The sequence below is a fragment of the Cibotium barometz genome, chromosome 45, assembly GCF_041138505.1.
Source record: "Cibotium barometz isolate CiBa-2024 chromosome 45, ASM4113850v1, whole genome shotgun sequence".
NCBI classification, from domain to species: domain Eukaryota; kingdom Viridiplantae; phylum Streptophyta; class Polypodiopsida; order Cyatheales; family Cibotiaceae; genus Cibotium; species Cibotium barometz.
This window is the reverse complement of record NC_141090.1, coordinates 36,903,228-36,975,316: the sequence shown is the minus strand read 5'-3', so window position 1 is coordinate 36,975,316 and position 72,089 is coordinate 36,903,228. Positions and strand designations below refer to the sequence as shown.

At 43.2% G+C, this 72,089-nt stretch overlaps 1 protein-coding gene across 2 annotated transcripts; it reads left to right on the top strand.

The window, feature by feature from the left end:
• Nucleotides 1–34,248: 34,248 nt before the first annotated feature.
• Nucleotides 34,249–54,467, top strand: LOC147612708 (riboflavin biosynthesis protein PYRR, chloroplastic-like). Of its 2 annotated transcripts, XM_086783282.1 has the most exons (9): nt 34,250–34,659; nt 41,553–41,690; nt 49,241–49,340; nt 49,443–49,568; nt 50,484–50,797; nt 51,007–51,126; nt 51,208–51,456; nt 53,749–53,874; nt 53,952–54,467. In XM_086783282.1, exons 1-9 carry the CDS (start codon nt 34,354–34,356, stop codon nt 54,228–54,230), a joined length of 1,758 nt encoding a protein of 585 aa, XP_086639408.1. In that variant the 5' UTR covers nt 34,250–34,353; the 3' UTR covers nt 54,231–54,467. The 2 variants fall into 2 exon arrangements, with proteins under 2 accessions (XP_086639409.1, XP_086639408.1); XM_086783283.1 differs by lacking the exon at nt 41,553–41,690 and having other exon boundaries at nt 34,249–34,659.
• The last annotated feature ends 17,622 nt before the right edge of the window (nt 54,468–72,089 follow it).

The window sequence follows — 72,089 nt, the reverse complement described above, 5'->3', positions numbered from 1 at the left end:
CAAAAGGTGTGTCACTCACTGCTTAACCGCCGCCTTGAAGGATTCCCGCGTCGCAGCCGTGAAGGAGGAGCCGCCGACGCCGCTCTACCGCCTCGCCACCGCCGTCGTGCCGCTACACAGTGCGCTCGATCGCTCTCTCACTCTCTCTCTCTCTCACACACACACGCAGGAGAAGGAAATCAAGGAGATAAGGCAAGAGCACTCTTGTATTCACAACACATGAGAATGAGGATTTCAGGGTTACATTTGACTCATATAGGTGACTTGGCCGTTCACACTTGGGCGCCCATACATGGCCGGTCGACCCTAACCCTTATCCTACTGATATCCAAGGTGCGCCTCTCATCGGCGATCACCCAATCCCTTCATCCTTAACATATGGTGCCGACAAGCCCGGCCCATGACTCAGAATATTTAAATTAATGACGTAAAATATAGTACGTCGCCATGTCCGCCATGGGTTAACATGCCCCCCTTCCTGATGTAGATTCCGTCCTCGGAAGCTATGGTATGGTAAGCTCGAGAGGGTGTTGTGGTAGACCGTCTGCAAAACAGGGAAGTAGAGTGAAGGTATGCTGGAATTCAAAAGATATAAAGTGTATAAATTCAAGCATGTGAGACCACAATGGATGTTGCTATGAGAACTTAGTTTAAGGGTCACATGAGTGAGCTAGTGTAGAAAATTAATAGGAGTTTAAAATTATTGAAAGAAATTCAAGAGTTAGCAAGGTGTCAAAGGTTAATCAAGGTTTATAACTGGCCTAAGTCAAGGAAAATAACCAAGCTTAATAAATAAACAGATGACCACACTGTGTCTACTCTAAGAACAAGTTAATACCACAAGCCTTGGGACACAAGAAACATCAGAGTTACAGGAGCCTTTTGCCTTTATTTCTTCACGCACGTGACAATTTTTATACACAATGGCGACCTTCCTAAGGCAAAACTAACATCGATCCTGGTACCATGTTTAACACAAGGCATTATCTAGGAATCTATTAGCTCACTTTAGGCAAGGCTACCCCCTACCAACCAAGGCATCGGTCTGGAGTAGAATACTCCTCGCCTACCAAGTATCAATAAGGCGATAGGCCAACATTAAAGCACATCATAGACTTGTATTGCCATTTATTGTAGGCTTGTTTTTTTTTTTTAAATAAAGTTTCTTTTGATCTTCGCTCCTGAACTAAAATGTGTTCTTACATCCTTTCGACAAGGGGTAAAAGCTATGTCCTAGAGGTCAACACACACACAGCCAGGTGTTCAAACATTAAGATGGTTTGACCTTAGACCTAAGACAATCGTATTCCAAGGTCAACTAAAGACGTCATGCTGCCTAGGAATATTTCCAATAAAGTTAAGCTCATTAATGATTTACACTAGCATGCAAGCAACTTTAAAAACTAAGTAGTACATTGACAATTTCCATGTGGTCATGCCGTATAGTTTATGAAATTAATTGAACAGAAAAAACGAAAGAGAGTGGGTATGGAAGAATTACACCTGAAATTGGAGATCTCCTTGATTTGATGAGACAGCTTGCAATGTGATGTAGATATATTTTGATGAACGTTGCGGCAGTCTCAAGATATGGAAGCGAACCCACCTCAAACTTTTTAACCTGTACAATCAACTAACAAGCACTATACCTCGAGAGGCACATCAGTGTGAAAATTTCAAGACTCGTTTAAGGAATCTAAACTAGAAAAAACTTGGAAACGCTAACCTACCTACCAGTCACCACACTACTACTGAGGATACGGTAAGAGGATGTTGTAGAGTCCTGGCTCTAGCCCTAAGGCTAAGCCTCTATCCGCATCATCCAAATAAATAAAATCAACCTCAGTAGTGCCATGAGTTTCATCCGTCCATTCATCATTTTCAGATATTTCCTTTTCATTTTCCCATCCACATAGACTCATCAAGAATGTAACCATGCGAGGATAGTCGTCTTGTGGAAAAGGAAAGCATTGGGCTATCGGGGATATGTCCTCTACGGAGTAGGGGTCAGTCATGGTCAATAGGCGAATTAGCCATTCTAATTCCTCAACATTTTCCTCATTGGCTAGTACATCTATATGATCCCATTCAGTTTCAATTACAGGATAGCACATGTGGAATATTTGAGAAAGGTACAGATGATACCTCTCACCAAAGGTAGGAGTGGATGAAGTGTATGATGATCGTGCATCTGCCATATCTGCAAACACAGATATAGCATCAGTAGGTTTGTGAGACAGGTCAATCTAGTTCTTGATTGTATACGGATATCTCTGCTCTTAACGTGCTCTTGCTCTTTTTACTATTTTTTTATTTTGTTTTCTTTGTTTTGTTTATGTATGAAGCTATATATATACATCCCCTTGAATTTGACAATTACATGGTCAGGGGAGAAGGTTAAGGAGGAAGCATTAGAATGTCGAGCGTGAGTACATGCTCCCTCTTTCCTTGGGTAGATCATATTATTTGCAATGATGTTGCAGCCTCTTGGAACCAATTTGTCCAGCGGGTCATAGGTTGTGATGTGGGCAGATAGCTTTTTATGACCCTTGTGGCCACATCCAATTGTAGAGATGGTAGTGTACGCTCCCATTGACGAATGGAAGAAATGGTTTCCGATGATACTATTACAAGGGGAGACGTAGACTCATCGGTTTTTTGTTGGGTGTTGACAAGAGTAGGTGTAGAGCATGTAGAAACTTCTATATGATTGTGTGCCTGGCATGAGGAGCTAGAAGCTTCATGTGGCTCCCCCCTTCCTGAGCTAGGTGGTAATGATCGATATCGTTTGGGAATCCAAACTAACTCTGGAGGAAGTGGTGCGGAGCACTCTATCACCTTTCCCTTACCATGGTCTTGAATTGTCATTGGGGTGGCAATAATGGGTTTGCAAGGTTTTACAGGTAATGTAGAGGGATTCAGCTTATGTTTAGGGACCCAAATCTGGTCATTTCCCTCGTAGTACCCTTGGGCTACTAATAATTTTTTAGGGATCCATCGTGATGTTACATTGCCCTTTTTCGGGTGGGTAGCTGCTTTCCTTTTACGAGGCTTCTTGGTGGCTGAACGAGATTGAGCTGGGGAAGTAGCTGTTAACGAAGCTTTGGGGACCCATTTGTATGTACTCTTTGGCATAGTAAGCGAAGCTTTAGGGACCACCTTGCCTGTTTCCACTCTTGGCGTTGAAGCGTTAGAGGGGTGGCCTACAATCGAAGATGGTTTTGCCACCACTGGACTTTGTGATTTTTCATTATCTAATATTTGAGTGGATGACTTAGGTGCGGGATTTTGAGCGGTCAGACCTAGTGTTGGTTCTTGCGTTGTGACTTGTCTGGTTGCCCAATCGATATTGCACTTGGTGGCCATCATCCATTTGCGCCCTAAGATTACAGTCCCTTCCATGGTACCAGAGCAGGCATAACCAAAAAGCTTTGAATTATGGTTCCCTTGTCATAAGCAACCGGAGTGTGCAGAATTCCTGAGACAGGGGTTTTCTTCTTGTTGATTCCTTGAACTTGGATAGAACTCTTGGATAAAGGTGGTTTTCCCAGTTGACACCACACGCCATATGATAGCAAATTGTGTTGAGCTCCTGTATCCAATAATGCATTATACAACACCTCCCCGTAAGGACTCTGTAACTCAATTGGGTATCTTAGAGGTGGGTCAGATTCCAATGCATCCTCCTCTGCTTCCTCGAAAAATACTTGCGTAATTCCCAAGTTGGCTTCTCGTTGTCTCCTAGCACGCTGTTGACGTTCTTTGGCTTCGACTCTTGCTTGTATCTTTTTAAGCTCAGCCTGTTCTTTAGCTGCCTTCTTTTGATGGATTGCGTGTAACTCCTCCTGGCTCAGGGGGTCATAGTATCTTTTGAATTTACTCCCATTAAGGAATCCAATGGTTTCAACTCCGTCGAGAGTCTCCACTCTGATGGTACCTTGCGGTGTAATTTCACATACTCTATACGGTCCCTTACCAGCATATTTGAGCTTCTTCTTTTCGTTTCGCACTCCATACATCAAGACTTTATCCCCAACCTTGATGTCCTTGTCCTTTAGATGGCGATCAAACCATTTTTTCCTTCTATCCTTCTCCACAAGGGCATTGTATACAGCCAATTGTCTTTCTTCGTTTAGCCGCTCAAGGATATATATACGCTCTACTAAGGGATTACCATCCCAACCCTCTTGAGTAGCAACACGAAGACTAGGAATGACAAATTCCCATGGCATGACTGCTTCTTGGCCATATACCATTTTGAATGGTGTGCAATTAATAGCCACTTTGTACGCAGTACGATAGGCCCATAAAGCTGTCGTGAGCTTTAGATCCCAATCCGTGCGATGAGCTTCAACTGTCTTTGTCAAAACAGAGATTAATGTCTTGTTTGTACTCTCGGCTTGGCCATTCGCTTGCGGATAATAAGGAGTAGATTTATGATGGGATATCATGAAATTTGTTGTGAGCTCCTTAATCACTTCATTTATAAAATGCGTACCATTGTCGCTCACAAGTTCAAAAGGACAACCGAAGCGTGTGATTATATTTTCAAAGAGGAACTTGGCTGTTGTCCTCGCATCTGCCTTACGTGTCGCTTTCGCTTCAGCCCATTTGGTCATATAGTCAGTGGCCACAATAATATAGCGAGATTGTGTGTTTCGGGCCGCTGGGCTAATTGGACCTACAAAGTCTAAACCCCACTTTTCAAATGGTTGGTTTACTTTGATTGGATGTAGGGGCATCTGATCTTTCCTCTGGGGTTTCTTATATCGTTGGCATTCATCGCAACCCTTCACAAAGAGTGATGCATCTTGGAACATAGTGGGCCACCAATACCCTGATTGTAAGATCTTTCGCGCAGTTAAGTCTCCTGAGAAGTGACCACCGGCTACGCCCATATGTGCCTCTTGCAAAATGTATAGATACTCATCCTCTCGGGCACAACGCCTAAGAACGTCATCCTTTCCTCTTTAATAAAGAGTCCCGGCTATCAGGCAATAGGGTTTGCATTCTTTGATCAGCTTCCGAGCTAGATCTTTACGAAGCTCCTTGGGTGGAAAGCCATTAACCAAAAAGTTAACAATTTTCTCACTCCATTCAGGCATTGTCTCCACCATGAACAGGGAAGTGTCAGGTAAGTCATCATCAACCCCCGTAGGAGCCTCACCATTAGGTATGCGAGACAAATGATCAGCCATAACATGTTTCTTGCCAGGTCTCACAACAACCGTGAAATCAAACTCAAGGAGAATCAATAGCCATCGTGTGATTCTTCCTGTGGAGCATGGTTTGTTTACCAGATACAATAATGCTTGATGATCCACATAGAAAACAAACTTGGTGGCAAGGAGGTAATAACGAAATTTCCTTACTGCATATATCATTGCCAACCCTTCTCGCTCCGTAGTGGTGTAGTTCATCTCAGCATCGTTCAACTGGCGACTGGCAAAGCTAATGGGGTAGTCTAGCTTATGTTCTCCAGGTTGAGTTAACACACACCCAATAGCAAAGTTTGATGCATCAATATGCACATGGAAGAGTAAATCCCAGTTAGGCATTCTCAAGATTGGAGCACTCGCCAAGGCCTTCTTTAATAGCTCATAGGCACGGTCACATTATTCGGTCCAAATAAACTCAATGAGAAGCTTATACAATGGTCGAGCTATCTCGGCGAAGAATAGAATAAACCTTCGATAATAACCAACGTGGCCCATAAAGCGTTGGACTCCCTTGTAGTTGGTGGGTGGGGGTAATTCCAGAATGACCTTGATTTTACTCTCGTAAGTGGAAATCCCATTTTTGGACACTATATGCCCTAAGATAACTCCGTGTTTAACCCAGAATTGGCATTTGAAAGGATTCAAGGAGATGCGATATAATCTACACCTTTCAAATATTTTTCGTAAACACATCAAGTGCTCATCCCAAGAGGAATGAACACAAAGATCATCTAAGAAAGCTTCACAGAAGTCCCTTAGATATTCCTTAAAGGTGTGTTTATCAATCGTTGGAATGTTGCAGGTGCATTGGTCAAGCCAAAAGCCATGACGCGAAAGGCAAACACTCCAAACTTTGTGATAAATGCTGTTTTAGCTTGGTCCTCGACTGCAATTGTGATCTGATTGTAACCCGAGTACCCATCTAAAAAGCTATATGCCTCCTTGCCTGCCACTCTTTCAAGCACATGTTCAGAATATGGCAAGGGGTAATGATCCCTTCTGGTGGCTGCATTAACCTTTTTGAGATCAACGCACACTCTGAGTTTCCCATTCTTCTTTGGTACGATGACTATTGGAGAAACCCATTCTGAGTGCTCAATAGGGTATATGAATCCACATTTTACAAGCTTTTCAATTTTCTCTTGTACAATCTTTGCGTACTTAGGATTCATTGGGTAGGGACGTTGCTGGACTGGTTTAGCAGTGCTAATCATTGGAATCGTGTGTTGCACCACCGAGGGTGGAACACCCTTCATATCATGATATGTCCAAGCAAATATGTCCTTGAATTCTTTAAGAAGCTTCGTAAGTACAGCTTCTTCCGCCTTGGTGAGGTCTGGAGCAATATAAACTGGTTTAGACTCCTCACCCAGATCTGCTAAGTCTATCTCCTTAACTACCGCAGGGCCATCGTAGACACCGCTACTCCCATTGGTAGGCATTCGTTGGGCTTTTGTGTAGACTACTTTACGTTCCCCTATGGTGAATGATTTGAAATGCTCGGGTGCGGGGTGTAAGTCTACTGGTTCTTGTTGTGCCAGGCTTTTTTCTTTCAATTCCGCTTCCTTTTGTTGTTGAGCCAACTCTTGGTTTTGCCGCCTTCTTGCAGTACAACTTAGTTTCGGCTTCTCTTCGATTTCTAATTGGGCGACGTCATGAGGTTGCGGAATACACCACATGACACTTTGGAGATATTGTCCCCAATTATTAGCTATCTTTCGATGAGCATCAATGGCTCCTACATAACTAAGCCATTCTGCAGTGGATCTTTCCTTGTTTATTGCAGTGCGTACATTAGCTCGATAGCGTTGGCGCTTATGTTTCGTTTTCTTCTTACCAAGTTTTTGATTTTTGTTTCTATCCGATTCGGACTCACTTGGTCGATCTTCACTTTCGGATGAACTGCAGGAGGCCACTGTCCTAGGCCTTGAGCACCTTGCTTCCACATTTGGGTGAATATTTGATTCATTTTCCCCATCAGGCTCAGGGTCATTTTCTTCTTGAGATTCATACTCAGAGTTGCATTGGTCAGAGTCTTCGCTACTTTCAGTGTCGGTGGAGTTTGCCACTTTCTCGCCATCAGGGGTCAAGTGCATAACACCTATCATGTTTATTGGCACTAATGGTGGCATATCTTGCCCCTCAGGTGTTACCCAACTTGTGCCTCTATTTCCCCATGTGTCTATGGTTGCCGCTAGGTGTACCCAATCCACGTTATCTGACTCAGTCATACCCGGTAGGACATCCATATAAGGAGAATCTTTTCCATCATCAGTCTCTTTTTTGCATGTATAGCAATACCTTAATGGGGCAGAGTGAACAGTGGTATCCGATCGATTATCAATGATAACCTTGCTTCCTAAGGGATGCGCACGACCATTCTCAAGATCAACTCGAATGACAGAGTCCTGGAATTGTAGATAGACATGGTTTTTCGACCAGTCATGCACCATTTGTGCTTCCCTCATGAAAGGACGTCCTAAGATCATTTGATATGACATAGGATGCTTGGAGAAATCCATTACAATGAAGGTATGTCGTACCTTGTATCCCAGAACCTTGATCTTAAGGTCCCTTAACATTCCAATAGGTTTAGCTATGGTTCCGTTTGCCATCTTAACCACTATGTTTGTGACTTCGAGGTGAGGCCTTCCCATAGATTCCCAACAGTTTTTAGTCACAATGCTCACTCCAGCACCACCATCAAGGATTCCCTTCAGAGTTAATCCCTTGGTAGTAATGGGGAGGGTGGCATTGGATTCGTCACCTTCAAAGTACTGTCCCAACTTGTTCACAGGTATTTCCACGACCGAATCTTCATCAAAGTTGGGTTGTAGATCCCAATGCTCCCCTTCATCTTGAAGCGTGTCGGGTCTATCCATATTTGCAAATTGTGGTAACCCCGCCTTTAGTTCTCCATTGAGAAATGCTCGAAGAGCTAAGAATAGCTCAGGATCTCCATATAATTTGGATATGATCGTGGTTCTGATCTCGGAGGACATGAAATCCATTAGCTTGGACACATTCAATGGTACTTTTCGAGGCATCGCCCCTTGACTAGGGACTGGTGAAGATGGAATCACTTCCTCCTCGATGGGGTCAGGCATTCCCTCACTAAACATTCGTTCAAGCAAAAAGGGTGTTTGCCCACTTCCTGATGTCCTATCCTCACTTTCTTCCCGAATGATACTAGGTATCGCTAACGGTTTATGGTTCCTGTGAGGTTGAACTTGCGTAGGAAACACTGTGTCTGGAATTTTGATTTTTCTCGGGTTTGGCTCCAGTTCTCTTTGTGTTTCTTCCACCAAACCCCTTAAGTGTTGCACTTGTTCAATCTCCTCAACTGGATTTGGGTAAGTTTCAATCTTTTTCTTGAGGGTTTTTGGCCCACGTGGCTTGTCTTGGGGAGTCTCACTCAGGTTGGGTGGACGAGAGGGCATTAATTGACTTGGTTGTGGGCCGAGGAAGTTTCCTTCTGTTTCCCCTTATTTATGTACTCGCTTGATTCTCCGTCATTGAGCTCCCGAGTGGGTTCCTCCCTTAAGGTAGTGGCTTTGGTCCCCATGGTTTCTATTGAATTGGAATCATCTTCAGGATCATTCATATACACGGGGTCGTCTCCCATCCCTATGTTAGTCTTTGAACTGGGCTTGGAGCTCGTGGCATTAAGCGATCTCTTTCGCCGTGTTTTCTTTTTCTTTGCCTGAGCGATTGATGCAGTATCCCTCTCTTCAAGAATGTAGTTTTGATTTTGAAGCATTGACCGTGTAACTACATTCACGGGTACAATGGGTGTGGTTCCTCGTGCTTGGTTGGTGACCTCAACCAAATTCAATGGCGTAATCTTGGGTGCATTAGGATTATGTGGACATTGAGCGATCAAATGATCTATGCCACAACGATTACATGTAAGTACCGGCATTCCCGATGTGCTCCCTTGATTTGGTTGCATTTGAGTAGCGATCTTCTGTAGCCTATTAGGGCACTCCGCTACACGATGCGGTCCACCACACTCATAGCATTGAAGAGGTGGTCTCCTCGCCAAGGTATTAAGGTTCTGCCCTCTTGTGGCGAGAGCAGCCGCTTGATATACAGGCTTAACTTGTCCGAAATGATCCTCCATGTAGTATTGGGGAATCATTTCAAACGTATCAATCCCATATGGAGCAGTGGGGTCTATCTCCTCTTCATAATCCCCACATGCACTATGTGACTCACAACCCATCTGGTTTATTGGGGTAATCCTTGGATGTGGAGGTTGTGGTCCTAGCACTGGCGGTGGTAACGGCACAGACTGGACTACATTCGGATTCCTTGGAACTATGTGCTGTGAGACGGTTGCTCGATAGGTTGTGCAGGCATTAGCGCGGGTACTTGAGGTGTGTTTGACCAAGCTAGTGGTGCCTGGTTTGCCAACATTTGCTTAAGTGTTAGGCAATCTTTAGATTGATGGCCATACTTACCACATGCATTGCAATTCCCATTGAATTTGACTCTGAATGTGGGACATTCACTCGTGCTATGTGGTCCTAGGCACACCGAACACCATTGTTGCTCTCTCCTTGGGTACATATGGCTATTCTGAGGAGCTCAATTACCCCTGAAGTATTCTTGGAGAGCCTTAGTAAGGTCGGTCACAGACATTTCAGATATCTTGGGCTCCTTGGCAATTGGTTTTACCGTCATTGGCTCGTGCCCAGATACTTGCGAACTAACGGATTTTGTTTCTGAAGACACCTTTTTACCTGCAATCATCAAGTTGTCTTCTAACTGGATTGCATTGGCAGTGACTGCTTCCCACGTTGTAAGACCTCTAATGACTAGGCCATTGTAAATGTCCTCGTGGCGCAATCCTCGGATGAATCTATCGAGGAGTTGGTTGTTATTGAAGCGTTCATCGGGAGTGCAGCGAGAATTTAGATGCTTCAATCGACTTATAAAGTCTCTCACTGACTCCCCTTCCTCGCGTTCAGCTTTTTGGAGTTGAGATGCTACCCCCCAAAGCACACCCTCACGTATGTATTCTTTCAAGAACAATCTCTTGAGAGTGGGGTAGTGAGTGCGCTCTTCAACCCTTAAGGTTCGATACCAATCTCCGGCCTTCCCACTCAAGGTTAAGCCTAAGGCTTTACACTTGTGCAGCTCATTGTGCTCTTCCAAGGAATCACACACGTGTTCAAAGACTTCAATGTGCTTCCTAACATCCTCGTTACCACTGAAGTTTTGAGTGAGCTTAGCCACTTGTACTGCCTTGCTTCTAGGTTCTCTCTCAGGCATACCCCGCATGTTTTCTGCAATGGATCGTCCGATCGTCTGAGCAAATGCTGCGAGATCACCTAAGTGAGCAGGCATAGTTGGTGGAGGCACTTCTGGGATAGCCTGGCTGATAGGAGTTGGCGTTGGTCTGAGTAAGTTGGCAAATGACGTAGGATATGATATGTGACTAGGCCTAGCTCCCCTTGGATAATGGTTATGATAAGGTGGTCGTGGAGCATACGCCATTGGCATACTAAGAGGCGTAGGAGCTACCTGAGCATGAGTAGCGATAGGTACATAGGGTCGATAGGTACTGGCACGCACTGTTGTAGGTACTGTTCCACTAGGTAGCGGTGTCGTACTAACTACAGCGGTAACAGGTGCACTTTCAGCTATGCTCATCATTGGGGTAGGCATTGCGGATTCCCTAATGGAAAGTTGAGCCAAGGTTGGAAAACTAAAGTTACTGCTCGTGGGCTCAACCTGCATTGAGACTCCAGGCGAAACAACATATGAAGGGTCTATGGGACTCACCGAGGGAGTCTCCAATTGTGATAGGGTTGGTTGTTTGGTCTTGCCCGTATCCAAAAACCTCATAGGGCCAATGAAACTAGGTCCACTCCCCTATTTTGCCTCTCAATTTGGATAATTCTATGAATCACCTCACATATCATGTGTTGTTGCTCCTCTAGATTAGTGGCGCTAGATGTAGATCGTAGGACTTCTAACCAACCTACATGGTATGTGTAACCCGTGTATAGGTCCGTTAGAGTCTCTGTGTGTAGATCATATTCTCAATTTTCATTGAGAAATATCCCATCTAGACTTGGTGTGCCAAACGGTTCTCTTGAAGTGGACGCAATGTCACTTCTTATGGATTGGCTTCTAGGGACCTCTACTTTAGGAAGAGCATCGGAATGTGGTAGCTCAGTAGGGCCCTCATTAAACGAAGTGGGTAGAATATCCACATGGACACTCTTTGGGAGGGTAGGGTCTACGTAAGATGTGAATGGCGAATCTACTACCCCTCCCTCCTCATTTACTTCGCTTGTCGCATGTTCAGAGCGTGTAGCTCTACTAAAGGTCTCTATTAGACGACTAAACATGCTAGATCCGAGTTGTGGGGCCCACACTGGCATGTTTTGGCTTGTCTCCTCAGGGTTCTTGGTAGGGTGTCCTTCCATGGCTTCTGAGTCAGAGGACGAGTCACTATCCACTATTCGTGGATCTTGGGTTGCACTCCCTTGGGTTCCAGCCGAAGGCCAAGATGCCAACGTGGAGGGATGGTGTGAGCCTGCGTAGACTGAAACGCTTTCTAGTGGTTCAGGCTCTAGCACCCGACCAGAACATAGATGCATGTGACGTGGGTACCCTACGTGCGTTGGTAACTACCCTTGAAACTCACACAAGTGGTTTCTTAGGTGTTTCGCACCCCGTTTTTACTTGTTTTTGTGTTGTTTTTAACCCGTTTTTGACCCCCTTACTTACGGTCGAACTTGGACTAGGGCGTGTGATAGCTCGAAACGAGCGTATCGTTTAAAGGATCCTAGTGTGCTTTACAGCACCGTGTTCGCCTATCTAGAGCTCCTGTAGTCCTCAAAATAGTCCGTTTCCTTTGGGGGGAAGGGGCAAAAGCCTATTTGCTTGTGGAGGAAAGGGTGAGGGCTTTATCCCACATGCTCACTTTACTCCTTGGGGAGTGGGCTACATATAGGGCACGACTTCCCATAAGCTCTCACTTGAGAGAAAGCTATGGAGGCTCACTCTCCTATATATATATATCAAAAGACCGAGACCGAGGCCGGGGTCGTGGGTCGATTGGGGTTCTTTTTTTTCAAAAAAAATTTCTCCAATTAGAAAATCTTTCCTCTCCACACGTTCGTTCTTTCTTTGAAAATAAAATTTAATTTTTTCTTTTTTATTTTTTATTTTTTTTATTTTTTATTTTCTGTTTTTTTTGTGAGATAAGTTTTCTATGGTTTCCTTAGGGTTCAGCCTTGGCCGCGGCGCAGTTCGCACACACAGCACAGATCTGGGGATTCAGAAATCCCTCTCACACGCAGAAACCAGATAACAGAACGCACGCCCACACGCGGAGCGAAAATATAACAAAAGAAACAGAAATGCAACACAGAAACATCTTAACAACAAACACACAGTCGCTTTCCTACAGTGTAGAATTAAACTTCACGCAGCAGCCGAGCTGCAAACTGGAGCTTGGTGCAGGGCAACTCCCCGGCAGCGGCGCCAAAAATGTGCGCTTTTGCCGCACAGGTCGTTAGCTGGGGACTTGCCGGACACCGTATGCGAGCCACGAATGGCTGCAAGCATACAACCAGGGAAGGAAGCTCAAAACAGAATGCAAAAGGTGTGTCACTCACCGCTTAACCGCCGCCTTGAAGGATTCCCGCGTCGCAACCGTGAAGGAGGAGCCGCCGTCGTCGCTCTACCGCCTCGCCACCGCCGTCGTGCCGCTACACAGTGCGCTCGATCGCTCTCTCACTCTCTCTCTCTCTCACACACACACACGCAGGAGAAGGAAATCAAGGAGATAAGGCAAGAGCTCCCTTGTATTCACAACACATGAGAATGAGGATTTTAGGGTTACATTTGACTCATATAGGTGACTTGGCCGTTCACACTTGGGCGCCCATACATGGCCGGCCGACCCTAACCCTTATCCTACTGATATCCCCAAGGTGCGCCTCTCATCGGCGATCACCCAATCCCTTCATCCTTAACATATGGTGCCGACAAGCCTGGCCCATGACTCAGAATATTTAAATTAATGACGTAAAATATAGTACGTCGCCATGTCCGCCATGGGTTAACAAGCTCCCTTACCTAGTAGAACTCGTGCAGGTTCTCATCATGCAGATTATTCTCATGTGAATCATGTTCTCATTTCTACTTTATGTAATGAGGAGGAACCTGTTTCCTTTGAGGAAGCACAGGATGATGATCATTGGATGCATGCTATACAGGATGAGTATAAATCTATACTCAAGAATGACACCTAGCATTTGACAGATCTACCTCATGGCAAGAATGCCATTGGTACTAAGTGGGTTTACAAGTTAAAACGCAAAGTAGATGGTAGCATTAATCACTACAAGGCCAGACTTGTTGCAAAGGGGTATGCCCAGCAAAAGGGCATTGATTATGATGAGACCTTTGCACCCACATCTCGTATGACTACCATTAGGTGTCTCATTTCTTAGGCAGCACATCATGGGTGGAATGTATTAAAACTGCATTCTTGAATGGTGATTTACATGAGGAGGTGTATGTATCACATCCTCCTGGTTTTGCTGTGAAAGGAGAAGAGTCTTAAGTATGTATCACCGCCTGGTTTTGCTGAGAAAGGAGAAGAGTCTTAAGTATGTATCACATCCTCCTGGTTTTGCTGTGAAAGGAGAAGAGTCTTAAGACTGCATTCTTGAATGGTGATTTACATGAGGAGGTGTATGTATCACATCCTCCTGGTTTTGCTGTGAAAGGAGAAGAGTCTTAAGTATACAGGTTGAAAAAGGCTCTTTATGGCCTTAAGCAGGCTCCTAGAGCATGGTATGAGAAGATTCATGCATAATTGGTTGCAAATAAATTTTTGCAACAATCCAACAGGCTCTTTATGGCCTTAAGCAGGCTCCTAGAGCATGGTATGAGAAGATTCATGCATAATTGGTTGCAAATGATTTTTGCAAAACAATCCAACAAAGAGTACCCTCTATGTGAAGAGGAGTAAGGACATATTTTTGGTCAACATTCTATACGTTGATGACATGCTGCTCACATGACCCGATATAGATTAGATTTCAGCCTTTAAGGCTGATTTGTAATCATCGTTTGAGATGTCAGATTTGGGACCCTTGCATTACTATTTGGGGATTCTGTTTATGCAGTGCAATGATGGCATTGTTATGCTGCAGTCAATATATACAGAAGCTATTGAAGAGGTTTAATCTTGAAGACTGTAAACCTATGGCTACACCTATGGAGATAGGTACTCGACTTAGTCTTCAAGATGTAGGAGACTCTTTTGATGCTAGTTTTTATTGGATCCCTTCTTTATGTGTGCAACACGAGGCCAGATATACAGTATGCGGTCTCACAGTTGAGCAGATTTATGCATAGCCTAGGTACGAAGCATTGGCAGGATGTTAAGTGGGTTTGTCGCTATTCATAGGGCACTGAGTATTTTGGATTATTTTATCCAAAGGGGGTGAGTCACAGTTGCCTGCTTTCAGTGATTCAAATTGGGCTGGATGTTATGACACACGAGTGTCCACTAGTGGGTTTTGCTTTCACCTTGGTGATTCATGTATATCATGGCTCAGCAAGAAGCATTAGTAGTTGCGAGGAACCCAGTGTTTCATGCTCGCACTAAGCACATTGAGGTGCATTACCACTATGTCAAAGAAAGACTCTCTGCAGAGCAGTGATCAGCTTGGTCTATGTGCCTACACATGATAACATGGCAGATTTATTCATGAAGGCTCTTCCTCGTGAAAAGTTCAAAGCTTCGCAGCTTTGGGCTTACTTCCTTTTCAGGATTGATCGGCCATACCTTGTACATGTTCACATCATCACTTTAGGGGGGATTTATAACATTATATGGCAATGATGTGTGTGAACACACTTAGGACCGTCAGGGTACTTTTCCCTCACTAGGAGGTTTTTTCCCCAGTATGCGTATCTACACCCTCTTATCTACTCATTTTGGGGTGTGTACTTATCTTTTGTATTTGGCACACATTTGGTCATTCTAGTCTAGTGAGTTTGTGTGCTCTCAAGCTTCTCTAACTTGTGTGTGTGCATTGTTACAACCCTAACCCTAATTCCAACAATAATGGCCTATAAGAATCCACAAAATGGCTATGCATCTCCAATACCAAAGGGAAATGATCAAAATATGATTATATTTCACTTGCATGGACAATATCTCTGGGTAGAAACAAATCATGCTAGAAAATATACATTCGGTCTAAACGAGCTCTTGTACCCACATACTGTTGAGGGGTATATGTAAATCCTTTCTCATACGGGTGTAGCCATGACCACATATCTTGTTTCAAAACTTGATTGGCGAACACATTCCAGTCGAGCCTCTCCGGCCCATCCATAATAGAGTGAAGTGTAGAAGCATGCTCTGGGAATTCACATACATTAAAATCGCCCAACACAAAGCCAAGCTTAGCATTGCACAAACACAATAAATCTTCCCATAACTAATGACAATGTGCAACACCATTATGTGCATACAGCCCCACAAGCCATAATGTTTCATCCACACACTCCACTTCCATGACAATGAACCGCCCCCAAACATCCTGCATAACCAATGATAGCTTAAACTGAGATTTCATTGCAATCATAACCCCTAACTATGTAGTGGGGTGCCCACTATAAAACACATGAAATTCCTTGTAATCATACACTTGTCCACCCATGGAATGTTGTTTATGCTCCACAGCACAAAACATATCCCATTGATCTTGAAACACAGTACGCAACACACACCTTTTATATTCCAAAGATCAATCTTCATAATCCATCAAAGTAGAAAGTCAATCAATGAGAGGTACCATCATCGGCCTCTCTTTCCTTAAATATTTCATAGGATCCTCAATGCCTTCTCTCTCCATCTGTTCCCATACTCTTCGCAGCAAACATCCACCCGTTCCTTCTCACCTAAAGTACAGGCATCACTAGGTGATGTATCCTATCTCCACTTGTCATCCGAATACTTCTTGCCCTAGGCTGAGACCATAGCCCCTTTTTTATCAAATAGAAGAGGAAAATTTACATGATTTTCTTCGTAACTCTAGGTCTCAGATTATACGAGAGTGTGATACCCTACCTTAGTTATCTTTCTCTCGAGTCCATCTTGTGGCACCAAGACAAAATGATGAAGAGGAACCATGACCAGCACCCACATTTTGATTACCACTAGCAGTAGCTGTCTGGTGAGCGCCTCTCTTTGCCACCATAAGCCAAGGTGTATCTTTTATATTATCTGCCAAAACTTGTTTACCTTTATCACCACTTGCTCACTTTGTTTTGCTACTTGTTTTCCCTTCTCTATATTCAAACCAGATGGAAAAACATGAGCTAATGTATCCTTATGATTCACACCCTGGGACACATTCGGTTGTGGCCGAGCATTCACCTCCTCTGGACACTCTGAAATGAAGTGACCTATCTCACCACAATGGAAGCAATGGCTTGCAAACAATCCTCGCTCTAATTCAAAATACAAAGGGTTAAATCCATCCATGCATAATCTCAATTGTCAAGGTCGGGGCTTCCCAGTATCCCACAACATGCAAACCTTGTTTTTATTCTTAGATGACAGTTTGGGCTCCACCAACACCTCCCCAATAGTATGGTAACAATTCCCATGTAGTTGATAGAAAGTCTACAACCTCAACCCAAATAGGGCATGCATGGCACAACATATCTCTATACTCTGCCAAAGGGCACCAGGTACAACATGCATCAACTGTCCATCTAGAAATAACGGGACTTTCTGCATAACTAAATCTTAAACTTCTTTGGATGAGAATAGGACCTCATAGAATCCTCTGGGACCGTCAAAGATCTTCTCCACAAAATTACCATCTAATAAATCATGTAACCAATCTGTAATCCTGTCGAAGAATAGAATTTGTCCAGTAAAAAAGAAAATTACAGCCTTGTTATGAAAGGATTCCACTTGTGCCACAAACCGCCATGTTTCCACTCGGGCATCTACCACTTCCTCTATTGGAGCCTTGGTAGCCCTAACATAATTTGCCATCACATATGGCTGCAAAATCTGATTAGCTTGTGCAACTTGAAAGTCAAAAGCCACCTCATGGTTCTCTTCCTCAGGTGCATCAAGAATTTACCATCTATTGGAACATTGGTAGCCCCAACATAATTTTCCATCACATATGGCTACAAAATCTGATTAGCTTGTGCAACTCAAAAGTCAAAAGCCACCTCAGCATCAAGAAGCAAGGTATCTAAAGCATCTGACCAACCTCCTCCCTCCATATTCAACTTCGATCAATCTCTACCTTCTAGCCTAATCTTCAGGCTATGGCTCTAGCTCTCCACCCTCAAACTTCTATGCATCTTCAGTTGAGACATCTGCCTCTACAAAATCCATATCTATGGTTTCCTGACTCATTTCCACTACTCAACACCAAAAATTAATGCTTCCACCACCAGAAGAAGGAGAAGAATTACGTTTCAGCCCTACAAACAAAGAGGAGAAGATCCACTGCCCAGATGATGGAAAATCTGTCTCCACGAATGGCTCCGAAAGGGGGGTAAAACTTCAACATGGCTGGTGGAACCGCTTTAAGCTCACCCACATAGAAATTAGGGCAAACATAAACACTGTGCAGGCTGTAAATCTGTGCATGGCCGCGATCGTGAATTCTCCACTACCCAAATGGAAAATGTATCTACACGAATGGCTCCGAAAGGGGGGTAAAACCCTACCATATGGCTGGTGGAACCGCTTCAAGCTCACCCACAAAGAAATTAGGGCAAACACAAACATTGTGCAGGGGCTGGAATTGATTATGCAAGGGCTTCGAGGCAAGAAGTGGTTATGATTCAACTAGATATTGAAAAGGCTTATGATCACGTTAGTTGGTCTTTTCTTTTCACAACTTATGCAGGCTATGGGATTTGGCCCTCGCATGTCTTCTTTGATTTATACTATTAGCCAATATGCAGTGGCTACGCTTATGATTAATGGTGGGGTGACTGAACCCATTCATTTGACGAGATCGATCAGGCAGGGATCCCCACTTAACCCTCTCTTGTTTGCAATTGTTACACATCCAATCTTATCTCGACTGGATAAGCTAGTGGAGGACGGTGAAGTTGTAGGGCTTACTCTTCCAAAAGCGGAGAGCAGATGGTCGGCCAGGCATTGGCAAATGATTCTTTCATATTCTTTAAGGCTCAAAGAGATAATGTTTAGAAGGCTATGGCTGTTTGGGATACTTTTGATCTTGCTTCAGGGTTATACATTAATATGCAGAAATCTGCTCTGATAAGCTGTATCGAGAGATATTAGCTTGGTTTGGGATGGAATGGGTAGGTCATACAAAGGGGATGCATCACACGCCACTTGGGTTATTCGATTGGACTTGATGTTGATTCACAAGCTTTGTTGGCATGGATTTCTGCAAGGATAAATGATAAGTTTGTGTATTAGAAATCTTGGGGTTGGCTTATACTCAAAGTGGCACAATCCATTATGATTAGCATGATATCTTTTTTCTTGTCTTTATTGCCATGGACGGGCAAAGCTTTGCATCAGATACAACAACCAATTAGATTTATGCTATGGAAAAGAGTAAGAAATAAGCCAAGGCAGACATGGACTTCTTGGGAACATATTACTACTCTGAAGAGGAGTGGAGGGGCAGCCCTATTAGATGTCAGATTACATATGGTCGCTCTAGGATATGGCCTTTATTGCAAGATATGTGTGTATCTCAAGAGCCATGGGTGGTAATGGCTAAGACTCTCATAGAGGAGGTCGCACTCATGCTAATAGTAATACCACGATTGATAGTACATGGTGGGATGGATAGTACATGGTGGGATGTAGTGAATGGTTCCCAACAGGTTCGAGTGGTGGGTTTACCTCTCCTTTCTCATTTGATGATCTTAGGAAGGAGGTGTTGGCACACACTAAATGGAAGCCTTCAAATCAGTGTTGCAGTTGAATTCTATGGATAGGTGAGGTGTTGGCTACTTCACAACTTTTGCACTAGCTTGATAAACTTGTTGAGCAGCCAAAATTCAATAGAATGGCTTGATTGGGACTATTGAGAATTATGCATGCTTTGTTACCACACGTAGAGGCCGCTTATTGTCTTTTTGGAAAATCTGTCACTATTCAGGTTCCACGTGGATATGTACAGTTATGGTGGGAGAAGGTGAGGGTAGGACTTACATTGTTTGGTGATATTCCTCAGTTGGAGGATTAACAACCTTGGTTAGATTGGGAATTTAGAAAGCCTCAGGACATTGTCCAGCGTCCACAAATAAATCAAGTGTTGTAAGGTTCCACCCTTCCAAAATGGGGGAAATGCTTAAGATAGTCTACTAAGTCTTAACTTTGAGAAAATTTCCTACTCATTGCGACACCTTGACCTTGCAAAGATTCAAGGATACGATTTGTAGATAAGACCTAGTACTATCCTGCAAGGGGAGCGTGGTCTTCTAAAAATCAAATCACCCATAGGGTAATTGATCATAATTTGGGCAACTACTAATCTTGATTCCTAGAGACAACGTTTTTTTCCTCATCCATGTAAGGCATAGCCGCTGGCCTAGTCTTCTAGAATAGAGTTGCCCAAGAACCTATTTATCTAGCGTAGGGCTTTCACTTAATCTGTTAGAAAGCTACCCGACTAATCGGGTCCACGTGTCCATAGGATGGTGCCAGCAAGGCATTCCATCCTCCCACTTTCCACCCCACTCACACGTCAATTTGTTTTCTAATTAATCCTACCACACTGTTTGACATAAATAAACATGTTCCTTAATTAGAGACCTTTCACAAGGTTCGTTATTAAAATAGCCTCTTTCCATAGTATAATAATGCTAAAGACAAGATATATATATATATATATATAAAGTTTATACAAGAATCAATTCCATACAGGCCAAACCGGCTCTTATTATTTTCCTTTGTACTGCCGATGATCTAGAATTCGGCCTTCCTATGCCTCTATAGACTGGGCAAACCCTATGAGACCATAAACCTCGTCGTCTCAATAAGCTGGCGAGGACTCAAGCCGGCGGCCTGTTGGCCCCTCAGGCTCCATCGCTCAATCCTCCTGCCCCGCAAAGGGATGCCTACGCGCTAGGGTGGTGGGCTTATTCACCGCCGCACTAGCCTGGGCCCTCGTAACTAGGCAGCATCACAATTACTCGCCTCAATCGGGGAACCTCATTCTCCCAATGGTATGAGGGATACCATGGGTCGACGACTTTGGGCCTTGCTAACGACGCCGCCCGACTACACAAGCACGGAAACGGAGCCGCTTTAGGAGCATTTTCTCTAGGCTCATCGTCGCGTGCAGCTCTTGAGGTGATATTTTGGCATTTTAGGGATGGGATCATCTTAATCACCGCCTCATAGTGCTTGACACTGCGATCGCAATGCTTCAGTCGGATCTCAATTCCGAGATCGTTTGCTCACTCTATGAGCAAAAAATCACAGCGTGTGAACCTCCTCTAAGCTCAAAAACCTCTTATTAAAGTCTATGCAAATGGGGGGTGGGGAATTGTGAGATATCTTAAAGGGCAAAAACGTTTTGCTTCAAGGAAGTGAGGGCTATAAGTCCCTTCACACGACACCCTCTATTGACAAGGGTGGGGTGACTGAAAAAGGGCTTGTCTGAGAGATGGCTAATTAGGGGTTGCTGAGAGGAAGGCGGTGAGGGTATGGCTGCAAGTACAGCAAGTGCAGTCGGGCAACAGCTTCTACACAGCATGCTAGCTAATGCTTAGGGTCGCACAGACTGGCGGTACGGCCTCGTGATGGGTGTCGGGTGGTGCAGCCTAAGGGTGTGCTCTACGCAATGAGCTGCTGGCCATGGAGTACACGGGGGTTTATATAGGTGTAGGGTATGGTTGCGGCGGGTACATAGCAAAGTACGGATGAAGGGACGATGTACCATCAAAGTGCACAGGGCACTGGTCTGCATAAGCCTGGGGAAAGGTACGGTGGCGGTGCACATGTAAAGGTGTGGTACGCATATACCCTTTTGGCCAGAGGTAGCATGGACGTCCACATGGCGGTATGTGTGGACTATACAATGGGTGGTCGGCCTTTGGTCCTTTACGTGGCCATTGTATGGGCGCCTTGGTGAGTGTGTACGGTCTTTTTTGAGCGGGATTCCCAAATTTGGGATGTCGGCCTCAATTTGCGTGTCAGAGCGCCCGGGGGAGCGAAAAAATAATTTCCAACGAAAATGTCTAAATGTTCCCCTGGTTGTTGAGGTGTAGACCATCCGTCAATCGAACGCCCTGTCATGCATTTATTAAGGTTTAAAGGTCGTCGTTTTTTAAACTAAAAATAACTAAAATTCGTGTATAAGCTTGATCCGGTGTCCGTTTTGGATGCTATAAATCCTATATTAGGATAAAATCGTGCGCAAATTCTAAATTTGGACTTGAAATTTGAATATTCTAAGTGAAAATGGCTCATTTAATAAAATCAATGATTTTTATACCATAAAAATTCATAATTCATCTATTACAGGGACATTTTTTAAATTAATGAAGATGGGCATGTTATAAGTGTACCATATGATGGTGGAAGATAAGTGTTGGATCACTGAGAAGGCTAATAGGGTATGGACTATCAGAAGAAGTAGGGCCTGGTGGAAGGAAGTAATCTTACAAGGTTAGTGGTCTAAGATTCCATATTAAGGGAAAGTGTTCCTATGGCGCATGCTAGTTGAAGGCTACCATTAGGGGGACCAGTTGCGAAAGCGGCGGATTGCTTTTGGTAATTGTGTGTTTTGTACTACATGCTTGGAAACATGCCCGCATCTTTTCATTTCATGTCCGGTGGCAAAGAAGATATGGGATTTCCTTTCTCTCATATGGGTTTTGTTGACAGATAGGTTTGTAAAGGTTAAAGAGTGGATTTTTGGCAAGATTCCGAATGGACCGAATAACCCAAAACATTCAGTTTTCTTTCATTTTTCAGGTGGACAAGTTTGTGGCATATCTGGTTAACTAGGGATGCCTTCATATTTGATGCAAAAGTTAGTATTACAACTCACATAGGTCGTATAAAAGGGCTACTATTGTGGCAAGTCTCTTCCTGCAATCAGCTCATTTGGTGGAGAATGACACGGCTATATATTGGATGAGGGCACTCCAAGCTACACCTGTGGTTCAGAGTAATTAGTGAGGAAAATCTAGTACATCACATGGCAGCCATGTGGCCATTTGTAAAGTAATTTTTGGTAATATATCTTCTATTTTACGAGAGAGAGAGAGAGAGAGAGAGAGAGAGAGAGAGAGATGTTACTAACTTCTATAAAAGGGTGTAATGAAGTAGATTTGGGTGCACATGCACATGGGAAATGGGGCCTAGGCACTTGGGTTTAGGGACATTTATGTGTGTACTTTTAGGGGACCCTACATGAGGCATAAGGCTCATGGACATTGTACCCTTTTTGATTAATATACTTTCATGAGTACTCTTACTCTTTGGAGCTCTAAGCTTTCATGGCGGACTTCTCCCTCTTGAGAAGCTGTGTGTGTACTCCATTATGAGTGCAATAGGTGATACTCCCTATGATGAGTGGGGCATGTATGTACTCCATTCTAATGAGTGCAATCCTTAGGTTTCCTTCATTGCATTTGTAATGAAGTAGATTTGGGTGCACATGCACATGGGGAATGGGGCCTAGGCACTTCGACGTAGGGACATTTACATGTGTACTTTTAGGGGACCCTATATGAGGCATAGATCATCATCACTATCCACATTATCATCCACTGAATGCATGTCATAATGATACCCATCCTCAAGTATATAGTCATCTCTGCTCACAAATGTAGGGCACTCAGCGTGCAAACTGCAGAGAGCGTTTAAAGAGAACCTACACGCTTATTTTGTTTTTTTTAAAAATTAATTTGTTGTTTCGGCTGCGTGCTGTGAAGGTTTGATATGCGCTTGAAGCTGATTGCGTGGATTTGACTAAGGGCACTTGCTTCCAAACCACGGGCGGCCGCTTAAACGCACTTGTCTCCACCAACTGGCCTGCTTCCAAATCACGGACGGGGCCGCTGAGGTCTCTCTCTTTTTTTTGCTGGTTTTGTTTAGAACTGACGGCCACTAAGGTCGCCTTTTTTTTATTTTGCTGGTTTTGTTTAGACACCCTCAACTCGTTTCGTTTGAAATGCATCTACGCAAACCCGATGATGGCCTGTCCAATAAGTGTGTGTGATGCGCTGAACACAGTAGATCAACTATTGTTTCTCTTCAGCTAAACCTCCAAGAGAGGCTATGAAGCCTTAATGTGTTTGGATCTCTGCTCTTGCAATGAGGCTTAGAGGGAAATGAAGTGTTATAGTTGGTTGATTGCACTTTAAGACTGCCTGGCTGATGTAATCTAACCGCATACACTCAATGATGAAGTTGTGCTGAATGTTGATGATTCTAAAGCTTCCATTGTGGTTAAGAATGATCCCTAGGGTATGTGTCTAGGGTTCGATTAACCTTACTGGTATTAAGAGCTTATAAAAGAGCTCAATGATGACCCTCAAGTGATGCTCATTGTGTCTTGTGGCTATGGCATCCTCTAAGTAGCTTCGTCTTACAGTTGTAATGTTTAAAATCAGCTTCTTGTATGCCTTAAGTATCTTGGAGACTGTCTTCGTTGAAAAATCATGTGCATTAGAAACCTTCTCCATTTGCGAATCTACAAGAGCTTTGATGACATGAACTTGCTAGGTTGAGTCTTGAATGATCAGGGTTATGAGGCTACATTGAAGCTCTAGTCTGCAAAAAAAAAAAAAAAGCCCTATTGCATTCAATGGTACTCTACACTATGTCTGAGAGTTGCTGAAGTTCAATGAAGAAATTGTGTGAGCTTGTGTAAATCCTTGAAAGAAACTGTAAACTCAAGGCTTAATGATGCCAAAATCCAAACTCCAAACTGCTTGCTTTCTCAATCAAACTTTGCACTATTTCTTTATCCATCTCCATAGGAGTTCTTTATCCATCTCCATAGGAGTTCTTCACTATGCTCTGTTTCTTGATAGCCTTTCCTTTCACAGAATTAGTTCTTTACAGAATCTGTAAGAGATCTTCACACTCAAGGAACCTTGTATGCAAGTTAGGAGAACCTTGTGGTGTATGGGGCACACTGGCTCACACCAGTGAACTGGGTTTAATTCCTAGCAAGGCCATACTTGCAAACACAGTGTTAAACAATAAACTTTTTGGATTTTTGCACTCGAAATTGTAACACTTGTATACTTTTGCATCAACTAGTTATCAGCATGCTTTTTGCATAATACATATGCTTAGATCTGTAATAGAACAACATGTACATTTTCTTGATGGCAATGTGTTAAAATGTTGTATACAATGTTTTCTCAACACTGTTAAAATGTTGTATACAGTGTTTTCTCAACACTTTTCTTGCTTCCTTTACTTCTAATACATCAAGATTTATGGTAATCTGTGTAGATTGTGCTATTTCAACATATTTGTAATCTTTGTTTATCTTCTTTGCAAGAAAGTATCAAGATCAAAAAGATTTGATCAAAAATCACTTACTGTTCTGTCCTTGCATCAAGATTTGATTTCAACACAATAAAATTTGCATAATTTATAAATTGCTCTTTTTTGCATTGTAGATCTGTACCAATCTTTGAAAATTTGTATCAACTGTATATAATCTTGAAATCTGCACCAAGATTGTGCACACTTTTTTGAAACTGTATCAAATTTTTGCACACTTCTTTGAAAATGCACCAAATTTCTACATAGCAATCTGAAAACTTTGCACACAGAAATTTGTAATACTCTGCACAACAACCTTGATTTCTGCACAGTAAACTTTACTTTGCATAAACTCTGCAATTTGAATACTCTACATAGTAATATGAAAATCTGTAATATTAATCTGCTCAGTTTGTGCGAGTCTTGCATGAAATTTTTGTAGGACTGCTTCAGTAACCAAACGTCTTGTAAATCTGCTCCAAGAACTCCAAGATTTTGAAAAATAGGACTAAAATAGAGGCTTAATGGATTAGTAATTGGAATTGTAAGCTCTCTAAGCCAGATAATGCAAGAAAATATCTCAATATTGGTTGTTAAAATCTATGTAAACTCTAATTCTAAAATCAAGAAAATCAAGATCAAGAAGATCCATGCACACATATACAGATGATGATAGTGATACACGTGCACATGATGTCATTGACACATATCCACGTGATGATGATGTATATGATACTGATAGTGAGAGTGATGTGTGTAAGGTAGATCATGTGGACATGATCTCGAGGGGGCAGGGATGACAAACGAGCTCATCGAGCATTACGAACATCATAGAGCTACTACCTATCTCTATTCTTAGGTGATCATAGGGATAGATTAGATGGCCATAGTGATGCATTCCATAATCTTGATGGGCATTTGACTAGTCATGATCATTCGGCTAGTCATACATCCTTAGTTACACATGGGATTGACACTTCACATGTCGTTGAGCACATCATAGACCATGAGGAACATAGACCAAAGGTTCTAGTATTAATGTGTTGGGCTAATCCTCTAGATTTGTTACATGTGGAGAGATTTCGGATGATACGACCACTACTCCTAGTTTTCATAGCATTCTTGGCAGCATTCCGAGTGGATCGAGTTGTTGTCATTGAGCAATCAGGTATAGTGCATAAGAGTAGTGATGAGTTCGTAGAGATGAGACATCGTAGGAGTATGCATATCGATCATATTTTTAGCATATCTTATGACGTTGACGTTGATAGCTTTACAGTTGATCTAGGTATTTCCTTAGATCCAGTGCTATTGGAGATTGATCTATCATGGGATTTAGGTCATATAGGGACACCAGTGATGGAGTTTGTCTATACCTTTGGGGATGATCTTAGTGGCCTTGGAGATTCCATTGGTAGTGAGTTGACTGATACCACTTATATCTTTTGTGTAGACACTTGGTCAGTGCTTAGTGATGATGATCTTTATGATGATCCAGCTTCTATCTTAGAGGGACACACATATAGAGTGTCTTACACATGGAGATATTGTGCATGGGTTGGATCATACTCATACATATATAGATATGGTGGATCATGTCTTTGGCTTTTTGAGTGGTGCTACATGTGACGGTGGCATGAGTTCACATTTGACTCTACATGAGGCCAACCTTGAGCTATGTTCATTTGGCTCCTTCTACAGATGTCGACACGATTCTATGTTCTTTGAAGTCGGGACATTTTTCTTTGGATGTATTCTTTGCCATTTGAGGAGCATAGTTTTTGGACATGTGGCACGACATTCAAGTGCATCTATGACATATTCCAGTCTTGGCCTACACGATGATTCTTTTGTGCTAGGACCACTTGACATTCTAGCCAGGAGTTTCAAGCTTCTTCGGCAGATACCTTTCATGCCAGATTCATAGTGTGGTTGTTGAGGATAGGCTTATGAGTTTTCCTTTTGCCTTTGGGGCTACTATCTCTTTGGAGTCGAGCTTTCCTTCTTTTGATCCAAGAGCTACTACCATTCTAGCTTCGACAATTCGGGGTGTATACTATACATATCCCTTTGATCCTGGAGGATACTTGACTAGATTCGTCATTGATAGTGGTTCCTTATCTTCTCCACTTGCACCAGATTATTATGGGGCCATTGCCTTGGATTTTGCATGCCTCGAATTTCCCTTTGATCCAAGAGATTGCATAGATAGCCTCATCATCGATGAGAGCCCTCTATCCTTTCCATTTGAACCAGGGGGTCATATGATTCATGCAAGGGTTTTCCGTTACATTCAGTCATGAGGATGTGATTTTTGGCTTTTATACATAGGCACTTGTATTTGTCTTTTCTTTGGGCACGACCACCCTTCGATTTTGAGAACAAAATCATTGTAGGAGGGGATGGTTTGTAATGAAGTAGATTTGGGTGCACATGCACATGGGGAATGGGGCCTAGGCACTTGGGCTTAGGAAAATTTACATGTGTACTTTTAGGGGACTCTATATGAGGCATAGGACTCATGGACATTGTACCCTTTTTGATCAATATACTTTTATGAGTACTCTTACTCTTTGGAGCTCTAAGCTTTCATGGTGGACTTCTCCCTCTTGAGAAGCTATATGTGTACTCCATTATGAGTGCAATAGGTGCTACTCCCTATGATGAGTGGGGCATGTGTGTACTCCATGCTAATGAGTGCAATCCTTAGATTTTCTTTATTGCAAAGGGTCTATGAGACCAAAAAGTGATCCATGACCAAAAAGCTACTACATGTGACTTGTGAGTAAACTGGATGTTAAGACAACATGAAAACAATAAAACACGTACTCCCAAAAGGCTAGACATGGTTAATGTACTAAATAGACCATGTGTGTATAATAAAATAGATATAAGAAGAACTTCATGTGTATTGGGCTCACGTAATGTACTAAATAGACCATGTGTGTACAATAAAATAGGTATAAGAAGAACTTCATGTATATTGGGATCACATAATGTGTCCTCCTCCTCATGGTGAACAATGGACTTAATGGGGGGAAGGTGGTCCATATTAAATTCATGATCCTAAATCCATGTGACTCAAACCAACTGGTGATACATGAATACCAACAACTACTATGACCCTCTAGTGCCACTTATCTAGAGGACTCATACCAATTGGTGATGTGTGCATACTAATAATTGCTATGGCCCTCCTGTGGTGTGAGCTATCTAGAGGACTCGTACCAACTGGTGATGCGTGCATACCGATAATTGCAATGGCCCTCCTGTGGTGCGAGCTATTTAGAGGACTCCAAGGCCAATTGTGATGTCATGTATGTGATGGCCTAGAACATGGCATCTATGACTAGAGGAGATGATCTAAACTTGACCAATACTATGGCATGTCGCATTGATGGCCTACTCCTAATCACGAGTGAGCATCATAACCTATAGTCTCTCCACTCCACTCTCTACTTTTTGCCACCACCAGTAGTCCTCCTCTCCCATGTCTACGTGAGAGCATCATAACCTATAGTCTCTCCACTCTTCGCTAGGCTTCCTCTCCCAAATCTTGGTCCCAGAATGATGCCTCAAAGGTCACTACTAGGTGGACCAAAGTAGCCAAGCTTCCTTGTTTAAAACATGTGCTTTCCAATGTCAATCTAAGTCCAAATAAGGTTTCATGCTTTATTTAATTTATACATTACAAAAAAAAAATGGTGTTGTATTTACACAAACATTCTAGAAAGATATACAGAGCACATACAAATACATTTTTAAAATTCCTATGAGTGGCTAGAAAATAGCTTGATCACGCATTCACTATTATGTTTTACCTATGCTGGTGCCAAAATTGTTGAGATGTAGGATTTGTATAGGCCTATTCATGCACAATCGTTGGCTCCCAACCAATGGTGAACCTCTTACATCACCTTTTGGGCATCTAACTTACCCCTCCAAATGGAAATTGGATTTCAAACACGCATGGAAGCCTTTTGATTACTACATATGCAATGCTAGACATGGAAAAAGTTCAAACAACTCATACTCATTGGATATTGTTGCCATATATATAGGCAGTGATGTGTGTGAACACACTTAGGACCACCGGGGCATTTTTTTCCCTCTTTAGGAGGTTTTTTCCCCCGGCTTGTATATGCGCCTATCATTCTAGGGCTAACTTATCTTTGTACATTGACACAATCTAATAGACTGTGTGTTGTGTGCATTCTTGCTTCTTCTTCTCCAAGCTTTGTGTGCTTTCCTGCAACCCTAATTCCAACAATTGGTATCAGAGCAGGCATCGGCTCCCAGGGCTACGTCGCTAGCACCCTCCGACTCACGTTCTCCGATTGAGGTGAGCTTTCACGAGCGCTTGTAGGTCCCTATACTTTGTAGATAGGCCCGCAGGGCTTTGCGTTCTCAGAAATTGCATCTAAGGTCATTTCGGGCTCCATTTTTGCATTGCAAGTTCTATACAGGTGTTTTCGTCATTTTGTGCAGAAATTTTGACAGTGCAGTTTTCTGCAAAACAGGCGTATGTATTCTATTGTGGACCGTGCTACATAGTACGAGTTGTTTTCTATTCAGTCTTTGCTCCATTTTACAGGTAGCTTTTGCATCAGTTTCAGTGAGTGGCCATGGTTGATAATAGCAATGATGTATTTCGTATGTTGTCTGCTGATGACAAATTGGATGGAGACAGCAACTACCCACTTTGGGCATAATGATGCAGCATGTTTTGGTTGCAAAAGGAGTGTGGAACATTATGCAGGGTATGGATGTACGTCCAGGTTCTGTGGATGTAGGATCTGTTGAGCATGTTGCAGGTTCTAGCAGCTCTACTATTGTTGCTGTTTTACCCACTGCTGAACAAGCTCGTTGGGATGGTAAAGATACGCAGGCTCATGCCTTGATTGCACTATTTGTCAAATGTAACATCACTCCACATATTCATTCAGCTAAAACAGCAAAACAGGCTTGGGATATTCTAGCTGGTTTGTATGCAGGTCGTAACGAGGCAAAAATCTCTTACCTATGTAAAGAGCTAGAATCGAAGATTATGCAGGAAGATGATGACATGAATGTTTTTCTTGCTGAGATTAAAGATCTGAAGGAACAGTTGAAGGAACAGTTGATTTTTGCACGTGAGATTATTCCTGATCATTCTCTTGTGCAGACTGTTCTTGATGCTTTACCTAAGTCATATCAGACTTTTGCTTCCACGTGGAGACTTGTTACTGAGGATAGACCTGATGTTGTCAACAAGTATGATACTTTAGTCAACAAGCTCTTGCAAGAAGCGTAGTCTAGGCAAAACAGGGCTAGGCAGCGTGCAGTTGATCAGGCATTTGTTGGCTGCCCAGCAGAGAAGAAGTGGTAAGGCAGCCCCTTCCACTGTTTCTTCTCCTATTAGTAGGTCTGCAACTTCTTCTCCTTCCACAGGTAGAAACAATAGGTCTGAGAAGGCTCTTGATAAAGGCAAGAAAAGTATCAGGTGCAACTATTGTAAGGCAACTGATCATGTCATTAAGAATTGCCCTAAGCTAAAGGCTAAAGAGGCAAAGAAGAAAGAGTCAAATGCAGCCACAATAGCGGATGCTTCTACAAATGTAGATTCTGTAAATGTTGTGCAAGATACAAAATGGGCGTTTAGCGTGTATTGCCAGTATGACCCATCTGTACATAATGCATGTTTGGCAGTATAACCCATCTGTACATAATGCATGTTTGGCAGTTTCTGTTGACTCTAATGTATGGTACTTTGACAGTGGTGCTACAAAGCACATTACCTCGTATCGTGATATGTTCACTTGTATTGAGGCTGTCCCTGATGGGAATACTGTCACATGTGCCAATAATGCTTCTTACCCAGTGAAGTGAAGGGAGTTGGTAAAATTATGCTTACTGCTGCAAATGGCAGCGCTTTCACACTTTCAGATGCTTTGTATGTTGCTAGGGATAAAGAAGAATCTATTGTCTGTCTCTGCGCTTGCTAAACTTGGACTTGTAGTCAAATTTGTGGATGACAGATGTACTATTCATGATTTGAATTCTGGTAATGATTATTGCATCTGGCACCTTGTTTCGTGGGCTGTATAGGCTCAATTCTTATGACAAGTGTGTGGAAGATTCAGCAAATGCAATTTCTGATGAAAAGGCAATTTCAGATGCAAAACTATGGCATGCTCGTTTTGGTCATCTAAACTTTGCTAGTTTGCTGCGTTTGCAAAAATTTGATATGGTTGCTTCATTGCCCCCTCTTGTTGAGGCACCATTGAAACATGTTTGTGAAGGCTGTATTTTGGGAAAAATGCAGCGTTCTGCCGTTTCCAAAGGATGGTTCAGTGCAGGCCACTCGCAAATTGCAACTTGTACATAGTGATGTATGTGGGCCTATGCAACTCCGTCTCATTTGGTAACACTTGTGCTTCGTGACTTTCATTGATGATTACTCAAGGCATGCATGGGTATATCCACTGAAGGTAAAGTCCGAAGTGTTTTTGTGCTTCAAACAGTTTTTGCTTATGATTGAAAATGTATCCAATTGTACTGTGGGCACCCTCCGTTCTGATCGAGGGGGGGAGTACATGTCTAAAGAGTTTGATGCATTTCTAGCTAGTCGTGGGATAAAACACCAATGTACAGTGCCGTATACCCCTCAACAAAATGGTGTTACTGTGAGAGAAAAAACAGGTCACTTATGGAGATGGCATGATGTATGGTCAAGAACCAAGCTTTGCCACATGTGTTTTAGCTTGAGGCTGGCATGTGTGCTGCATATGTACTCAACAGGTGTCCCACTAAGGCCTTGCAGTCTGTTACTCCATACGAAGCTTGGCATGGCAGGAAGCCTTCTATTGGTCACTTGCGTGTCTTTGGTTGCTTGGCCTATGCTTTAGTGCCTGTGCAACAACGTAGAAAATTGGATGATAAGGCTGTCAAATGCATTTTTGTTGGTTACAGTGCTGAGAGCAAGGGTTACAAATTGTATCATCCACAGTCAAAGCGTATCTTTCTTATCATGTACCAAAGAGATAGGTGTGAGCTCACGGGATGTATTTGATACGTTGTTGCCTCTGTTTACAGGTGGGAATTCAAATGTAAGTCCTAATGAGGCAAATATTCAGTCTATGCAGATTTCAAAAGACATCATAGATCAGCCTATTTCTGATGCAGATTTACAGGATGTGATTTATGAGGATAGGGCTGAAAATGAGCAGGCTAGAGGTATGCCTAAATGGCTGGTGCAAACCTTGCATGATAGTAAAATTGATGCAGCTATGTCTAGTCGTACTCGTTCAGGTTTTCAGCATGCCTCTTATGCATTAGATTGTTATGCTTTGGCTGTGTCTAGTATGTGTGAAGAGGAAGAACCTCTTTCATTTGATGAGGCACAAAAATCAAAAAATTGGTTGGCTGCAAATGCAAAGTGAATATGATGCTATAATGAAGAATGGTACATGATCTTTGTGTGATTTGCCTATTGGTAAAAAGGTCATTGGATGTAAGTGGGTTTTTAAGTTGAAATGAAAGCCAGATGGCAGTGTTGATCGCTATAAGGCTAGACTTGTTGCAAAGGGTTATGCTCAAGAAAAGGGCATTGATTTTGATGAGACCTTTGCTCCCACTTATCGTATGACTACCATTCGTAGCATTTGTGCATTGGCAGCTCATAATGGTTGGAATATACATCAGTTGGACATAAAGACTGCGTTCTTGAATGGAGATTTGCATGAGGAGGTGTATGTATCGCAACCTCGTGGTTTTGTTCAAAGAGGGCAGGAAAACAAAGTGTGCAGGTTGAAAAAGGCTTTGTATGGTTTGAAGCAAGCTCCACGAGCTTGGTATGAAAAGATACATGCATATTTGACTGCACATGGTTTTCAGAATAGTCCAATAGAAAGCACTTTGTATGTTAAATGTGTGGATGATGTATATCTAATCATTGCTCTCTATGTCGATGACATAGAGAGCAATGCATATTTGACTGCACATGGTTTTCAGAATAGTCCAATAGAAAGCACTTTGTATGTTAAATGTGTGGATGATGTACATCTAATCATTGCTGTCTATGTCGATGACATGCTGCTCACAGGACCAAATGAGAGACATATTGCTGATTTTAAGGCTGATTTGAATGCCTCTTTTAAGATGTCAGATTTGGGGCATTTGCATCATTATTTGGGGATACAATTTAAGCAGTGTGATGGAGGTATTGCTTTGTGTCAGACAAAGTATATTGAGACATTGTTGCGGAGATTTGGCCTTGAAGACTGCAAGCCTATTGCTACTCCAATGGAGACAGGTTTGAAGTTGAGTCTTCATGATGCAGGAGATCACTTTGATGTCACACTCTATCAGACAGCTGTTGGTTGCCTCATTTATGCATTATGAGGCCGGACATTCAGTTTGCAGTCTCACAGGTGAGCAGGTTTATGCATAGCCCAGGGTCTCAGCATTGGAAGGCAGTTAAATTTTTCGGACTCAGATTGGGCTGGTTGCTATGACACAAGAGTGTCCACAAGTGGTTTTTGTTTCATGCTCGGTAGTTCATGCATATCTTGGTTGAGCAAGAAGCAACCTACTATGGCCACTTCTAGTTGTGAAGCTAAGTACAGGGCAGCTTTCACAGCTACGGTTGAGTGTGTGTGGCTCAGACGGCTTATGGCTGACTTGGGTGTTGGACAAGAGTCTGCCACCTCTATCTACACTAATAGTCAGAGCGCATTGGCAATTGCGAGAAACCCAGTTTTTCATGCTCGCACAAAGCACATTGAGGTGCATTATCACTATGTCAGGGAGAGACTCTCAGCAGCTTGGCCTATGTGCCAACACAGGACAACCTCGCCGATCTTTTCACAAAGGCGCTTCCTCGTGTGAGAAGTTCGAAGCTTTCCGCAAAGCTTTGGGCTTGCTCCCCTTTGTGGGACTGATCTACTTCGGGCATGGCACTTTTCTATACATGAGTGCCAGCTCTCGTTCACACCATCACTCCCAGGGGGGATTTGTTGCCATATATATAGGCAGTGATGTGTGTGAACACACTTAGGACCGCCGGGGCATTTTTTCCCTCTTTAGGAGGTTTTTTTCCCCGGCTTGTATATACGCCCATCATTCTAGGGCTAACTTATCTTTGTACATTGACACAATCTAATACACTGTGTGTTGTGTGCATTCTTGCTTCTTCTTCTCCAAGCTTTGTGTGCTTTCTTGCAACCCTAATTCCAACAGATATAAGCTTCTAGAATACTCAGAAAACTTTTAGGCACATGAACTAAGAAAAAGTTGGGCCGAGTTGGTGGAGTTTGTTGGTTCGCACACAAGAAGAGAACCTTAGTCTCAACGATAACTTCGAACAAAAAGCATACAAGGCAACTCTTATTTTATATTGCGATGATTTTACCCAACACACTCTTTATTCCACCCTTGGATGGGGTCCACAGATGGGCTCTATTGTTGGACTATTGTCCCACCCCAATGCCCATCTCTCGTTTTTAAAGCTAAAAAAAGTTAAGTGGTTGCGCTGATGCCCGGATTGACCATGAGTGGTTTTGCGCATCGGGATTGGCCTTTTCATGCAGAGGCTAAGAGCTACTAGCTTAAGGTGGTTGAGCAAAAATGTTCTCAGCAGGCGTTCCACCGCCACCACTTCCAGGCGAGCTGGATGCACAGCTGTTGATGAGGGCAGCGGAGCTCGCCGATCGCTCAGCTGGCTATACAGCTCCCCATCCCAATTCGGCCTGCCTTATTGCGAAGGGGTCCCATGTGGTCGGAGGTGGCTTCCTGTATGGCCAAGGAACTACATGCGCCGAAGTGCAGGCCTGCAGAACCGCAGGAGAGCTCGCCAGAGACTCCACAGCTTACCTCAACCTTGAACCGGGGGACTGCCATGGAGATGATAGTGGGGTTCGTGCATTGAAACAAGTAAGTCCTCAAACGATTCTCACAAGTTTTTTACCTGTGTTGTTAATTTAAGATTTTCCCATGTGTGGGGATCCCATTTCCTGCATGGTACTGGACATCATGACATGAGAGTGTGTTTCAGTTAAGGTAACCCATGGGAGCATATTTCACTTTGAAAATAACTATGTTTCGGTGTCACCGAGATAGATGCCAGTTTTGGGGGCATGTGACTACAGTAGGTGTAGGCAACCAGCAGCAATGACTGACTGAACATGTCCTCTTTGCAGTCATGATCCCATAGAGACCTCATAGGGTGCTCATAGATATTGTTTACCACATGTCAGCTTTTCATTGCCATTCCGCCCACACATATGCCAGATGTCATGTGTAGTCAGATCTTTGACCTTGACCTTGGGATTCCTTCTCTACTTGTTGACATTGGCTTGTGGTATTCTAACTGTTCATTGTCTATCTTGCTGCTCCAATTGTATCCTTGTCGAAACAACCTGGTTCATGATATTCCTTGGAATTGCGCTTTTGTCCTGGTCTTGGATGCTTCTACAGATGCCTGGGCCCTGGGATCCAACCCCTAAACTCAGAGATGAGATGCCTGTACGCAGCTAGGGGCTGGTCCTTATAGTCTACTATGGTGGGTTGAGCAAGCATGTGGGCTATTGGGCTAAACACATGGAGGGCTGGTTGCCTGCATCAAATTTGGTTTGGACTTTGAATGGTTTATTTTAAAGCTTAATAACAAGGTTTCCCTTCACACGTGTGGGTACCCAAACCTGGCCAGCCTAAAGAGGCTGCCCAGGCCTCAAACATGTTGCTTAATCACTTGCAGGTTGGCCTGCCACTTTGCTTGGCTGCTGTCCATGCTGTACCTGACCTGTACCCTACTGTCTGGGATTTCCAATTGACTTGTGGGTTGCACATGCTGCTGCCCAGCCTGTGCTGCATCTATTCCTTGCTGTCCAACCCTTCCTGCATGTGCTGTAGCATGCAACCAGTACGATCATGTAACATGCAACAAGGCCTTCTTTTTACCTTTTCTTTTAGTGAGTTTAAGCAATCCACTTTAATCTTTGTACACAAGAGATAGAGCTGTGGAGATGGAGAGTCGACACCAAATGGGATCCCAACCACCCACTGAAGGGCCCCCTCCCACAAGGAGGAGTATTTGCTTTATTACTTTGGAGAACTTCTTTACAATGGAGACTTTACCAAGAAACTTACTTGACGACAGTTGACTGTGGAATGCCAAACGTAAGGACGAGGTAGACCAAACGTCAGCTGAATCATCAAGCGGTCTGAGGAAGACTCAGAATGATGTCATAGGCCTTGCCATGTGCATGGCCCAGTTTGTGTGACTTTGTCAAAGATAAGGCTTTTAAGCTTTTAAAAAGCATTGTACTCAACTGAGTTTAAAAACTAATCAAAATTATTGAGTCGTTTATATATATACTCTGTGTGTGTGTGTGTGTGTGTGTGTGTGTGTGTGGGCACATGCACAACATGGAAATGCTTAATCCCCCATAGTTGTTGCTTCAGCTCTCTAACCCTCATACCTACAAATGGTATCAGAGCTAGGGTTAGCCGCTTAGGGTTAGCTCATTATAGGGTTTCTGGGTCGATCATCAACACTTGCCCACCTTCAATTGTTTGCAATTCTTTTTTTTTTCCCCCCCCGGGAAAATGATCCTTCTATTAGTTACTGAAAATGCCAAATATGGCTACAAACAAGCCCAGTCCCATGGTGGGAGTAGAACAGAGAAAACAGGGAGGGAGGTGCTCTTTCTCTCTGGCTGGCTGCTCTTAGAGGTAGGCTAACTCATACAATAGTGGGGATGGGGGTTGCCACATTAGTGGCCAAAGAAGCAAAACACACAAGACCTCCAGATCCAAAGAAGACGACCCGTGACGATGCTATGGGGGGACGGAGACTGAACAGCAAGTCTCCCAGAGGTGCCTCCTGCACACTCCAGAGTGGTTTCCACATGTAATCACAGTCCATCCTGGTACACAGCCTTCCGAGGAAGGCTCCAATTCTATCCTCCATGAAGGACCACTCCTTCCTTGTTCTGCCGTAGGTGTACCGGGGGTCCAGCTGTCGCAATGGAGGTAGCTGTAAGACGGCAGTAGAGGTATTGCCAAGGAAGCATGGAGGTGAATGCAGAGGAGTGCATCCATGCTGGAGGCCTCGATCTCTCCATCCTAATCCTTTTGACAGGACCAGCCAAGCTATGTATGCACCATGGTTGTTTCTCGTACCAGTACAAACCAATTCATACCGTACGGTTCGTACCGTACGATATTGTATGGTACAATATGACCGTTTTGTCTGTTTTTCTTACTATATTTTGACCATTTTTGTTTGTTTTTCTTACTGTTTTTTTTGGCTTGTCTTGGCTAGAGGCTTGAGCAACTCCTTTAAAGTGCCCTCCCCTCCCCAACCTTCCCTCACATTCAAGTTTGAAGCTCCATAGTTTGCAAGCGTTTTAAAAAAAACCGTTTTTTTATTGTAGAGATCCCAAAATTTCATATTGCACCAAAATTCCTGTACGGTATCGAATTTTCGTATCGTGACAGCTATGGTACGCGCCAAGGGCCAAAAATGTGACAATGTCGGTGAGGTGCAGGTCGTTTAGATGGTGAGAAAACTCAACCACCTGGCCATGAATGGTGGACGAAATGGACTCCTCGCTCCACTCTTGATCCAGAGCCACGCTTAAGGGAAAGGAAAAGATCACTGTGCCGCTTCTTGGAGTGGCCAGCCGAGAGTGGTGGAAAATAACACAAACGCAGAGAGGTGCCGAGGTCTCGGCAAACTCACTCGTCTCCTTGGAGAGGTATCTGAAAAAGCTGTAAATCAACTGGTTGTCCCAAAATCTGGGGGGTCCTCCAGGGATCTCCAGGGGAAGGGCTTGCACTGGGGAGGCAGCGATAGTCATCAACACGGGCTCTGAAAAATGGTGAATCAGGCGAGAGGGGTATGACGAGGCGAGAAAGCTCAGGGGAGGTGAGAGGGGTAGGACGAGGTGAGGGGGAGAAAGGAGACGAGGGGGGGAGGGGAGGGAGGGGGAGGCAGAGGAGCCGGGGGGTCAGAGAGGGGGGGAGGGCGGGAGCATCCAGAGGAAACACAGAGGGTGGGGAGAGGGGAGCAGGGAAGACAGAGGGAGACTGAGGAGGAGGGGGGAGGGGGAGTACGAGGGACCAAAGGAAAAGCATGCTACTGAGAAAGAGGATCCACTAGGGGAGGAGAGGCTTCCGGCACAGGTTCATGCCTAGGAACCTGCCTCTAGAAGGGGGTGGCTGGACCTTGCGGGGGGCGGGTGGGACCATCTCTCCAACGGGGTTTGGCTGAAATAAATGCTCGAAATGGTTCTCTGAGCGAACAGTAGGCTTCTAAGTTCTGGGCCCCCTCTAGAGGATGGGCATGGTGAAGCTGTTCCACATGTGGTGGCGGGTGCCGGTGCCACCTGTGGCCGGCAGTCTGCCACTCTCCATCGTCGGTGGCAGCGGGGAGAGTAGTTCTGATGATTCTCTGGGATCTGCTATCTCGCGATGAGCCCTCTCCTCCGTTAGGAGGAGAAGGGACGCCGCTGGAAGGGGGAGGATCTGTGGCCAGGGTTCTACAAGACTGCCTTTTAGGGCAGGCACGCGCGAGGTGTCCCATCTGGCGACAAATGAAACACTGGCCCAGAAGACCAGAATACCCCACCCTCTGAAGAATAGGGTCCCTACGGAGGCTCGATAGAGATAAGACATGAGGAACAGACTCCGGCAAGGTAATGCAGATGCAGAGTGAGGGAATCCCAGCTGCTTGCACAAGCATCGAGGCGGTTGTCGCAGGGGATTCCATCACTCTGCCAATTACTGAGAGTGGGGAGAGGTACTCCTTTCTGGCCACCAACCCAAGAGAAAAAGATAACCATCATCAACCATAATGCAAATGAGAAGGTGGAGTCATACTTGAGTACTCTTGTTACCAAGCTATCTTCTCCCTATTGCACCAAGGATGGGTCTAACCCTCCGCCCCCTTGGCTCCTAAACTAACACACCATGCCACATGTGGTTCCTACAAGCTTCTCATACAGATATTGGTGACTTGGAAATTAAGGCCAAGTTGCCAACCATACGACCATCAAACCACATGCACATGGGTGAAAAAAATCTACATAAATGTCTACATGCAGTTTCATCCAAGATGGGTTTAAACCACTATGCTCATGTCCAAAAAGAGGGGTGTTGAAACCAGAGTGTCATTGATGTAGTCCATGTGCCAAGTAATGGGATGCTCTCTGCATGGTGATCAAATTCAGCTAACCCAGTTGTCAGCACAGCCTCGAGCCGATCTGCCATTGTCCCATCAAATTGTTTGCATAGACACCCTTCTGCTTTCAAGGCCATCTGTCCCCGTGTATTGTTGTGCAGCATGACCGGTACTACTCCTCTGATTTGCCCAATTGGAAGCTCCATTAAGCATCCCCTTTTGTCCGAGTGAGTAATGTAATTGATAGGAGGTAAGAGGGGAGGCGGACGGTTAGGTGATGGGGTTGATAGGGAGTGAGAAAGGAGAGGATAAGCTGTAGCAGTGGAAATGCTCAGGATTGAAGAAGGCGGTGACAAGGACGATGAGGGCCGATATGTAGGAGGTGAGGGTGCGATAGGAAGGAGAAGGCAGATGATAAACAGATGGCGGAAACAAGAAGTGAACCATTATAGGAAGGTAATAAGCAGGGCGTGGGGATGATAAGCGTGTCTGTGTTGGAGTAATAAGCAGGTGGAAGAAAGCGATAGGGCGATAAGTGCAAGTGTGGATAATGAGTACAGTGTGGGAGGCTGGGAGCCTGGAATGATGTGGCCAGATATGAGGAGAGTGAGTGGCTGCAATCAGTTGGGTGGGCGCCCGCCCAGGTGGGAAGAGCTATGAAGGGGACGAGCAATGGCGGGCAGGCTGTGCAGCAGGCATGGGATGTTAACAATACATGCGAAAAAGAGGCACCCAGTGCAATCGACTGTTTATGTGAAGGGGCAAGGACACGGTTGAAGGGCACCGAGTGTGGACCAGTTGAGTGGAACGACGGCGGTGCTGAGCAGCGGCGGTGCGGTAACATCTGAAGGGTGCCGGCTACCAGCCTGAGGGTGATCAGAGATGGAAAGATGCCGTGAGTGGTAGTTCCAGGTGCCTTGAACAGGTCGAATGAGGGGCAGCACAAGTAATAGCACATTTGAAGTAGTTGGCCTGAGCAAGTTAAGGAGCAATATCAACAGGTGGGCTTAAGGGAGGCACTGAGTGGACTGCAAGCTGGCCAACGAAGGAGGCTGTGGTGAGTATAACCTTAACTAGGATGAGCTTGAAGTTGGCCTTTTTGTGGGCAAAGCAAGCGGCATTGGACAACAATGCTGTAAAGGCACAAACACAGGGATCTGGGGAGGGGCAGTGATGGAAACTCACTCCTCCTCAGTAGGATTGCCAGAAATCTGCCCTACCTGTAGCAGATTTAAATGCCTGAAACTAGAACATGGAAAAAAGAGCAAATGAGCTGAAACGTACTCAATTGCTTTCAAGAGTGGGGAAATCCCGTTTTACACAAAATGCACCAAGGCATTACAATCCCTTTGACTTATGGGATAACTCACACACCCGTCTCTTCCTCACTTTCCCCAGTCACACTCATGGGCACCCTAGCCCTCCCAATAACTATAACCCTAACCTTATAACTAAATTGTCTTTTAGGCACTTAACAGTGTGTGCACTGGTGGAAGGGGCGGGCTGGGATTCCATCATGAAAGGGCAGCTAGGGAAGTTTCTCATGCCAAGCTCAACAGAGCTCAAGAGACCAATCTCTAGCAGCAACAATAACCTTAGTGCACTAGCAAATCAACGTTTTTTACTTGCATTTCTATTCCACCTCCAAAAGCGGTAAGGTCTTTTCTTCAGTAATGTTCCAGTCACCAGCCATAGTTGACGTGTACTTGCTGGACTGACTGTGCCAAGAGTGGAAGGCTGGAGGGCATCAAACAAATTTCCTCTAATAATATTGCTAGTTCTATGAATACAGAAGCCCACATTTCTGGGATGAGTAAAACAAAGACTACTCATATCCCCCCTCCCTCTCCCTCCCTCCCCATAGTCACATGGAACGTCGTTCCCGAATGCTTGGGAACGTGGGAACGTCACGGAATGTGTGAGGTGGCTGGTCACACAACTCATGTTCCGGGAACGGATGCATGTGGGGAGCGTGGAATGGAACGGAATGACATAACCTCTCATTCCTATAGCTATGAAGTTACAGAATGTGCACATTTTCTATCTTGCAATCTCTCTCTCTTCACTAACTCACTCTACTCTTTAGAGTTTAGACTCTCTCTCTCTCTTTCTCTCATGATGACGTGTCGTTCCCGTTCCCGTTCCAGTTCTGAGTCCAAACGTCCCCGTTCTGAAATCGGGCCTCGTTCCGGCTCCCGTTCCACGTTCCATGTGATTATGTCCCTCCCTTCTTCTTTTCTTCTTTTTGTTCAGTAGGTGAGCCCCATCCTCCCCTGGAGGTCCTAGGCGCCCCCATCTCACAGCATTCAGAGGACAATGACAGAGACATGATGATTGTCACATATGCTCTCTCTTCAGTCCTACTTGGCTCCTCTCCCTTTGTGATGGGTGCTTCATTTTCTTTTGTTGTGGCTTTGGCTCCTCTATTCAGTTGCTGGAGCAGCCAAACATCGACTTAAGCATATCAACAACTGCTTGGTGGATTCACATCCTTTTGGTCTGTACATTGGCAGCTGAGAGATGCGATCCTCCTTATATGCTCTGTTCAATCGTATGAAGAAGAAATGGTTTGACATTTTGATAAAGTATAAACAAATTGTTTCCTGGTTTTATTGAAGCTTGGCGGGTGCTGACCTGGCAGGCAGGGGTTTCACGGGTGGTAGTGGGGCTTCGTCATCCACTACAGCATTTTAGAGGCAAAGCAATAAAGGAATTAAGGAGTGCCAATATTAGAGTGGATGTTCTAGGAGAAAATCTGCAACCGGGTGCATCTGCAGAGGTATGCCTATTCTTACACAGTTTATATGCCCTGAACATTCTGTAAGGCACTCGGAGAGCTCATTGGAGGGTTTTTAAAAGGTAAAAGGTTCACACTTATTCCAAGAAGCATTGTGGACTAAAAATAAAGATTTTATGTAAATATATTAATGTGTGTGTGTGTGCGCACGCACGCATGTGTGCATTTCACTAAAAATAAAAAGTGTGCGCAAATGACTTGTTGTATTGTTGTAAATGAAGGGACACTCCAAGTGAAATCCTTGGGATATGTTAATCATGACACAACACAACCACAAGTAGAGATATGCACAACACAGCACACTAGGGACCGGAAGTGTGCTCCCCCCCCCTCTCCCCCCCTTCCCCTTTTGCACGCCACAACAACGAAACCCTCCTTAAAGAAATATATTCCAAAAGGAGTTTGCTCCAAATACAAGATCACAGGTGCTCAGGGTTCATTTCAGATAGCTCCAAGTACAAGCAAATGAATACACAGCAAGCAAGCATGTCCAGGTGATTCCCAATCACCCAGAAAAGAGTTCCCCTGTCCAACAGGAGAGTTCACAAGCCTTGATTCTCTTGTCCAACAAGAGAAAACTCAAGCACTTTGGAGAAGTCCTTCCTGCATACTGCGACCGCCCTCCTGCAGTTGTGTGTATCTTGTGGAAAGAAGTGCCAACCCTCTGTCCAGTCGGTAAGCTGTACGGTCAACCCTAATTCTGCAAAATTTCGTTACAAGAAGCTCATATGTGTGTAGAAGACTGTATGGTCAGATGAAGCTTGGTTTCTGCAGAAACCCTGACACCCAGATGTCTGCTGTACGGCCTGTGCAGAAGTCACCCATAATAAAACTTATCCACATGTTCAAATTTGATTCCGGTCCATGTGAACAATTTATAAGATGCCCAGCCGCTTTTTACAATAATATGAATCATTAATAAAAATACTAAAGACAATAAATTGAGTTAAGTGTGTACTTACCACCTGCAAAACCCAAAAGACCACTACTTCAGGCCCAAGCAGAAGTGCACAATCACATCCATAGGGTGCCCGTGCATCCCCAGCCCCATGGACAATCACAGGCAGAAATACTAGGCATTGTACAAGCAGAAAAACAATGTCATACAAAGAAAAATAAACATGCATCCATGATGCATATGCTGTCAGAATATGCAGCGGAAATGATATCCAAACTTGGGTAGACAAGAGCAAGTAGACTGCAGAAAATAATCAGCACAAGAAACACAGAGAGATGTGTGTAAACTCTTCTCTATACACAAGATCCCGGAGATAACTGAATGAGAAAGTGGAGGAGGATGGGGGGCAATATATACAAGCCCATGAGGGCAGTCGGCCAGCACTAAAAAATGCCCACGACTAGGTAAATGTCCACGACTGCTGAAAAACAGCAGTCGGCCAGCATCTGGTGCCCCACGTCTGCACAGAACAAGTCGGCCAGCACTCAGACAGCCCACGACTGCTACAGATGCAATCGGCCAGCTTCAGAGTGCTCCTGGCATCAACTGGCAGCCCTCCAGCCACTAGAAAACAATGGAAAAAATAGGGAAAAAATACGGGGAGTGTGGAAAAATGATATATGGGCGGGCACACCCACAACAGAGGCCCTGGTGTATACAAATAGATAGGAGATGACTTCTAACACCCCCTCTCAGCTCCTGGCTGTGTAACCAACCCCAGGGAGCTGGAGTGCCGCCTGAGCGTAGCCTGAGGTAGAGACTTCGTGAAGAGGTCCGCCGCATTGTCCTCCGTCGAACAATAAAGTAGCAAGATGTCACCCGCCAGGATCTTCTCACGAACAAAGTGATACTGTATCTCTATATGCTTGGTCCGGGCATGGAAAACCGGGTTCCGAGCAATAGCTATACAACTCTGGTTATCACACTGGATGACTGTGGGCTCCCTCTGTGGAAACCCCATCTCGCCAAGCAGCCTCCGCAGCCATACAACCTCACAAGCAGCACCACAAGCAGCCCGATACTCTGCCTCTGTCGAAGAAAGGGCAATAGTCGGCTGCTTCTTGCTGCTCCAAGAAACCGCTCCTGAGCCGAGGGTAAAAGTGTATCCTGAAGTAGATCTCCTCGTGTCTGGATCTCCTCCCCAATCTGAGTCACTCCAACCTTGGAGCTTGACTCCATTCCCTCCTGTGTAAAAGAGTCCCAGATCCTTCGTACTCTGCAGATACCGCAAGATCCGCAATCCTGCGTCCCAATGAGTCTTCAATGGCGTCTGCATAAAAGAGCTCAACAGCCCCACGGAGAAGCTCAAGTCCAATCTGGTGTTCAGCAACCAGATCAATGAACCAACCAACTTCCGGTACTGCGAGGCATCAACTGGCTCACAAGGATCTGTAACGGTTAACTTTGTGTTCGGGTCCATCGGCGAAGTAATAGGCTTGCAGTTCTCCATCCCAAAGGCCTCAAGCAACTCATGAACATACCGCTGCTGAGAGACGAAAAACCCCCTCTGGGTCTGCCAGATCTCCAATCCCAAGAAGAGGTGGAGTAAGCCTAAGTTGGTCATCTCAAACTCCTTTGACAAGGCAGCCTTCGTCACTCCAATGTGCTCCACATGACCGCCGGTGAGAATGAGATCATCCACATAAAGGATGATGAGTGTGACCATGCCGCGTTCCCGAAAGAGATACAGGTTCGGATCTGCAACCGATCTCTGGAATCCAGTCCGAATAAAGAAGGAATCAATCTTCTGATTCCAAGCCCGCGGAGCCTGCTTAAGACCATACAAGGCCTTACGTAACGTGTAAACCATCCCTTCCGATCCTGGAACAATGAAGCCTGGAGGCTGCTCAACGTACACCTCCTCCTGCAGGTCACCATTAAGGAACGCCGATTTTACATCCATCTGGTACACGGGCCACCTCTGAGAAGAAGCAAGGGCAAGAACGGTCCGAATCGTGGTCATCCGCGCTGTCGGTGCAAAGGTATCCTCGTAGTCGATGCCTGGCCGCTGAGCATAACCCTTAGCCACGAGCCTGGCTTTGTGTTTGTCCACCGACCCATCAGCCGCGTACTTGGTCTTAAAGACCCATTTGACACCAATGACTGACCGCTTCGACGGCCTCGGTACCAACTCCCAAGTGTTGTTCTTCTCGATGGCGTCAAGTTCCACCTGCATGGCTTCCCTCCAAGTATCCTGTGAAAGGGCTTCCTTTACGGAAGTGGGCTCTTTATCCCGTATGATACGAGACATAAGAGCATAGTTCACCTGAAGAAGCTCCGCCGTGTTGCTTTTATCTCGAACTCGATGTGATCTTCGAGGGCCATCCTCTGTGGTCCACTCGGAGGGTAGCTCCGTGACACCCGACTCCCGAAGGGTGTCCATCAACCACCTAGGTACTCCAACAGATCGTGGAGCCTCCTGTGGTCGCGGGGGCTCAACTCCAGCTGCGGGCTCAACCTCCTGTGATGACTGAGGTGGATCAACTGGAGTGGTAGACTGGGAATCATCATCAGACTCTGGATCTCCAAGAAGTGGCGGCTCCTCGACAGTGGATGCTGGAACATGCTCGTCAAAGACCACATCCCGGCTGACAACAATCTCGTTCCTCTCTGGATCATACAACCTGTATCCCTTGGAAAGAGAGTTATACCCCACAAATACCAGCTTGCGGGACTTGGAGTCAAGCTTCCCCCTCTGCTTCTTCGGAATATGTACATACGCGTCACTCCCAAAGACACGGAAGTGCGAGACATCGGGTTTCCTGCCAAAATATGCCTCAAATGGAGTCATATGGGGTACAGAAGTCGTCGGAGAGCGGTTAATGGTATGGACAGCTGTCGCCACAGCCTCACCCCAAAGTGGACGAGGAAGATCTCGATGCTCCAGCATGGTCCTCGCCATCTCCACCACAGTCCTGTTCTTACGTTCAACAACTCCATTCTCAGAAGGCGATCCGGTATTGGCCAATTCCCTCTTGATGCCATGGTCTGCACAAAACCGAAAGAATACAGTCAAGGAGAATTCCCCTCCTTTGTCAGCCCTGAGAGTCTTGACCTGAAATCCAGACTCTTTCTCCACCATCACGTGCCAATCCTTGAACCGAGCAAAAGCCTGGTCCTTCTGTGAAAGAAAGTAGACCCACGTGAATCTGGTACAATCATCAACAAGCAGCATGAAGTAGAGAGATCCTCCCAAGGATGGTATCTGCTGTGGTCCACACAAGTCAGTGTGAATCAACTCCAAAGGTTTCGAAGCCCGCCTGGAAGCCTGCTTCGGAAAGGATTCCCTGTGCTGCTTACCACGTATGCAAGAACTGCAGCGTCCTTGCCTACTACCAACATCTGGCAAGCCAACCACCATCTGGTCCCGGAAGGCGCGCCGCAAAGCATCCACATTCAAGTGGCCAAAACGAAAGTGCCACAAGTCTCCGACCTGAGAGCCTGTCAGTGAGGAGAGTGCAGAGAGTTTGTAGATACCGTTCTCCACACCGCCTTCCCAAACAACTTTGCCTGTCTCACGGTCCCTTAGAGCAACTGAATGCTCCTCAAATTCCACCCGAAAGCCAGTCTTGCATACCTCATGCACTGACAAAAGATGAAAGCCCAGAGCAGGGACATAAAGAACACGGGAAGCATGCTTGCCCCCCTTGCCGTTGGGAATGATCTCCATCCGGCCCTCACTATGAATCGGAATAGTGGAGTTATCACCAATAAAGATACGACCTGACTGCCGCTTCAGATCCAGGAAGAAGTCACGGGATGGAGTCATGTGCCTGGAAGCACCACTGTCGAGAATCCATTCCCGAGTATCCTTTGCGGTGAAGCCAACTGCCTCCTCGCTCGCAGACGATGAATCATCAAAGTCCACCATCTCCAAGTGCACAAATGCCGGAGTCTTCGCAGCTGAGGCTGAGGACTGAGCACTCTTCCCTGTCCGCTTAGGGCACTTCCTGCAGTAGTGGCCTTTCTCGCCACAATCATTGCAAGATCTTTCGGCCTTCAGCTTCTCTCGTTCTGGATCGGGCTTCTTCTCGGAAGCCTTATCTGGTGAAGCCTTCCCTTTGCCCTTGTTGGTATTACGGCCTTTCGACCGTTGGCCAGTTAAGGCCTCCGAACCTCCGCCGTGAGGAGGGTTCGTGAAACGTTCCTCCTGGTCCAAGACCATTGGCACAAGCTCCTCCCAAGTAATGGTGCTGAGCCTGCCACTAGTGATCAACGAGGAATAGAAAGCGGAATACTGACCAGGCAAGTGGGAAAGTAACGTGATGGCCATATCTTCGGACGATATCTCTTTCCCAGCTTGAAGGACTTCCTGCTGAAGGGCCTGCAGCTTGTTAATGTGTTCCCGCATCGTCGAAGACTTTGCAGGGTTCATAACCCGCATCTGCACTTCCAAGGATATCCGCTTCATGGGTGACACCCTGTTGTACAAAGAAGCCAAGTGCTCCCATATGCCTCTCGCCAGCGTCATGTGCTTCACATGGTTGATCACCTGTGGTGTGCAATTGAGGAATATAAATGACCGGACCCTGGCGTTGACACGGTCCCACATTTGTGCCTGTGCCTCGCGGTCCTTCCTCGTCGATAAAACCTCCCCTTCCTCGGCTTCCGGCCTTGGCACCCCTTTGATAATAAAATCAGCAAGATCATATGACTCCAGAACTGACTCCATCATGACCTTCCAGATGCCATAATTGGACCCGTCCAACTGCCGATCCACTGGGAACGTGGGGAGAGTCGGAATCTTCACGTGCTTCTCAGCCATCTCGAGTAAATCCGCCATCTCGGAGAGTAACCTGAAAGGGTGGGTGGGTGGGAAAAAATCTGAAAATCAGAAAATATGCAAGTGGCTGTCCAGCCCCTCTGCCCGCCTTCCTCTTGCACCTTCACTTCCCGTTCAGCCCGAAACAGTCCACCGATCAGCAACCTGTTGCTCCCCCTCTTGCTCAGAAAAAACGCCCAAGATCTGCTAGAGCCTAGGGCTCTGATACCATGTCAGAATATGCAGCGGAAATGATATCCAAACTTGGGTAGACAAGAGCAAGTAGACTGCAGAAAATAATCAGCACAAGAAACACAGAGAGATGTGTGTAAACTCTTCTCTATACACAAGATCCCGGAGATAACTGAATGAGAAAGTGGAGGAGGATGGGGGGCAATATATACAAGCCCATGAGGGCAGTCGGCCAGCACTAAAAAATACCCATGACTAGGTAAATGTCCACGACTGCTGAAAAACAGCAGTCGGCCAGCATCTGGTGCCCCACGTCTGCACAGAACAAGTCGGCCAGCACTCAGACAGCCCACGACTGCTACAGATGCAATCGGCCAGCTTCAGAGTGCTCCTGGCATCAACTGGCAGCCCTCCAGCCACTAGAAAAAAATGGAAAAAATAGGGAAAAAATACGGGGAGTGTGGAAAAATGATATACGGGCGGGCACACCCACAACAGAGGCCCTGGTGTATACAAATAGACAGGAGATGACTTCTAACATATGCATATGCAAACTTGGAGAATCAGCCAAGGCCAACTCTAACTTCCTGCAAGCATAACACAAGGCTAACCTTATATTGAGCTTATCCAAGGCTAAGCTATGCTGTGGTTTATTCCATGAATATCATCTGCCATCTTGTACACCTTGTGTACATGGTCAGTATCAATATAAGTGCAAGATCTGTATATGGGCCCCCCCCTGAGATCTTCACTGCGAAGGTGGGCCCTACCCAAGATCTCCATATGGGCCCTGCCCGAGATCTCCACTCCAAAGGTGGGTCCTGCCCAAGAGCCCTGCCGGATATTTAAAACATATCCATGGGCCCTGCCCAGGATCCAAAACATCTAGTGACCTCCAAGTGGGCCATGCCTGAGATCCAAATCATCCAACCATGACCTTGGACTCATGACCTTGGATAACATATGGGCCGTGCCCACATGAAACATACAGATGCCCAAGATTTAACATGCCCTGCATGTCCGGAGAAATTAGGGGTTTGTGCCATAGGAGGTCGCAGGTTCAAACCCCGCTGGCAGCATTGTGCTGAGGCATCCTGTAAGTGATATATATATGATGGTGTGTGTGCGTGTTTCAAAGAGCACTTGCACTTCAAATTTCCCTTTTAAAAAAAAGAAACCCCCAATGGATGACTAGCAAGGGGGGGTGGGGGTTGCCTGTAAAGAGCAGAGGAGCAAAAGTGGTGGTCTTGCTCTTTCCCATCCTTGCGAATTCCTCTTTATCTGATGGACTTTGGGAAGGTGGCAGATTGAAAAGCACCCATGTTTTGGTGGAAGATGCCTGCAAACTGTCTTGCTTCATGACAGTAGAGTAGATCAGGTCTTTTTCTTCTGGTGAATCATAGGGAGCAACCATCCTCTGACCCTTAACCATGTTGTAGCACTTCTGGACCTCCTTGTGAAGAAACCACCCTCTTAATTTTGAGCTTCCCTTTGTACTGGTCTTTAGGCAATGATGATGTATCAGGCTTTTCACGTCAATTCTAGTTTCTATTTCTAGTATTATTTTTTCTGTAACAAGGAATTAGCTTGCTAATCTTTCAGCCTGTGTTGCTTTTGCAGAAAGCCTTGAGAGCCTGCCAGTATGTGAATGTTCCTCTTCTCTATAGGGCCTCGTTTCACAGCCCATTCTCTACTCTTAAGTATGCCATGACACTTGATGGTGAGGTTTGGTAATCAATGCTTGTTAGTCGGTGGAAAAAAGTTCAAAAAGGATGGTTATTCCTTCCCACAGGCTTGTGATGTTCTACTCTTGCATCTATAGGTAAGATTGCTGCCACTACTGGACATGCAGCTTGGGTCACTAGCAAGTTGTCTCGACAGAGAGTGTTTTCTACTCGTGGGCGGAGCGATGCTATCATTGTTGGAGGAAACACAGTACGCCGTGACAGTAAGATCTTCTTCTTTCACATACTGATACACCCACACAGACCCGAAATATGAATAACCCATTTCTAGCCCGTGAAACCTTCGAAACGTTTCTAGCCCTATATGTTTCAAAAGTTATGAAAAAACTCTCAGCAAAACTTAGTTTAGGAATTTTTTGTTTTCTTTTTGGCCTATTTGCTTGAGATTCCTCTTCTGCCTTGATTCTGCATTTGTTTCACTCAAAATCACTCTCGTTTTGTCCTGCTTGTTCTGTTTCTACTACCATGCTGCAACCATCTCCTTCTTCCGACTTCTCTTCGATTTCTTCTCCTCTTCTTCTTTCTTCCTCTTATCTCAACACCGTCTTGTTCTTCTTCCTCTTTCCACTGTGACTTCTTCCTCTTTCTGCCCTGACTTATTCTGCTTCCTTCTCTCTTCTTCTTCCTCCCGTTTTGTCATTCTTTCTTCATTTTCTTCCTTGTCTTTATCTTGCTTCTTTCTGTTCCTCTTTATTTCTGTTTTTTCCTTTAGTTCTCCTGGTTCTCTTTCTAAGATTCTCCCATCTTTAGTCCAATTTCCAAATCACTACTTAGTACTGCTTTGACCTTTCATTTCAATTTCGATGTGTTGTTTCAAGTTTCTTAATAAGTTACATGTATTTTTTATCTGTACTTAATAATTGTGAAACGTACTGTTCTTTTGAAACCTTTCTGTTTTCCCCCGAGAGATGTAACATTTTTAAATAAATCCTAAAAATGAAAGAAACCTCATTGTGACACGGGCATGCTCTCTCGAGCTGGCATGCAGCCATGTCCCACCCCCCTTGAAAACAAAAAACCATCACACACACACACACACCTGATTTGCTAAATTATTAACTTCCTAACAGTTCTTCACTTGAAGGTACTTGACTTTCTTGATGCAATCTTTCTTGCAGATCCAAGGTTGACAACTAGGCAGGAGGGTGGTCATTTGCCTGTGCGCATAGTGATGTCTCGATGTTTGAATTTGCCTGAGGATGCTAATCTCTGGGATGTTTCTAGCACACCTACCATAGTCATGACACAAAGAGGAGCCCGGAAAGATTTTCAACATAGACTAGAGAAAAAGGGAGTGGAAATTGTAGAGTTTGATTACCTGACACCAAAGGGAGTTATGGAGTATTGTTATGACCGAGGCTTTCTGAGTGTCCTTTGGGAATGTGGAGGCACTTTGGCTGCACCTGCAATCACATCTGGTATCATTCACAAAGTAAGTATGGTACTCTCTCTCTCTCTCTCTCTCTCTCTCTCTCTCTCTCTCTCCATCAACTTTCACACACACATGCACACGCACGCACGCACGCATGCACACATACACGCACACGCATGCTCACGTGCACGCATGCACCTGGTTTGCTGACCTAATAAAAATATACGCAAGCTTATGGTGATAAGCAGTTTTTATCTGGTTCAGAGCAGGTGATTGCATTTGTTGCGCCCAAGATAATTGGAGGTGTGATTGCACCCTCTCCTGTTGGAGACATGGGAATGGTAGAAATGACTCAGGCTCTTAACCTAGCAGATGTGTCCTTTGAGCAGGTAACATTCGTTATACAATATAACAAACGCAAGTGTTGTAGAGGTTTTAATTTCCAGTGCATTTGTGGTTATGTGTTACAGATCGGTCCGGACATGCTTATTACTGGGTACTTGCAACCCATTCCTGATCTAAGGCTTCAAGTTCCCGCCGGGTTGGACGAACTTAGTAACTCAGAAACAGCATCGTTTTCAGAGAAACCAACCATTATCTCGTTTTATAAGGCATGGGATGTCCTTGGTGCCTTCTCCAACTTTTCACCTCACCCCATAACTGTTACGAATTCTGAAGGAAAGGATGTGCAGTGGACAAGTGTTGAGCATTACTATCAGGTCTGTTTCTATTTAACAAAAAATGAGAATATGAATGTGAATAGTGGTTGAATAAGGTCACTTGAAACCAGATTTATCATATATACCAAATTGTTTGTTGTTTGGTGGGGTGTGTGTGTGTGTGTGTGTTTTTTTTTTTTGGGGGGGGGGGGTGTTGAGTGCCGGGGGAGCTGACTGAAGGTTACAAACACATGATGCCGAAGAAAAATTATAGGATACAATGAACAGAGAAAAGGTTATAGACCCAAGGGCTGAACTATTGGTAAGCCCACTGGCTAGTTACATCGATGACAGTTGTGAGGAATGCGGGTGTATGGTATGGGACGTGCATGCTTTGAGAGTGCAGACTAGGCTGGGGTTGTTGGCCTCTAGCTTGGGGTGGCTTCCTGTTGTATTCGGTTTAGGGTGGCTTCCTATTGTATTCGGTTTGGAGCCCACGGTTGGGGGGCGAGTGCTAGCTGAACCTACCTATTGCATGCTTGGTTATGTTGATGTGTCGGTGACCATGGATTACAGGTATTTGGATAGCTTCAAGGTTATGTTTATGTGTGTGTGGATCTTGGGGTTTTCGTTTGGTATCATGGCTTATGTTCATTTGAAAGAGCATACAAGGTGCTGACTAAAAGCGGTTAGCTGAGTTGTGAAAGAAGGTCAATAGAGCATACAAGGTGCTGACTAAAAGTGGTCAGCTAGAGTCATGAAAGAAGGCCAATGAGTTTACTTGATGATTCGCAGTTAATGAGGTTTGAAAAAGTCTTATTTGAACTTGAAAAAGATGATTGAGGTGGCTTACACATTGCATCTCTTGGATGGAGTTCGTGTGCATCTTGTCTTTCATGTTAGTAGATTGAAAGAAATACTAGGTGCAAGAGATGCTTGGTGTCTGACCAGGAGCTCAAGACTTGAGGATCTATTCGTTTGTTCCCATGAGCCAGTTGTGGTTGTTGATCATAGGGAATGAACCTTAGAAACGTGTTAGTTTTTGAGTGGTCGGTTAAATCAAAAGATCGCACGGATGAAGACAACAATTGGGAGATGTTGCTTCACTCCGGCACCACCATCTAGATTTTGCCTTCAAGTCTTCCTCTCATTAGGAAGGGGAGAATGTTATTTTCCGTGTCTGGACATAATGAGGCTACCATGAGGCCGGACATCTTTTTTTTTGGAAGTAGATCCTACTATAAATTAACCTTTTCCACCATCCGTAGTCTCCTTTTCCCCGTCCGTAGGTGCATCTACCGTGACCGTGCCCAGCCACGTACCAACGGGAAGCCTTCAGTGGAGTTTGAACCTGAGACTGGACAACCAACTTAGTGATGAATTCGATTATGGGCTCATAGTTGGGTTTTGGCTCATTATTGAGGGAGCTCCTTGATGGGACTTAGACCTTGGGAGAGGGACCTCCCAAGGACCATGCTACTGGTTAGCCCACTGCTAGTCGCAATTGTGTGAGAACTCGGGGTGCAAGGTATGGGACATGCATGCTTCGAGGGTGCGGACATTCATGACCATGGATTACAGGCACTTGGATAGCTATGCTAACGTGTGTATGGATCTTGGGCAGATATCTGCGTAAGTGTGATTCTTGCTTTGGGGTGTTTCAAGCAGAATATTTTGATAACTCTACAATTGCGAGTAGCTAGAATCTCCCAAGATTGATTAGAAGGACGGGGCTGCTGCATGTGTCCCATCTGCTGCATGCGGTTCTCCGTCCTTGGGTGAATACGGGTGGCTTAGTCTGCTGGGGGCTAAAGAAATCTGTGATTAAGGCTTGCGTGGGGTCTTGCTGTCCTCTCCTTTGTGTGTGAGGGCGTCAAGGTCTCTCGATGTCAATGAATGTTTTAATAAAGTGACCCCTCGCCTCCCCCTCCCTCCCATCCCGTGAGTGGACGACCCTCGCCTCCATGAGTCCCTCGGCTTGTTGTCTCTTGGTCTCTTCATTTCCCTGGGCGGCCAAATCCATCTTTGAATTTCTCATGTTCATTTGATATCATCTTCAGAAATCTTAAGGATAGGATCTCATGAATCAGGAGCCACGGCATGGATGGTCGCCTGAGGCCTGTTGAATGGGGACATCTGGTGCAGCTGATGTGCTCTATCTAGGCTGGGGTGTGGAGTGAGGGAGGGGAAGGTGGTTTATTTTAAAGAATGAACAGAAGGGTCCTTGAGACCGGAGTATTATAATAATAGTGTAGGTTTGGAAAATGTGAACTTTTTATTTGTCTGTATAACAACAATGGAGGAGGCATGCCAAGTGTAGAGTTTTGATAACCAGTCACTGCCTTGTAACAGGCACAAAAATTTGAAGGAGTCCAAGACCCTCTCGTATCAGATCATATTCAAAGAATTCAAGAAGCAGAAAGTCCGGAAGAAGCAGCAAGATTAGGGAGGACCTTAGCAAAGCAGCGACCTGACCTGGTACCTATATTATTAACTTTTTTAAAAAGGACAATCTGTTGAGAAATCTTCTGCCTGACATTTGTTTTTTATTGCAGGTGCGCTCTGATTGGGACACAGTTAAACTAGAAGTGATGTATACTGCTCTTCATTCCAAGTTCACAAAGTACCCTTTCTTGCGATCTTTGCTGCTTTCAACATCTGGATCTATACTTGCTGAAGGCTCCCCCCATGATCTGTTTTGGGGGGCTGGGCGAGAAGGGGAAGGCCTAAATCACCTTGGGCGCTTGCTCATGAGGCTCCGAGCAGACTGTCTGAAAGAAAGTGATAAGAAGATCAACATGCATTATGCTACTGAAGTGAAATTTTCTTTATAAGAGCCTGATATTGTACACCTGCAATTACAAGGGGCTTCAACATGCTTATGCATGTGCTTTGTAACTTGCTGAAGTGGAGATCTGAGGGGTGGATTGAAACCGATGTAAATGTTATTTTTATTCCCCATAATGTGATAAATCAGGCAAGTGACGTGGCCTTAACTCTCACTGCCACTTTTGTGTGACATTGTGTAAGATTTTCTCAAAATGTAATAGAATTTGAGGCAGTTACATTTCTTTTTTCCTTTTTACTGATAACAAGATCCTTAATATTATTTAAGTAGAAAAAATACCATGGAAAACCCAAATTACAGCCCTCATATACAGGTAGTTACTCAGAAGCAAAGAAAAGAGGGTTGGGGGTGTGGGTGAAGGTGAAGGTGTTGGGCATGGGCACTAGTGCCAAAAGAAGTGGACTTGCTGCTGGACAAGAAAGGACCCAGCCTCCAAATACTAAGAAAAGTGTGTTGCCTCCCCTGTACCCCTCTCCTGCTTGGCCCAGGAGCTGCTTTGAATGCTCCTAGTGGCCAGGTGGTGTGTGGATGAGATCGGTCTGGATAGCTCAAATGACAATGTGTGTGGATAAGTGGCCACACTGTCTGGATGAGACCGGTCCAGATAGCTCAAATGACCTCTGCAGAGGTGTCGCTATGCCCTCGGTGGTCTCCCTGCAGCATGCTCTGCAAATCTGCCATGCCATTTTACCGGTAATCAACTGCCAGTGAAAGCCAGGGGAGAATCCAGGAGAAGTGGGAACATGGTGTGCCACCATGACATGGATATCTGCTAATGTGCTAGATGGAGAGCCATGCCAGTTCCATTTGTGACCTATCTGACATGGGACCTAGAGTGATAAGGAGGGCTTCAGTAAAGTTACCTTAACAAACCTATCCTAGAGAGATAAGGAAGGCTTTTGGGACAAGAGAGTTACTGATGCTGTGTAAGTTTTTTAATTAAATAGTTGAAGAGCACTTCAGTTTGATTCGGGAAATACGAATGCTTGTGGATGCTCGGAAATGACATGTGCATGTGACTTGTCCAACAATAATGGTCCAAGTAATTGTTCCCCATGTAATGTTCAGGAGAGTGATGGGCATAGAGGTGTTCCAACAGGCAAGAGGATCCTCCAACGAACCTGTTGTGCGTTTGGCTAATCCCGAATGCAATGGTGCTGTGTCACTTGGGGAAGAGGGTGATCTTACAAGGGCGAAAACTCTCCCAAAGCCGATGCGCAAAATCAGTGAGGGAACAAGGGGGAGAGACCCTGAGCTCGCAAGTGGGCCGTGTCATTGACCTTCCTGAAGCCGGATGCCGTGACCCAACTGAGCTGAGTACTGGAGAAAGGGAACCTCCGGACAAATGGTGGGTTACCTCAAAAGGGGAGGGGTTGATGTCCCACTTGCAGTCATGAAGGCCAACTATCCTCATCTGCTAAGGGATGCTGGATAGTCCTCCAAGAGTGTTGTGCACAGTGGTGGGCTTTGGCTGTCAATTTGGAAAGGAGTCCTCCCGAATGCCAAAGATTGCCAGGGGAATGTTAAGTCGGGAGAAAGAAGCGAGAGGAGGGCGAGGCTACAGGAACGCACCAATCCAGAAAGGTGGTCACCACATTTAAGCTTTGGGTTTGTGGCTCATTTGTGACTCCTTGGTGGGACTCTGACCTTGGGAGAGGGGCCTCCCAAGCCCACTGGCTAGCTTGGCTAGCCACACTAGTGACAACCGTGAGAACTGGGGATGCGTGGTATGGGTCGTCCACATATGCCTTGAGGGTGCAAACTACGCTCAGGCTGCATTGGTCTCTATTGTATCATCCGCAAACTTTGAGTCTAGAAGCTCCCCCTGTGATCTGATGGGGAGACAAAGACCCTGAAGTCTTGCCCCCTGAGCAGACAAAAGAACAGCTTATTGGCGTGATAGGGCACCCCTAACAAACTGATCTGATGATCGAGAATCTGTCCCCTGTGGACCCCTGGAGAAGAACTCGGCCGTGAGCGGGAGAAAAAAGAGAGGAGAATTTACTACATCGATGGTACGCTGATGCAGCTCTCCTCTTGACGTTGCCGAAGCTGCAGAACGCATCAGGGTCTCAGGGCTCCCTAGATCTATCGTGCCTAGAACTCCATCTAACGCATGGTGCCCTCGAGGAAAGCCCAATCCACTCTATCATAGGTTTTCTCAAAGTCCAAGAACAGCACCACCGTATCCTCCTGTGGAAAGCCCGCCATAGAGATTGCCTCCAAAAAGTGAAGACGTTATCTAGGATGCTCCTATGTGTGCCATGAATGAGAAACACATCAACATAAGATTCCGCTTATTTGTGTGCTTGCCCATGACCAACTCTCATCACTGTTTACCATCCATGAAGCTTGTTCATTACTCAGCAACATTGCATACCATCATATGATTACAGAACAACAAAGGGAAAATTATAAGGTTTTAGCTAGTACTTGCTACCCAACCTTAGGCTCCAAACCACGTGTAGTGGTAAGCCACCCATTGAGCTAGACATTGGCACAACCCAAGCAAGCACGTGCAATGGTAAGCCACCCATCGAGCTAGACACTGGCACAGCCCTAGCAAGCACATGCCTACAAAGCATGTGTGTCCCATAGCACGCACCCCCAGCCATCTCAATTGTCACTAGCATTGCCTACCAGTGGGCTAACCACTAGCTGGGACTTTTGGGATGCCCCAATCTCAAGGTAGAGCTCCACAACTAGAACAAGCACGTGCAATGGTAAGCCACCCATCGAGCTAGACACTGGCACAGCCCTAGCAAGCACATGCCCACAAAGCATGTGTGTCCCATAGCACGCACCCCCAGCCATCTCAATTGTCACTAGCATTGCCTACCAGTGGGCTAACCACTAGCTGGGACTTTTGGGATGCCCCAATCTCAAGGTAGAGCTCCACAACTAGAACTTTTCACAAATGAGCCAAATCCCAACTATATAGCCACTTGACCAATTCACACTTCTATAAGAACTGTCTGGCCAGCCTCTAACACTAGCCATGTTATGTCCACACAACATAGGACATAACATTCGTTCCCTCCTAACGAGACGAAAACTAGGAGTCTGGATACTAGTGCCCATCACCTCCGGAGAGTGATAGAAACTCAATTCACTGGTTTTATAAAGCATGTTCTTTTGGACTAACCTCATACAAACATACACCTACTCTTGGGCACTGATGACGTGAGTAGGGATGTCATAGCTTATTGTCCATGCTATGCATGATAGAGTTGATGAACCTACACTTCATGTTCGGACAAACATTGGAGTTAATGGTTGCACTTTTGCGTCGAAGTCTTTTTTAAGGTTTAGCTTAATGTTTGGATTTGGCTCTTAAGTGCTTTAGGTCTAGAGTTTACAGTTATCTATTTTGCTATTTTGTGTTGTTTAGTATCTCAGCTCAAAAGGTTTAAGTTCTTATTAAGAAGTGTGTGTATGCTTTTGTGTGTGTGTTTTTTATTTTTTATTTTTTAAAGTTTCATTCATTCATGTAATTGTTTTGTTTTATTTTCTTGTTTTCTTGTTTTCTTGTTTTCTTGTTTTGTTTTGTTTGTTTGTTTTTGATTTTTGTTTTTTTTTTAATGTCTTAATTAAAAGTCTTCGTTTGATATTATCTTTTGATTTCCTCTCCTTAGTGGCTAGTCACTTAGCGGACATGCAAATCTTTTGATTTTCGTCTGAGTGGTGACCAGCTATTGTTCTTCAAAGTTATATATCTTAGGAGGGTGTGCATACCCCAACAACTACTTCATCCTTGAGCTTTTTTTTTTATGCTTTGATTGTTTGTGAACGAGTTAGTTAAGTTTGTTTATCGTGAAGGTTATGTTTGTTTGTTTATTTGTGTTTATGTTGGATATATGCGTGTTGTGTTGTTGTAAGCTCTTTGTTTTTGTTTTGTCTTGTCTTGTCTTGCTTCTGTTTTATTTTATCTCCCTTTCTTTCTTTATTGTTGTTGTTGTTTGTTTTATTCTTTATTATTATTATTATTAATTTTTAAAATAAGAGTTATAATCTTAATTAATATTAATGGGTCCTCTGGGATCAAGGGTTTCTTGTGGGGTTTCATGAAACATTTCTCGTGAGAGGGGAAGTAAAGTAGTGATTCTAGGAGCCACGAGCACTTGATTGCACACTATTGCCAATGATATTTCGAGTGTAACAAGCAACCTTTTTTAAGGACCTCAGTGCTTGGCAACAGCCCTACTAACCAAAGGAGGGGTGTGGCTAGCACTTTTCTAGCCTCGGATCTTTAGCCTTCAGGCATGCATTGATCTTAAACTTACGACCTGGCTACACAAAATGAAAATGCATCTACTTCTTCCACCAATGTCAACGTTCTTGAGGTACACATCTCTAACCCTTCTTCTAATTTTATTTCTAGACATGCTCATACTTCTTACAGAGAAAGGTTTAACTTTTTGGCTAGGTCTAATTTAAACTCTTTGCATGATTTTGGAGAGGGTCCTATTCGTTATGGGCAAAATTCAAGTCTATATTAGTAAGTACTCACTTTACTAATAATACCTTTAAGGCTCTTAAACATTTAAGATGTTTAAGAAAGAAACATCTTTTAACAGACCATCCTTTAAGCCCTGTTCACACCTCTCAAGTTATTTATGTTATTTATAACATCCATGATAGTTCCTTAATGAATGTCAGCCAAACCTTTAGAACAGCTTTTACAAGATTTCAAGAACATGTTAGGGAAGCTAGAAGAGTTCGAAGGGTTCATAATAGAAGCACTTCACTTGAGAGTGTCAAACTTCTTTATGCAGCCATTGCTAAATTTGGGTTTGAATCTTTCCTTGCTTTCCCGTTGAGAATATTGAAGGCTCTTTTAGAAACTCTAGAGAGTTTTACAAAGTAGCTTGGCCTCGAGAGTTTTTTTGGATGAGAACTTTGCATACCTTCTTTCCGAAAGGGTATAATTTGGACGGCAAGTCTTCTTTACGAAAAAGTAAGAAAGCCTCTCATAAAACCCCTATGTTGTGGAAAAGGCATCCTAAACAACCTTCTCATCCCTTTCCTTCCTTGACTTTTCCTAGAATTTCAACCTTAACATAGAAATAGCAAACACTTCTAACTCTAGGATAGACGAGGTTAGTTCATCTAACAATAGAATTTTTGCTTATAGAGACTATAAATGGCGATTGGAGTTCTTAGACAAGCTCATGAGTTTGGGCAAGTTCTCTTTTTGAGTTTTTGACATGTATAATGTCAAAATTCTTTTTAAACTCCTTTATACCCTCGAAAACTTTTCTTTTGCTGATCTAGATATTAGTAGTTCTCATAGTACCCAATTAAGATTACTGTTAGGCAAGTTTTTGAAGTCTGAATGCTCTACCCCCAGTCATTCCTTAGTTTTGAGGAAAGATTTGTTGATTACTATCTTTACCTCTCTTGATCTAGATAAAATAGGATTGAGCTCTATTTTACAATCCCTTGAGGTTATGAAAGCTCTTCCCCCTTGTGTTAGAAAATTTTGGAATCATCCTTTAGTAGCTTTCAAATATGTAAAAACCTTAGGTCAAAAAGCTTTCCATTATAGTGATATTGGGAGAAACTTGAAAGAGCACAATAAATCAACCATTCTTAGAACTGAATGCCCTTGTAGGAAGGATGTCTTCTCTTCGTTTGTGGAGAAATCTTTAGGACATGTGGTCATTGCAGATTGTTCCACTCTTCTTTCTCATTCGCTCAAAGAGCTCTTTTCTGAAGGCACTAAATTTAGACTTTCTTCTTCAGTTGACTCTTGTCTTCTTAAGGCCATAGAAAAGGGAATATCTAGTTTTGTAGTCAAGCTAGAAGAATCTTTAGGAGTTCAAGGCATTTTTTCTCATTGGACAGCTACTATTTTGAGAAAGGCCTCTGAGAAACTCACGAAATTCTGTTCAAAGAGTACTCCCTCTATTAGCAATTCTTTATCTTCTAGCGATTTAGTTGCTCTCAAGAAATTTCATCGAGATTTACGTAGACAAGTGTTCTAACAATTTTGTTTTTACTTATAAAATTTTTTACTTAGAATGTTTGTTAAGTGAAGTGAATTCTTCCTCTCAAACTTATTCTAGCTGTTCACTTATTTCTCAAGACATTATCTTGAAACACCAAGATTTTTGTAAATCGTTTGGTTTCAAGTGCAACCTTGCTTTTCCTTTTTGTATATAGTTTGGAAGTTTCATAAGAATCCTATAAAGCCCAGGTTCATAGCTGCTTCTTGCAATACATCTCTAACGGATGTTTCTAAATGGCTTAGTCATTGCTTTAAAGCCATTTTACCTAGTGTCCATGACCTTTGGTCTTAAAGATGTTGACGTGCCTACAAACACGAGTTGGGTCTTAAAAGACTCTGTAGGAGTAGTTCTCGTCTTGAAATTCTTAAACTCCTCTTGGAGAGCCTGGGTGAAAAGTTGTCTCCTTTATGCCTACAAACCTTCGACTTCACAACCTTATACACCAAACTAGACTTAGAAGACTTACGTGTAAGGATTAGATACCTTATGGACGAAAGTTTTTGCATATAGATTAGAAAAGGATAGATGCAAGGCTTTATTAGTAGAAAAGTCAGCTTTGCATTTTAATTTTTCTTGGTTAAAAAGTAAAAATTAAAATGTAAATAAGAGAAAGAAAAGATTCACCAAAATTGTAGACAAAGATGACATTTGTACTAGGTTAGATTTTCTCTTAGATAACCTTTATATATCCTTAGGTGACTCTTTATTTAAACAAGAAATTGGTATTCCCATGGGTACTAATTGTGCCATCTTTCTTGCTAATTTTTATCTTTTTACTTATGAGTTTGATTTTATGGAATGCCTTATTTTTGCTAATACTTGTCCAGTCTTTCTTCACAAACTTTGTAATGTGAGACGTTTTGTAGATGTCCTCTTTGTTCCCGACATTCCTTCCTTTCAGGAGTTTTTGTATACCAGTCCAAATTCCTAAGGTGGAGGGATCTATCCCAAGGAATTTTGTAAACGTAACCACACCTCTCGAATAGCGATTTTTGTGCTTTTTTAGACCTTAAGATCACTTAATCATCTTCAGGCTTCATAGTAGATATTTATGACAAAGGCTTACAACCTGAATATGCTAACTTAAATATCATTCGGATGCCACACTTTCGTTCCAATATTTCTGATATAGCTAAGTATGGTGTTATCTGCTCTCAACTTTTTAGATACTCTCGTCTTTGCTCCACTAAATTTCCCTTCATCTCTTAATCATGCCATCTTATTTTGTTGCTTATACAAACTTGCACCTACTCTTGGGCACTGATGACGTCAGTAGGGATGTCATAGCTTATTGTCCACGGTATGCATGATAGAGTTGATAAACCTACACTTCATGTTCGGACAGACATTGGAGTTAATGGTTGCACTTTTGAGTCGAAGTCTTTTTGAAAGTTTAGCTTAATGTTTGGTTCTGGCTTTTAAGTGCTTTAAGTCTAGAGTTTACAGTTCTCTGTTTTGCTATTTTGTGTTGTTGTTTAGTATCTCAACTCAAAAGGTTTAAGTTCTTATTAAGAAGAAGTGTGTGTATGCTTTTGTGTGTGTGTTTTTTATTTTTTATTTTTTAAATTTTCTTTCATTCATGTAATTGTTTTGTTTTGTTTTCTTGTTTTCTTGTTTTTTGTTTGTTTTCTTGTTTTGTTTTGTTTATTTGTTTTTGTTTTTTGTTTTTTTAATGTCTTAATTAAAAGTCTTCGTTTTATATTATCTTTTGATTTCCTCTCCTTAGTAGCTAGGTTTGTTAGTTTATTTATTTTATCTTTCAAATGCTTTGTTTTTGTCTTTGTCCTTCTTCACTCTATTATTTCTTTCTCAAATCTCTCAATTCGTAAGTTCAGATTTTTTTGACCTTATGAAGGTATATAACATTCTCCCAAGTGTTATCTTCATCAAAATGATCTCTCCATCTAATTAACTACTCAGGAATCATCCGATTCCTAAGGGTACGATTCCTACGATCTACAATGGCCACTAGTTCATGGAGACAGATCCTTAAGTCTCGTGAGTTCCTGGTCAGAAACTACGTTATCTCTCTCCTGCATCCGGTACCTTTTTCAATCTACTAACATGAAAGATAGGATGCACACGTACTCCATCCAGGAAACGTAACCTATAAGCAACCTCATTGGATCATAAAAGGTCAAGCAAATCTTGGAGATAACTTATACTCTTTTCTAGTCCTCATTATACCTGAGAGTCTTTTGGGATTCTCAAGTAAACCAATTGACCTTCTTCCAAGACTCTATAGCTTATCACTTTTGGTTGGCATTAAACTGTGTGATGTCCTATGCGCACTCTTTATGCTTTCTCTTGCAAACTTCCCAATCATACTGCCTCAAAAAGACATGCACGCAGCATATCTTCTATGGGCTAATTTACACATTCTGATTATCCATCAGACTTTAGATGGTCGGATGAACTCATACTCAACTTAGTATCCAATTTCTTGAATACTTGATGTCAAAAATGTCCATTGAACTTTGGATCTCGATCACTGACAATATCAACTAGAAAGCCATAAAGGCTAAACAACTTCTCAATAAACAAATGAGCAAGCTGTACAATTGAGATTTTCTCTTTTGTAGGGATGAACCTAGCCAATCTGGTGAGTTGGTTAACGATCACCCAAATGGCATTATTCCCCCTCAAAGTTTGTGGCAATATAACCACAAAATCCATAGAAATATTCTACCATTTCTTTTTTAGGTATTTCCAATGGCATCAACAAGCCACCATGTCTCAAGTGCTAAACTTTATTGACTTGGCATAGAAGCCCTTGAGAGAGTCAAATTGGTCAGACTGAATCTCAACAAATCAAAGCTGATTCACATGGCTGATTCTACTCAAAGCAACTTCCACTTTATTGGTATATTATTTTCAATAACAAATCTCAAAATTAAACTCTTGCATAAGTTCAAACCAACGAGCCTTTTCCCCCCTCAACTCTGGAAAGTATTTCAAAGATGAATTGTCCACCACAAACAACAAAAGTAGAGCCATAAAGATACTCCACTTTTTTGAAGCATGAATAACAACAAAAAGATCTCTCATATACGTAGGCCACGTTATCTTAGGGTTAATCAGCTTTTTACTTTCAAAAGCAACTAGCTTGCCATCCTGGAACAACGCAGCTCGGATAACATACTCACTGGCATCTATTTCAACCACAAATGGTTTACTTGGATCCATAATCTGTAACATAGTAGCAATGGTTACTTAATGTTTCAATTCATTAAAGCACCCATCCAACTCCTCAATCCACACAATAGGCTTGTACTTATTTTACTTGCCTTTCTCTATCCCTTTTGAATGATCCAAAAGAGATAATGCAATCTTTGCATAATTTTGATATCCTAAAAAGAATTTGACTTGGGTTATGGTCTTTAGGATTTCCATTCACAGACCTTCCTAATTTTCTCATAATCAATGTAGACACCATTAACTATAATAGCATGTCCAAGGTATAATAACTCTTGTTTAACTATAATAGCATGTCCAAGGTATAATAACTCTTGTTTCACAGACCTTCCTAATTTTCTCATAATCAATGTAGACACCATTAACTATAATAGCATGTCCAAGGTATAATAACTCTTGTTTAAAGAAATCACATTTTCTTTCTTTATTAGCAAACAAGACTTCTAACACAATTCTTAGATGCTAAGCATGTTCATCAAGGGTCCTACTATACATGAGGATTTTATCTAAAAAGACAATCACAAACTTGACCAAATATGGATGAAATAAATTATTCATCATCTGCTAGAAAGTTACCCGTGCATTTGTGAGTTCGAATGACAAAATCAAGAACTCATAATGCCATATCTAGTCTTAAATCCAGTCTTAAGGACATCATCCTCAAATATCATAGTCTGATAGTAACCTATTATGTTCGTGAAGTATCACGCCCCACAAAGCCGATTAATAAGATCATCCATCCTTGGCAAAGGATATTTTTTCTTAACAAGCAAATTTGTTAAGACTCTTGTAGTAGTCAGCACACATTCTCTAAATCTTATCTTTCCTGTCCACTAGAAGAACATGTGTACCCTATACAAAGGTACTCCTGAAGCTATCTAGCAACTTCATCCTCCTCAACTTAACTTATAAGGCTGCCTAAATACTATGGTCTACACCCCTTCTCGAAGGTAAACCAACAGGCAGTTCCTTTGGAAACACATCCGAAAATTCTCTCGAAAGAGACAGGTTCCGTTAAGAGAATCCATGCTCCCAAAGGTCCACTTCCATCAAGCCTGTCATATCAATAGTACCGGAGCTCAAACTAGCCTGTTGTACTCCTACAACCAATCTCTTAGGAAGAATAAAATCACTCTTTTCTCCCTTCCCTAGAGCTAAACTCATAGCCCTAACAGGTGATGCCTATAAAGCATCAACTTCACCGTTGAGAAAAAAAAAATAGAATAGAAAGAACTCTTTGACCTAGAAACGCTTCAAATTTATTCTTTAAAGAAGATGTACAAATATTGTTATTGCATTATAATTCATTTTTCAGAACAAAATAAAGAACAACGCATTTTTTAGAACACAATTAAGAACATCACATTCATTATTATTAAGCATTTCTCTTGTTTGCAAAGTAGAACACACATGACTATCATCATTATTTACATTTAATACTCCAACATTAGAAAAAAAATTACTCTTTGGACTAGATGAATCACCAACAAAGGATAACTTCTTCATATTATATTCAAAAGTAATTACATGATGTACATAGTCAATATTTACAATGGGACTTGTGGAAAAACCACTCTGTGCCTGGTTATACATCTATGTTGGCAAGGTGCATATGTCAAGGTGCATAACAAGAAAAGAAATGTCTTCTTCATAATCTTGGATCTTTGAAATGATGCATGGAACCTTCTCCTGCCAACACTGGGACACACGTTAAGCAAGATTGACCACCTAGCAGGTCACTCGACGCCATTGGTATACGTAATCTCTAGACAAGAGAAGCATCAATAAAGTTGTAAGTACTACCATTCTCAAATAAAACATGTAAGTACAGGGGATCCGGTAACTTCACTCATCATCCAGATAAGGTCATGTGGACTAAACACCCGCACATTAAAATGACAATTCTCACATTTTTTATTAAAAGAATAGACATCAATAAAATGAACGAGTGGATTACCTAGAACAATACCTGTCTACACCAAGTGAGTGTGCGCTGGTGATTGCATTACTTTGCCACCACCTCCACCACAACATGAAGAATTTTTATTAAATGGACAATTAAAAGCATAGTGGCCTTATTTGTGACATTTAAAACATGCCCCCAGGGGGTCACCATAGAATCTGAGATCGACACCTCTTACCAAGAGACTTTGATTTACATTTCTCCAAAGATGAGGCGTGCTAAGAAGGCTACCCACCAAGCCTTGAAGAGGCTACTACTGTTGCTTGGTAGTTTCTCTTCTCTTTTCTTGTAAATGAGTCCTCAAAGGACTTAATTACGTTCCATCTTACCTCATTTTGATTATCATGAGGTAAAGCATGAAGGAAAAATAGATGGACATAACCATAGGAGATCCAAGAACTTAGCCATAATCTCTTGAAACTCATGGATGAAAGCCTCAAAAGGCCCCCCTTGCCAATTGTATTTTTGTAGTTGACAAAAGTCCATAGTTTCATCAAGTTGTTTAATAAAAGTCTCCAAGAACATAGTCTTAAAGTTCTCCCAAGTCCTAGGAACTGTGAGTTTAGACTTGAGATCTTGCCACCATGTAAAGGCATGACCTCGAAAAAACATTTCCACCACCATTACTTTATGCTCTTCAGAGCAACAAACACAATGGCAAAATGTGTCTCCTAATAATGACTCACCCAAGATCTCACAAAGTTTGCATGATGTTCCTTCTCCCTAAAAAACAACTTCGGAGCAAAGGAGGATACGTCCCAAAAGTACCCACCAATGGCCCACCTATGGAGCGGTCCATCATTGTTCACATGGCATAAATCGTATCATCCAAATGCATAATTTCTTCTTGTAGAGCCCCATAAATAAAAATGGATTTAATACAAATATATGTGATGGTGGAAAATCACTTGTCTCTATCACACAATTGCCTTAATTAATCATGATATATGCAGGGGGAAAATTTATGTTGTGAAAATATATAAATAATTTGGTTTATAAATGGAATTTAGTTGACTTTTTAAAAAAATAGAAGAAAATTTGAGTTTAAAGAACTCCACTTACTTGGAATTTATAAGATTGGAGATAAGCTTTCGATTTCACACACGGAATGAATGTGAGAGTATTTCATCTCTTTGCTTTGCAAAACTTCGAGTAGCAAGGTTGCCATCGAACGCTTGCAACATGCCACTCACTAACACATCACAAAGTGATGGAAGTGCTAGACAGCAAGGTATAGGTTAACGACGGTAGTAATAGGCTAGTCTATAACTCTCACAGATAATCAATCCTCTTCAATATATTAACACACAAAACACACAATAAACATTTCTTTCAATATTAACACACAAACATAAGGATAATAAAACATTTCTTTCAAGCATTAGTAGGGCTTTGATAGTAAATGAAACACATCAACATAAGCTTCCACTTACTTGTGTGCTTGCCCACATGATCACTCTTTACCATCCATTGCATACCATCATATGATTACAAAATAATGAAGGGGAAAAATAAGGGTTTGGCTAGTACTCACGACCCAATAGTAGGCTGCTCAAAACCACGCGCAATTGTTTTAAGCCACCTAACAAGAATGTGGGGGAGAGGGAGAGCTTGTGTTCTCCTTGCAAGTAAACACACACACATAAGAGAGAGCAAGACACAAGAGAGAGATGGATAGCTAGATTTTATTCTTTCTTCTTGTATTCTCTACAACCACCATAAACTAAAGAGGTAAGAGTACATACTCTAAGGGAAAGTATTATCCTACTATAACATAGTTAATCCATAGTGTGAACTTGACTATATGAGCTGGTGCTATAACTATACCATAATCTAGTAATGCAACTGTGGTTGTCATACAACTTGTTGTCCACAACACTAGCAATATATCAACCATAACCTCACCAACCATGCCAATGGCATAAGTGTGGAAGCTATCACCCAGGCGGGTCATCTCAATGTCCATAGCACTAGTTGAGCTTGATAAGTGTGGAAGCTATCACCCAGGCGGGTCATCTCAGTGTCTATAGCACTAGTTGAGCTTGATATCTTAACACTCCCCCTCAACCTCAACTCCACACATTACACTCAAGTAAGCTCTTTCTCAATACCAAGTGCCTGCATAAAGATGTCAACCACCTTGTCCTATATGCTAACATATACCAAATCTACATCACCTACTAGAACCTTCTCTCTCACAAAGTGATAATGCGCCTCCATGTGCTTCATCTTAGCAAGGTATATTGGGTTACTGGTGAGCTGTATGCTACTTATGTTGTCATAATAAATGTTGGATAGGTATGAGAAATTGGCACATAATGCTTATTTAGTTACTACCACATGTGCTATGAGTGTGATATGGAGCTATGGCATGCCAGCTTTGGTCACTTGAATTTTGGTATTTTGTTGTGCCTTAAAAGGCAAGAGATGGTGTCAGAGTTGCTAAAGCTTGATGCCCCATCAATCATGTGTGAGGGCTACATTTTGGGCAAGATGTAACAAGCATCATTCCTAAAAGATGGATTAGTTAAGGCTATCCAAAAATTACAGCTTATACATAGTGATGTATGTGGTCCCATGAGTACACCATTGATTAGGGGGGCCTATGTCTACTTTGTGACTTTTATTAATGACTACTCTAGGTATACCTGGGTGTATCCTGTAAAAGGTAAAGTCAGAGTTTGTTACATGATTTAGACACTTTGTTTCTATGACTGAAAATGTGTCTAAATGTAAAGTTAGCACCTTTGTATACATATCGAGGGGAGAGTATATGTCAAAGGAGTTTCATATATATATGGCTAAAAGAGGCATAAAAAATCAATGCACATTGCCTTATATACCTTAATAGAATGGTGTGTGGCTGAGAGGAAGAACATATCTCTCATGGAGATGGCATGTTTCATGGTAAACGGCCAACATTTACCTCATGTTTTTTGGTTGGAGGAAATTATGTGTGCCACTTATGTGCTAAATAGATGCCCGGCTTTATAGACTTACCCCTTATGATGCTTAGAATGGCAGGAAGCCCTTTGTGGCTCATTTATATATCTTTGGTTATCGTGCTTATGCTCTTGTTCCTAAGCACAATAAGCTAGATGACAAGGCTATAAAATGTATTTTTATGGGATGTAACTCAAAAAAGTAAAGGGTATAGGCTAACAATATAATAAGGTGGATAATAAGGCTATAAAATGTATTTTTGTGGGATACAGTTCAGAAAAAAGGAAAGGGTATAGAGTCTTACATCCGGCCACAAAGCAAATTTTGATGAGTAGAGACGTTCTCTTTGTTAAGAAATCAATTCATTCCATGATTTTATGTAAAAAATAGAAAAAGTTATAATCATAGGACATCTATGATACACTCCTACCTTCATCCCATGCTTTTATGTAAAAAACAGCAAAACGTATGCTCATAGGACATCTATGATACACTCCTACCTTTGTACAATGCTAGACAACCATATGTAGAGCAAATGAATGCTCAAAAAAAGTGCTGCAAATTAGTCCATATTGATTGAAAATTAGCTTGAATTTTGGCCCACAGATGAGCCTATTGATGATGCAATTGTGGATGATGCAGTGATGAGAAAAGGGTAGCCATATAGGGTCAGGGTTAGCAATGGGGGTGAGGTCTATATGAGTGAGCTATGAATTGTAGATAGATTTAGAAAATTGTCTAAATCTATATTGAATGGTTGGCTAAATCTATTGATAAGAGCATTAGGCAAGTCTCTAATAGGAGTGACCTATGAATTCATATCTCAACCTATCAATAGGATATCTAAATCTCGTAGACCTGCCTACCCATGGATCACTACCAAGTATCCTCAAAAAATCCCTAGTTCTCCTTACACCACTAATTGAATGCCAATGTCCTCAAAATAGCCGTGGTTACTCCTTACCCCAAGTCCCCAAGTGTAACCGCTAGAGTCACCATCCACATATGAGTGACTTGTTGATAGATTAGGCATAAAAGGATGTGTACCTATATCTATCCTCAACCAACCTGACCATGGACTAACACTAGATCCACTACTACTAGAGGACTCTCCAGTAGATCCTCAACCTGCCTACTAACACTAGATCCACTACTACTAGAGGACTCTCCAATAGATTCTCAACCTACCTAACACTAGATCCACTACTACTAGAGGACTCTCCAGTTCCAATAAGCACCTATGATTACTACCCTACATATGGAGCGTAGCATCATTAATTCTTACATGAGTATCTTATGTTTCCTTCACTGGTGCATACTAGCTACTCATCTCATCAAAGATGACATATCTTCTTACTCGCATCTCACAAGTGGTAGGGTTATAACATTTATAACCTTTCTGCTCCAAAGGATAACCAATGAAGATGCATTTCTTTACCTTTGGATATAACTTTGTTCTCACTTCATCGAGAACATGTATATATATAACACATCCAAACACTTTCAAGTGACACACATCTAATTTTATACCTATAAGCTCATGTTAAGGAATCATATCATGAATAGCTATAAGGGAGGTCATGTTCACATAATGTAATATAGTAGTAGCTGCTTCTGCCCAAAAAAAATCTAGCATATTCTTTTCAGAAATCAAGACGACACGTGCCACTTCTGTAATGTGCTTATATTTCCTTTTTGCAACACCATTATGTTCCAAAGTGTATCTACATATTATCTCTCTAGATTTCACCCTGGAGGATTGAACCTCTCTTGGCAGACCCTACTCAACCATCTGTCCAACAAAAACCAAGTTCTTTGTAATATTTAAAACACAAAGTACATCTACCAAGTACTTCATTTTGCCATCCTTTGCATACACAATGGCATTTTACCAACATACGGCCCAGTATCATCACCACCTGTTTCCACATATCTTGGTTTTTCATTTTTGCATATCTTTGATTGGCCATGTGGATAGAAACACCAAAATCCACATATTAAATATCTCCTGATCCTGATACATCTTTTTGTCATCACCCTATTTACTTGATGATGTATAGTTGCCTTGCTGTAACTTTTCACTTTTGGTATCATTTTGCTTCTTAAAGCAGTCCTTTGTCATATGCCCTAATTTATTTAAATTTAAATTTCTTTGCCAACCACCTTGGTCTCTCTAGCTCCCCCTACCTCTAGAGTAGCCTCTTCTACCTTTATAAGATTGATTTTTTATTTTTTTTATTGCTATTGATTTCGATTTCAACCACTACCTTGCCCTCCTGTAGATAACTAAATGCCTTTTACCTCTACATGTATTTGAGTAGAAGGCATGTTTATTTGTATTTCGAGAGGATGAACCTCCCCCAATATTCATATCTTCATAGATGAGGAGAGTAATCGATTCTTGAAAATCAAGAAACGCGAACTCCAATGGAAGTCTGAAACTGGTTGTATTCTTTTTGCCAAGACCATCATTCAAGGTTATGGACACCATATCATCATCATCTACTGGTGATCCAATAGAAGCAAGGGCATTTACAAGCCCTTTAACCTTCACTGGGTAATCATTTATACTTAGCTTTCCTCTGGTCACATTATGTAGCTCCTCCTTTAGCTGCATCTTTCAAGCTTAAGTGTTTATACATCTTCATTAAGGTATCCCAAGCCTCCTTGGGTGTTTGAGTTGTACATCTTCACCAAGGTGTCTCAAGCCTCCTTGGATGTTTGTGCATCATGTATATACACAATCATAGAATCTATCACACTAGTAGACAACCAATACAACACCTTTTATCTCTTCTATGCCATGCTTTATATGCCTACACCTGTTGTGGGGTTAGATTTTTTTTAGAAATCCTCAACTCCTTTTCATCACCTGTGATAAACCCATAATATCCTTTTCCCATAAGAAAATCAGTTGTCTTGAACTTCAATTCTTAGAAGTTATTCTTATCCATACCAGACATTCGGGCCTTCCCACCACATGGTGGAAGCTCGTAAGCAATGCAACCATCATACCACTTAGGAAGCTCATCTACCGTAGTGTTTTCTTTGACACTTACAAAGCAGCATGCAGACTACTGTTCAAAGGGATTCCCCTAATCATATCGGTGACACTCCTCATTCTCCATTCCACAAGGTTACATTCATCATCCAGATAGATAGGTGAGGCCTTTGAGCCCTGTACCATAGCCGCTTTGGGCTGGGGAGGGACGCGATTCTCTCTAGGGGAGTAGTAGAGACATCCACGTTGTAGAGATGGCTAACATCATGATCAAGCAAGAACCCTTCTTCATTGTCATTGAGAATCAATGTCTCAAGTTTCACTTGAACACCAGAGAGACACAATGGCCTTAATGCAAGTGTAGCGCTTTGCAACTCAAAGTGTTCCTTGGAGGTAAAGAGTTTTGGCTCAACTCTTCTTTCATGAAAAACAAGAACCAGTTTTTGGCCAGCAAAATGGACAAAATATTGTTATATGTCTACTCATTGTGGTGCAGTCCAAGAAACCCCTGGCAAGGCAACAAAAAGAAATAAGAAGGAACTGTTGGGGAAAATAACAAGAAGTATCTGTTGGCAAATAGCTGGTGGTGTGACTAACAAGAAGTATCTGTTGGGCAAATATGGTTGGTGGCCTCTAACAAATATGGTTGGTGACCTCTAACAAACGGAATATAGAAATATTGAATGTGGGGCACCTCCCTATGTGCCCATCTCAAATTTCGATTTATTTTAA

What these genes read in the sequence shown, in the direction of transcription:
- LOC147612708 (XM_086783282.1), top strand. Translation starts at nt 34,354, where the DNA reads ATGTTCTCAGCAGGCGTTCCACCGCCACCACTTCCAGGCGAGCTGGAT. An exon ending in AAACACAGTACGCCGTGACA is followed by an intron (nt 49,569 to 50,483) that starts GTAAGATCTTCT and finishes TCTTTCTTGCAG; the next exon opens with ATCCAAGGTTGACAACTAGG. An exon ending in CATCTGGTATCATTCACAAA is followed by an intron (nt 50,798 to 51,006) that starts GTAAGTATGGTA and finishes GGTTCAGAGCAG; the next exon opens with GTGATTGCATTTGTTGCGCC.